At 43.7% G+C, this 72,089-nt stretch overlaps 1 long non-coding RNA gene across 1 annotated transcript; it reads left to right on the top strand.

Annotated features, from left to right (window-relative positions):
• The first annotated feature begins 20,622 nt into the window (after positions 1 to 20,622).
• Positions 20,623 to 57,810, top strand: LOC120398973. Its single transcript, XR_005594852.1, has 3 exons — positions 20,623 to 20,742; positions 57,529 to 57,609; positions 57,747 to 57,810. It is a non-coding gene; the product is annotated as an uncharacterized LOC120398973 (long non-coding RNA).
• Positions 57,811 to 72,089: the final 14,279 nt, after the last annotated feature.

Below are 72,089 nucleotides of genomic sequence, written 5' to 3'. Positions count from 1 at the left end.
TTGCTCCTGAACTAAACAACGGGCTGTAGTCATTCAGCTCCAGGTTCAAATCCAGGCAGTCAATACCATGTGAAAGCTTTATGTTGGCCTGTGTGGTCTCAATCTAGTTTCTGGGGATGGGTATTGTAGAATATCAGGGCTGGAAGGGACCACAGGAGGTCATCTAGTCCAACCTCCTGCTCAAAGCAGGACCAATCCCCAACTAAAACATCGCAGCCAGGGCTTCGTCAAGCCTGACCTTATAAACCTCTAAGGAAGGAGATTCCACCACCTCCCTAGGTAACTTCCTCATGAAAATTTTTTTCCTAATATCCAGCCTAAACCTTCCCCACTGCAACTTGAGACCATTACTCCTTGTTCTGTTATCTGGTATCACTGAGAACAGCCTAGAGCCATCCTCTTTTGCTTCCCCTACTAATTCTTCCTGGTTTGTAAGCAGCAAGTCAAGAAGAGCTCTTGGACTAGGAAATTGTCCCCAACACTTTCCAAAAACTTCCTGGATTGTCTGTGCACTGCTGTATTGCTCTCCCAGTAGATATCAGGGTGATTGAAGTCTCTCATGAGAACCAGGGCCTGTGATCTAGTAACTTCTGTTAGTTGCCATAAGAAAGCCTAGTCCACCTCATCCCCCTGGTCTGGTGGTCTATAGCAGACTCCCACCACGACATCACCCTTATTGCTCACACTTCTAAACTTAATCCAGAGACTCTCAGGTTTTTCTGCAGTTTCATACTGGAGCTCTGAGCAGTCATACTGCTTTCTTACATACAATGCAATTCCCTCACCTTTTCTGCCCTGCCTGTCCTTCCTGAACAGTTTATATCCATCCATGACAGTACTCCAGTCATGTGAGTTATCCCACCAAGTCTCCGTTATTCCAGTCACATTCCAGTTCCTTGACTGTGCCAGGACTTTCAGTTCTCCCTGCTTGTTTCCCAGGCTTCTTGCATTTGTGTATAGGCACTTAAGAGAACTCGCTGATCATCCCGCTTTCTCGGTCTGAGACAGGAGTCCTCCCCTCTTGCATTCTCCTGCTTGTGCTTCCTCCCGGTATCCCATTTCCCCACTTACCTCAGGGCTTTGGTCTCCTTCCCCCGGTGAACCTAGTTTAAAGCCTCCCTCACTAGGTTAGCCAGCCTGCTTGCAAAGATGCTCTTCCCTCTCTTCGTTAGGTGGAGCCCGTCTCTGCCTAGCACTCCTCCTTCTTGGAACACCATACCATGGTCAAAGAATCCAAAGCCTTCTCTCTGACACCACCTGCGTAGCCATTTGTTGACTTCCAGGATTCAACGGTCTCTACCCGGGCCTTTTCTTTGCACAGGGAGGATGGATGAGAACACCACTTGCACCTCAAACTCCTTTATCCTTCTTCCCAGAGCCATGTAGTCTGCAGTGATCCACTCAAGGTCATTCTTGGCAGTATCATTGGTGCCCCCGTGGAGAAGCAGGAAGGGGTAGTGATCCAAGGGCTTGATGAGTCTCAGCAGTCTCTCCGTCACAATGCCATCCACACCAATGGCACTAATTGGCTAACTTCCTGGTGGCCTTAGTAAGGATAAGATTTGGTAGACTTTGATGGGTGAATTCACCTTTCGCCCCTGCAAGAGGTGTCCCCAGAACACAGTAATGAGATTGTGGGAAATCTTGTGCTACTCTTGCACTGATAATCATGTAGGACTTTGTAGATGTTTTTGTCATGATGAGCCAGACTCTTAGCCCTACCTTGCTCCTTTTGCATTGGTTGTATGATTCAAAGGGAGAAGAAAAGAGTCTTATATCCCCACTGAGACTCTCCTGGAATGAGAGGATCCCTGATGGGTAGAGACCTGGCTTTGCTAACTCCTATGACACCTCCCCTCCCCACTGCCAATCCTGGCAGGACAGAGTTGAGAATATGACCCAGTGCATTTTAACAGGTAAATTGCTTTTGAAAAAAAATTGCTACAAAATAATAACAACAACAAAAAATCACCGTTAACTGTAGGTGAAGGATTTAGTGCACTGTTTTACAAAGTGGAGGCTTCTGTGAATTTCAGTTTTTTTTAACTATAGAAGATATATTTAGCAAATAAACCACTAAGGACAAACAAATGTTTTAAGTGAGGTTTCCTTCCAGAATTCCACCAAGAGCCATCATAGCAGTGACAATTATTTTGTGGTTATGCAAAACATCTGACTCTTATGTGGGAAGACAGAGGGCCATCTTATCAAAAAATGCATAAAGTCTTTGGCTCATTTTCTTCAGTTTCACACACTGTTTATACAGAAAATGGGGGAGATGCAGTTTCCTGTGGTACGTCTGTGTAAATTATGCTTGTTTGCATAGTGTAGCTTTAGGATTGCGAAGATATATTCAAAGTCTAATGACTAATGTACCATTGACAATTCTATATATAACTATAATAGGTCAGTTGAGATGCAGTAAATATCCCCAACAGCACCTCTTTTTTTATGAGGTGCCAGAATTTCTATCACAGACCTCTTGACATAATCCAGTGGACTGTTGCAGCACTCCTCTCCATGGTGATATGAATCCATTCTATGCTCTCTTTCTTCAGATGGTTCTCAGCTCCCCCATTAATGCAATGATATTATTTACCACATTAGTCTGAGGAATCTGAAGTCAAGCATAGACTCTAAATTTATTTTCTGCAGCTATGTTCTGATTAATTTCATTGATACTCCACAGTTATATGGGATGTACAGCATTACGATATCCTACACAGTAATTCTTATACCAAGATTGTCTCATCCACATATAAGGTCAGAATAAGCTTTATGGCAGTAATATACAAGATCAGAAGCTTTCTGATCTTTTTCTCACTGGAACACTTAATTTGTTTTTCATATTTAGTAGAGTCCATTACAAGGTGAAGAATTACAGTAACTTAACAATCCTTGTTCTTCTTCGAGTGATTGCTCCTATGCATTCCATGTAGGTGTGCGCACCGCACGTGCATGGCTCTTCGGAACATTTTTACCCTAGCAACTCCGGCGGGCCGGCTGGGCGCCCCCTGGAGTGGCGCCGCCATGGCACTGGATATATACCCCGGCCGGCCCGTCCGCTCCTCAGTTCCTTCTGACCGCCCGTGACGGCCAGTTGGAACAGTGGAGTGCTCCTTTACCTCCACAGCCCTAGCGTTTCTCTATTTCCTACGTGTACATAGTTGGTTAAGTTAGTTTAGTTGTTAGATTAGTTGAATAAGTTTAGTTAGATATAGTATAGTAAGGGAATTAGGGGGGTTTAGCCCCTCTTCTTCCACAACCGGTGCGGGCTCATGCCCAAGGCACCGGGGTTTAAGCCCTGTGCGGCTTGCCAGCGGCACATGCCTGTCGGGGACCAGCACGACTCCTGCCTGCGCTGCCTCGGGGAGACCCATCGTCCAGATAAGTGTACCATCTGCACGGCGTTTAAGCTGAGAACTAAAAAGGAGCGGGACACTCGCCTAAAGCAGCTCCTCATGGAGGCGACACTTCAACCTCCCGCGCCGACCCCAGCGGCACCAAAATCGTCATCGGCGTGCAGCGCACCGGCAGCCCCGAGCCGCTCAACCAAACAACCAAACACTATGTGAGTGAAGGCAGCGCAGGTGTATGTCCACTTTTTTGTATTTAAGGGGACACCTCTGAGGAAGGGAAACTCACTTGGTCTAGGAATTTTAAGAATTCCACTACCCACTTGTTGCTGGCTCTCGGGCTGCAAGCAGGCATGGCCATCACGCCTCCTCTCTCCACCATACTCAGACATACATGCTCTTCCTTACATGCCCTGACTCCTTGCAGTAGTATACTTAGTATTGGAGCTGTGACTGAGTATCACATAGAACCCAAAGTCCTATACATTTAACAAAGACATTAGATGAGCTTAAATGTATTTTAACATATTCCTTTACAAGACCACCCTTCACATCTGGTCTTGTTAAAATATGAGCAATCAGGATAACAAGGGTATATTCCCAGGTTTAGTAAGTAGCTTCACCTCTCTGTGTTTCTCCTTAGTTAACATGGAACCCATCCTCATGGAGTTGTAAATCTTCATACAGCAATGTGACTAAGGAATTTTGATATCCATGAAGGGAAAATCTTGTAGCTTGACAGGAAATGATAAAAATGTTTTCCTTGCATATTTGCTCACATAAGAAATTCCCTTCCAATGTCAACAGAATTAGAGAAAACATCACTTAAAGTTACTCAGAAGGAAAGTCGATCTTTTTCATGTGTTTGCTTCTTCAACAGAATTTTAAGTTTTGTCATGGTATCTCTGGGCTAAGATAACACTGTCACACTCAACAATAGTTTGCAAAAGTGTCAAAAAATGAAGCAAAACTTGAAGGGAGGATGACTACTTTCATATTATAAATTATTTGTAAAATTGATGTAAAATGGCTTTCATAATGATATATATTATAGTGTCTTAACAGTATAAATTGCATTGTACAATACTTTGTCTGCATGGAATTGCACTAACTGAACCTGCTGTGCCTTTGTAGAGCCCTATTCAGCTCTCCTTTTTTACTCCCTCCTTGGGCAAAATTCTTTCTGAAGCCAGTGTGATATATTCCTCAGTAACGAGTGCTGAATAAGGACCCTTAAATGATAAACTCCTTGGAAGAGGAATCTGCTATTTGTCTTGCACACTTTACCGACTGTACAATACAATTTATACTGAGGATGTTAATATAATAAAGTAATAATAATAACTAATAATAAATTAAGCATCTATATCAAGCAAACAATGACAGAACTCAAGAAAAAATGTCACTTATTTCCAGTGTTACATATCAAAAGGAGGATTCTAATATATCATTATTACTGTTTTTCTGTATTATGGTTATTAGCTTCTTAGAGGTACTGGACTTGTATACTAGAAAGTGAAAAAATAATATATTTTTTCAGAAAAGAATTATAAGCTTGCCAGATTTATTAATGTTTGGCACATTTCCAGCATCAGGCTCTATCTGAGCCTGAGGCCTAAATCTTGTATCCGTAGATCAGATATAACTGTTTCTCTTTGGAGGATAATCTAGGTTTTTCAAACTGTTAAGATCCACATAGTCTTTGTTTGTTCAAATATTCAAGTATTGTTGGGCTTTCAGAATTGTACTTGTTAGCTTTGATAAATCTATGCCAAAAAAACAAAAAAAAACAACCAGCCAATTTTACGTTAGAAAAAGAAGACTTTAAACAATTTGACTAAATGCCTTTACAGCTTTGGTTTTAATTAGACGTTTTGCTTTTTCAGCTTACTCAAAAGAGTTAGATAGCTTCAGTCCATGTCAGTCTATAAAACAGCAGGTATCAGCTTTAACTGCCTCTGAAAATATTAAATGTATTCAATTAATAGGATCCCAGGGAGAATGATACTTTTAATGTTCATTTGTCTTATGCAAGATTTGCAACCTGTTTTCTTTCTTCTATACTGTGCTTTTGGAGATTTTGTGACCCAATAATGTCTGAGATTTTCTAATGTCACAGTACATTCAATTAGTACATTCTTCCTAATATAATTCATCACAACAAACTGGGTTGCACCACAGGTGTCATTTGAAAAGGAAAGTCTGCTCTCTTCAGGATCAAACCAAAATAGTCTGTTCACCAAATAATAAGTGGTTATCTGAGCAATGATAGTTGGCAAAGTCATTACCTATTTCTTTTGAAACAGAGTGATTCTGAGGCTAATTTTCAGTGAAAAACCATCTATCTACTATGCCACCCTTTTTCATTAGCATATTAGAAATCCGCATGACATACCTAGAGCAGCATTGCTATGGCAAAGGTGATACAGAAACAAAATGACATTCAAGTCACTGTCTAACACAACACCTGGGAAAGGTGAAGATCCCCTTGAGAAAACTCTCAGTGTTCTGACTGACCATTTTCCCTGAAAAAGAACGTGGCATATGAAACTTTATTTCTTCATGAAAACAGAACAAGAGCCAGGCGACACATTGACGAATTTCTATTCCAGATTAGAGATGCTAAAATTTATTCTTAAATTTCCTGATTTGGAGCATAAAACCAAAATGCAAATTGTGCGGCATTATTCACTGACCAAGCTCCAGGAAGAACTCTTAGTGAGCCAGAGCTTATGGTGGACAGACATTTAAACTTTCGTTGTTTCATGGAAGTGGCCAAGAGACATGCCTTATCAAAGGAAAATCAAGCACAATTTGGATATATGCTAGAGGTACTCCCATCTGAAGTCTGAGCAGGTTAAGTCTTACAAAGCACTAGTCTCTGAACTCTTGTAGAAAGTGTAATCAGTTCTATCTTCCCCCCTGTAGCATTCTAAGCTTGCAAAGCATTTCTTAAGAGTGCCATATATAAGGAAAGGAAAAATAAATCAGGGCACAATGTCTGTCCCAGATTACAGAATTCAAATTCAACATGGGGGAGGGGGGAAATCCATCTGCAATAGATGGGAATGATGCACAGACAAGATGCAAGAACCCCAGATTGATTAAACAATGACTACAGGAAATAATGTTACAAATTCAGAGGAAGCTAATCATATCTGCCTTGGAAGATATCTCTTGGCTTGTCAAAACTGCAGTACTCCACGAAAGCAGAACTGGAAGAGAGAGAAACTCTCTCAAATTATCCCATCAGCACTACATGGAATGTATGGTGTGATAGCAGAATGCAAAACTAGTTATGCGGTGAAGGAGAAATTGGAAGACAATGTGAAGAAACTAGAAGAAACTGCAACAAAGAAGAATCAAGACTTTAAGCAGTTGCAGACTAAAAAAGAATCATTTGAAAAAGAACTCGAAGGCAAGAAAAAAACTGATGGATTTACAAAAGAGAAGAATAAAAAAAGCGTTTAAAACATGCAGTGACTCAGACTGCAAGTGATGATCTAGTGGCAAACAGACAAAGAACAAAATAAAACAGCTTTGGAAGAACTCTGAATGTGCAGTGGCATTACAACAGAAAAAAGGCAGAACTAGGAAGACAAATCGATCTTGCCTTCCATTCAGGGTCATGCAGAGACACCTGAAAAGGCAACAAGCAAGTTCTTTATGGAAGAAAAAGTTTAATGAAACCACCAAAAATCCAGGAAGACTGTTATCATGTGACAATGGTAAAGAATCACAGAAAATGTCACATTCTCCTAATACTGAAAGAGAAACTGTATTAAAATAAGGGAAATCTTTTATTCCAAAAGCTACTCGGTCTCTCTCTGCTTCACTATAGAATTTCTTCTTGGAACATTCCCAACCTCTGCTTGGCTCCCTCTACAGATTTAAAGAAAGAGTGCATATACTCTCACATTTCCTGCCCCCGCTCTCCCCCCCGCGCTTTTTCCTGTTGAAAATATGATGTTGGCAGACCAGGTGCCAGCTCTTGCCAAAGCTTTAGGCCCCAGCTGAGCACTGACACAGTCATTGCTGGAAATAATTGCCTGTTTCACCTCTGTGTTAGTATGATTGTGATGGGGCGAGTTTGCCTCACACTGATACAGCAGGTGTTAATTCCACCCCTTAGGCTGAGGAGGCCACGCCCCCGTAGCCCTGCTAGGCATACTCCAGCTGGAGACCAGGTAAAAAAAGGGAGCAGCCCAGTTCATTCAGGGCTGACTGCTGAGGAGGGAGGATGCATGCTGCTGGCTCCAGCCCAGGAACTGCTGAGGCCCCAGGCAGCAGAAGCCAGAGGCGCTGAGACCCAGGAGGACACCCAAACATCTGAGGACACCCAAGGATTGTTGGAATTGCCGAGAGCTGCATAGGCCAAGAAGCCCAGAGACCCTGGAGATGCCTGGACCACTGCATCAGGGACAGCGCAGAAAGTAGCCCAGGGGGACTAGTCATTGTGCCGGGTGGTGTCAGTGTGTTTCAGTCGGATCCTCACCAACTCAGTGGCGAGCACACTTGCCATTGTCAGGGCCCTGGTCTGGGACCTCGTGGAGCAGGGAGGCCCCAGGTCCCCCTACCCTGGCCGCCACCCACCCCTAGGTGGTGGCCCATAACCTGACTGGCAACTAGGCCACACTGCCCTGCTGAAGAGGGCAGTCACATTGACTCTGGCCAGTGGGACACACAGCCCTCAGGGAGAGGGCAGCCATATTTTCCCTTAGACCACAGTACCCTGAGACAAAGAGTGGTCATACAGACTTAGCTGTGGGAATACTCCAACTCTCACCCCACCCCAAAAGGGGACGCAGTGTGCTTGCCCTGCAACAATGATTAAGATGGGCATTGGACTTATCACAATGTGTTTAGTGTTTAGACTTTATGAAATTTTTGTGAGTTGCTAAATGCATTAATCTCACTTATCTTTATCACATGCTATAAGGTAATATTTAAGTTTTTGTTTTACAACTGTAAAAATGTTTGCTCTGAAACTGTGAACTTGGTCAGGAGGGATCATCTCCTGCCCATCAAGAAGGCATGTCAAAACTAAATGGGTCATTGTGAGACATCACAATACAAACACTTTGTTAATTGCCCCTAACATCCACGAAGACACTATGTGCAAAAAAGCTTGTCCCATCAGCTTGATTTCTGGAAGGAGGAAATAAAAATAACTAACAAGAATATATATCGTCTTTTGCTGTTTGGACTTCCACAAGGCCAGAACTACGAAACAGAAGCAGAGATTCCCAGGGTCAACCTGAGTTAGCCCTAAGAGGCATTCAGAGCTGACAGATTACTACAGCTCTGTCACCGTTTGAAACTAGACGCTATAAAAGCAGCAAAGAATCCTGTGGCACCTAACTCATTTGTGTACATATGTCTGCCTGCTTTAATTTTGTAATAATGCTCTCATTTATTTTCTTAGTTAATAAAGCCTTAGATAGTTTACTATATGATTGGCTACAAGCGTTGTCTTTGGTGTGAGATCTAAGGTACAAATGCACCTGGGATAAGTGACTGGTCTCTTGGACTGGGAGAAAACTGAATATTTTGTGATCTTTGGTGGTTAGCAACCAACTATCACTAAGTCCACTTGGGTTGCAAGTTAGACTGGAATGCCTAAGGGAACTGTCAGTGACTCCATGGCAAGACTGTTATAGTGCTTTAAGAATTCACACTTGTTACTGTATTGGTGAAATCCAATTATAGAGCATAAAACCATTTTGGGGTCTCTGACCTTCTTCGTGACAGTCTGCCCTAAGGTTGGGACTCACGGTCATGATCCAGTCCATACAGCATGTCTGACAGTCCTTAACAATGATTAATATTTCACAACATATGGCTCCAGATGAATCAATGGTTTCACCATTGGACCAGATCTGATCAATTTCTGACCTTGAAGAATCACTTGGATGATCAAATCCCAAAGAATTAGACTCAGTGAGCCTGATTCTGATTTATTCTAAGGTTTCTTTATACTGCCAAAGCAGTGTTATGGAGGGCTATTCCACATGAACAGTTAGGTTGCAGCAAGCTCGGTGTAAATGTACCGTGAACTAGCCTGCCTTGGACTAACTGTCCGTGTGAACCCTGCTGACATGCATTAACAGTTGGTAAATGCACTTTGGTTAGTCCCATTTCAAAGAGGACTAGATCAAAGTACATTAACAAACTGTTAATGTGTGTCGGCAGGGTCCACGTGGACAGATAGTCCACAGCAGGGTAGCAGTGCACAATGTATTTACACCCCAGCTTGCAGCGAACTAAACTTAAGAGTAAATGAGAATCAGGACCAATAGGTTTAGGACTTTTCTGAGGTGGATGAAGGTTGTGGTGCGGGAGTATCATTGCTACTGGATTAGCACACAGCAGTTTTTTCATACATTTGACAGAGTCATAAAACTAGCCTGGTGAATGAAGGCCCGGTTCAATATGTGACTAACTATAAGCATGTGAGTAGCCCCAAATGAGGAAGTGAAAAGATGAAAGATGTTAAATTTAAAATAATGGTAACACAACTGGAATGGAATATATCTATATAATCTATGATATCTATATACCATAGAATAGTATTTTTATTTAACAAAAAAATTATCCTTGAAATTTAGATTCACAAACAGTTTTGGAAAAATGGTATCTTGCTAGTCAGCTCAGTTGCTCAGTTTTATTCAACACCTTTGTCTGTTTTTTGGGGGGAATGGGAATGAAGAAGGAAAACATTAAAAACGGGTAATTAAGTAAATATTGCATCTTAACTACAGAGAATTTAAATAATTGCTTATCTGCTGCACACAAACAATAATGATATTACCACCACGAGCAAAATTAGAAAGAGACTCCCAGATCACACATAAGGAAAGGAAAAGCACATTTGTAGACAAAATAGGATCTGACTTGTAATTGAACTGTTGCAGTCCCTTTGTAGTTTTCACTCTGGACCTACCATACACACAGCTACTATCTGTAGGATGCATTATAACCTAAATACTTCATCAGTATTTGCATGTATTGGCTGTGAAGCATTTTGTGTGTGTGTGAAAGAGTCTATAAGTTGTCTTGTACAATGCAGCGGTCACGTTTACCTTACAAGGAACGTGACCAAGACCTCATCTGACTGTTTAGACTTAGGGGGACAATCAGACACAGGGAGGACTCAATACCATGAAATATTCAAAGTGTCTCAGATGGAATTTGTGTTTGGCAACACAAAACAATGTACAAAACATTACCAGCTGAAAGCTGCTGGGTTTTTTTCTATGTATTCTTTGAAATCACCCTGCAGGGAAACAGTGAAGATTTCTAGTAGAATCTCAGAATGCCTATCTGTCTTCTGTCTCTCCAGGGACTTGACTTTTCAACACTCTCTCTATTCTAGTTGTATTTTTACTGCTATTTATTTCAGTTGTATTGAATAATGGATATTGGTCCAGGGAGAAAGACCTCATCATGCTTCCAGCAGCTTGATCACCTGTAATCGCTCCCAATGCAGTTGGTGAGAATTATCCAAAATGCACATTTTTCCTTTGTATTGGGTCTTTTAGGCCTCATGTTTGATGCTGAAGTTTCTGAAGTTATCCTTGTCCTTGTGTGTGTCACAGAGATTGGGTTGAGGGGCACAGCTGGCCCAGATGTGGCTGAATTGGTCTTGATTGGGTGGTTTTTAGTTTATTGGCATAGAAGAAAACAGCATGACTTTGCTGGTTCTGGTTGGACTTGATCTTAGCTTCTCTAGGTGTCCCACACAAGGATTTTATATCATATCCTTTTACTCTTGAGAAGGGATTATTAATTAATTAATTATTGGCGTACTGGCAATCTGGAAATGCCAAGGATTTTTTCTTTGAGGTAGGTTAGCTTTTCTCTTCGTTGCTCTTTTTGAATCCTAGGCTTCCAATAGGTCCCAGCACTAGTTAGCGCAATGGAAATTACCTAGACAAATCTCCTATGTATTATGATGGGAACATAGCATTTAATGAGGACTGTGAAACCAAAAATGGTTATTTTTCTGTAATTAAATGAAAACTTTCAGATGGGAAGAAGGTTTCTTGTTCTGTTTTTTGTAATAGCTAACCAACTTTTGAAAAATCTTCAAATCCACTGAGTTACTGATCGTGTTTGAAACAATTTGGTCACCACAGTCAAAACCACCTATAGCTGAAATGACTGATCAGCAAAAAAAACCCTCTTGAATTTCGGACTCTGCAGGGGCCTGAAGCCTACTTCAAATGGTCCTGAACTGAAATGAATGCATACTTAAATTTTTGAAAAATTAATTATGAAATGGGGAGCAGGTTGTTTTAAAAAAGATGCTTTTAAAAAATACAAACTAAAAAGAAGAATGTATCTGGTGCCTTGCATTACAAACAGCAGTTGGCTGGTATAAACTTCTTCTAGGCCTTCTGCCACAGAACACATGCAAGATGTTGCCAAAGCTCGCTGTGTATTGTTGTCACCCATGAAAAAATAAAACCATGCTGTACAAAATAAGTCTAAAACAGTGCAATGAAAGAGAAACGGAGATTAACGTGACCTCTTTGTATCAAGCTCCTAATGCACTTCATATCTGTCATTATCATAACTCTTTATCTGCTGAAGTGTATTAGGCTTATACATGAAATATCACAACTTTGTTTCTATTTCTGGTTTTAAATGGCTGTGGTTTTGTGTGTGTGTGTATGTATGTGTGTATTTATTTATTTATTTATATGTATTTTCACAAGATACTGACCCAAATTATGCTAAACTGGCTAACTTATCAACTGCAGTTAAGACTGGCATTCAGGCACTATCCTGGCAATGGTCCTTCAGACATGACTTTTGCACTTTGACAAATTCATGAGAAATGTCGTAAGCAGATATAAGACCAATATGTAAATTTTGTTGATCTTACTATGGCCTTTGACTCTATAAATCAAGATGGTCCGTGGACGGTCCTCCACAAGTTCGGCTGCCTCAATAAGTTTGTCAACATTATTAAATCTTTTCATGCAGTAATACAAGTTCATGTCATTGACCAAGGATCTCTTTGTTGTCACCCATGGAATAAAACAAGGCTGTGTTCTCTCTCTGACATTATTTAGCATCATGTTTACAGCTGTGCTAATAGGTGCATTCAGTGATATTGATTGTGGCATTTATATGCTGTAGCATATGGATGGAGGTGTCTTGTATCTATATTGCCTGTGTGCAGAGACAAAAGATATGAAGACAATTAATTGCAAATTATTGTTTGCTGATGATTGTGCTTTACTGGCCCCTACTCTCAGGGACATTCAGTTGCTCACTGACTGCTTTGCACATGCAGCAAAACATTTTAGCTTTATGATCAGCCTAAAGAAGACAGAGATCATGGTCCAGCCTCAACCGTTGTGTCCATCAACAGTGTACCACTCAAGGTCATTGACAAATTTTGCTACCTAGGCAGTGTCATTTTATGAGATGCACTGATTGATGATGACATTATGAAATGCATTGGTACAGCCAGTGATGCCTTTGGAAAACTTCAGTGTAGACTCTGGAATGAAGACAGCGTCAGATTACAAACAAAAATTGATGTTTCTTCTTCGAGTGATTGCTCCTATGCATTCCAGTTAGGTGTGCGCGCCGTGCGTGCACGGCTCTTCGGAACATTTTTACCCTAGCAGCTCCGGCGGGCCGGCTGGGCGCCCCCTGGAGTGGCGCCGATATGGCGCTGAATATATACCCCAGCCGGCCCGTCCGCTCCTCAGTTCCTTCTTACCGCCCGTGACGGCCAGTTGGAACAGTGGAGTGCTCCCTTTCCTCCACAGCTCTAGCGTTTCTCTACTCTTGAGTGTACATAGTTGTTTAGTTTACTTAGTTGTTAGTTTAGTTGAATAAGTTTAGTTAGCTATAGTATAGAATAAGGGAATAAGGGGGGTTTACCCCTCTTCTTCCGCAACCGGTGCGGGCTCATGCCCAAGGCACAGGGGTTTAAGCCCTGTGCGACTTGCCAGCGGCACATGCCTGTCAGGGACCCGCACGACTCCTGCCTGCGCTGCCTCGGGGAGACCCACCGTCCAGATAAGTGCCCTATCTGCACGGCCTTTAAGCCTAGAACAAGAAAGGAGCGGGACAGTTGTTTAAAGCAGCTCCTTTATGGAGGCAACGCTCCAGCCTCCCGCACCGACCCCGGTGGCACCGAAGTCATCATCGGCGCGCAGCGCACCGGTGGCCCCAAGCCGCTCCGGTACCGAGGCTCCTCGACCTCCGCAACCGGCACCGGCGACCCGGCACCGTTCCCTCTCCCCAACGAGGAAACATAAGCCGGCGAAGACGGCCTCGAAGCCGCATTCTCCGGGACCAATAGCCCAGCCACCACCGACGCCTCCGGTACTGGCTGTGGCGGTGCACAGACCGTGCATGGTACCATTGACTCTGGCGCCGCAAGGGCCGTTGAGTCCGGTACCACCCTGCTCCCCAGGTGCCAACTGTGGTCGAGCTACAGCTCCCGTCTACGACCGAGACGTTCTCGATGGCGAGAGAGCTCATTGAGCTCACAGAGGCACCGAGCCTCCGGCCCCCGGCACCGCCGGTGCGGGCTGTTAAGTCAGTGGGTAAGCCGGCTATGATGAAGCCTCCTTCCCCTGACGGACGGCATAGACGGCACTCCAGGTCTTGGTCTCGATCCCGGTCCCGAAGACGGTCACCGTCACGCCGCTCCAGGTCCTGGCACCGCTCACCTTCGCGGTACCGTTCACCTTCTCGGCGCCGGTCGCAGTCCCGGTACCGCTCAACATCGCGGTACTGGTCGCACTCCCGGAGACGCTCCCGGTCCCGGTCGCCAGCCCGTCGGCACCGCAGAAGGTCCGATTCCCAGCACCATTCCCGGCGCCGTGACTCCCGAAGCCGCTCCCGGCACCGGCGGTTGAGATCCCGGTCGAGCTCCCGGCACCGGTCGAGCTCCCGGCACCGCGGCAGTCGATGGTCCCGCTCCCCATCTCGGCACCGCGACGACCGGCACCGATCCTCGGCACCGTCCGGGGACAGATTGCCAGCATCGACGGCGCAGTCCGTGAGTGCCTCCACTCCTCCGTGGCCGTCTCATCGTTCCTCGGTCGCTTCGCGGGCAGACAGCTAAGGCCATCTTCAGGCTGCCCCGCAAGGACAAGTCCACGGTGCGCAGCAGTGGGGCTTTTGGGTCCCCTGGGCCCAGTACGAAGCTCAAAGGCTCCCTTGCCCCCCGCGGACTGCAGCCTCCGAACGCAGGGTGCCGGACACCACAGTGAGCAGGCTGCCCCCATCACCACCAGGTGACACCCAGTCGCCACCTGGTCCTGCGGAGCATCCGTGGTCTGAGACAGCTGCCCACCCCATAGAGGAACCACCTTCGGAGGCCGTGGTCCAAGGTCGGTCCTCATCATCCTCGCCAGACGAGGCGGTGGCGGGGGCGTCTACGGCGGACCCTCCACCTATTGACTTGCGGGCTCACCAAGACCTTCTTCGCCGGGTGGCGAAGGCTATTGACCTCCCCGTGGCGGAGGTCGCTGAGGATGATGACCCGGTGACTAATGTAATTGGGGCTGAGGCCCCGGTGCGGGTGGCCTTAGCATTCATCCGCACTATTCAAAAGAACGCCACTACCATCTGGCAGTCACCGGCATCCGTCCCTCCCACCGCTCGCGGTGTAGAAAGGAAGTACTCCATTCCCCCCACGGGGTACAAGTATTTGTATACCCATCCTGCACCAGACTCACTCGTGGTCCAGTCGGTCAACGACAGGGAGAGACATGGCCAACCAGCTCCAGCGCCGAAATCCAAGGAAGCTAGGCGCATGGATCTGTTGGGCCGAAAGGTCTACTCAGCGGGGGGTCTCCAGCTCTGGATCGCCAACCAGATGGCCCTCCTCGCCCGATACACCTTCGACATCATGGCGTCCCTGGCGAAATTCTCGGAGCTGATCCCGACAGCCTCACGCCAGGAATTCTCGGCCCTCCTGGAAGAGGGCAAGAAATCCTCCAGGTCCTCCATCCAGGCCGCTCTGGACTCGGCGGACTCTGGAGCCAGAACCCTGGCCTCAGGAGTGACCATGAGGCGCATCTCCTGGCTGCAGTCCTCCACCCTGCCACCGGAGGTGCAGTACACTTTACAAGACCTCCCCTTTGACACTCAGGGTCTGTTTTTGGAAAAGACGGATTCCAGAATTCAGACCCTCAAGGACAGTCGAATTGCCATTCGCACTCTGGGTATGCACACACCGGCTACCCAGCGAAGGTCATTCCGGCAGCAACCCTACCGGCCCTTTAATCAGCCCAGGTCGCGACCCTATAATAGCCGGCGACCCGGCCTGAATCGCTGTAGACCATCGGGCAACAGGCGCAACCAGACCCACCCGCCTTCGAAGGCCCCTCAGGGCCCCAAGCAGGCGTTTTGATGGGACGCCCGAGGACGGCCAATCAGGCTCTATACCGGATCCTTCCCGATTATTTTGCAACCGCCTTTCCCACTTCTTTCCGGCGTGGTCCCAAATAACAATGGACAACTGGGTGCTTCGTACAATCCAGTCTGGTTACCGCCTTCAATTTGTTTCGCCCCCTCCTTCCCACCCACCTTCCCCGTCCCTCTTCAGGGACCCCTCTCATGAGCAATTCTTCCTACAAGAGGTCGAGACTCTGTTGAGCTTGGGTGCCATAGAGGAGGTGCCTCACGACATGCGGGGCAGGGGATTCTATTCCCGATATTTTCTCATCCCCAAGGCGAAAGGATGTCTACGTCCTATACTGGACCTCCGGGAGCTCAACAGGTACCTGCTCAAGCTCAAGTTTTGCATGGTCACCCTGGGGACCATCATTCCCTCCCTGGATCTGGGAGACTGGTTTGCCGCCCTCGATATGAAGGACGCGTACTTCCATGTCGCGATTTACCCTCCCCATCGACGCTACCTGCGGTTCGTAGTCAACAACGCGCACTACCAGTTTGCGGTGCTACCCTTCGGCCTGTCAACCATGCCGAGGGTCTTTACTAAGTGCATGGCAGTGGTTGCCGCAGCCCTCCGCCGTCATCGCATACATGTCTACCCGTATCTCGACGACTGGCTGGTTCGCAGGACGTCCCGGCAGCTGGTAGTGGACCAGATGACAGAAATACTATCCCTATTTCGGTCCCTGGGCCTTCTCATCAATGCCGAGAAGTCCACCCTAACTCCATCGCAACGAGTGGAGTTCATCGGAGCGGTCCTCGACTCCAGTTTAGCCAGGGCCTTCCTCCCTCGATCTCGGCACCAGACAATGGTCTCCATCATCCGGGACCTACACACCTTTCCCACGACGACGGTGCGGTTCTGCCTACGCCTCCTGGGCCACATGGCGTCCTGCACATTCGTGACAACGCACGCCAGGCTGCGCCTTCGCCCATTTCAATCTTGGCTGGCATCGGTGTACTGCCCACATCGCGACCCCATAGACATGGTGGTCATGGTCACGAAGCCTACCCTTGACTCGCTCAGCTGGTGGCTGGACCCAGAGGTCGTGTGTGCAGGAGTCCCGTTCCGCCCTCCTCGTCCATCCGTCACACTGACCACGGATGCCTCGGCGTTGGGATGGGGGGCTCACCTGGGCGACCTTCACACACAGGGTCTCTGGTCGCCCCAGGAGCTCTCCCTCCACATCAACGTCCGGGAGCTGCGAGCGATCCGCTTGGCGTGTCTCGCCTTCCGCACCCGTCTGCAAAACCGCTGCGTGGCAGTGTTCACGGACAACACGACGGCGATGTTCTACGTGAACAAACAGGGCGGAGCCCGCTCCTCCCTGCGGAGCCCGCTCCTCCCTGCTCTGCAAAGAAGCCATGCTCCTGTGGGACTTCTGCGTGACCCACTCGATTCGCCTGGAAGCGTCCTTTCTTCCAGGAGTGCAGAACACGCTGGCCGACCATCTCAGCAGATCGTTCCTTTCCCACGAGTGGTCTCTTCGTCCGGATGTGGTGCACACAATTTTCCGGAGGTGGGGGTTTCCCCAGATAGACCTGTTTGCCTCCAAGGAGAACAGGAAGTGCCATCTGTTTTGTTCATACCAGGCTCCCTGTCGGACGCATTCCTCTGCTCCTGGACGGATCACCTCCTCTACGCCTTCCCTCCGTTCCTGCTCGTACACCGAGTGCTACTGAAGCTTCAGAGGGACAGGGCCCACGTCATACTCGTCGCTCCGGCCTGGCCGAGGCAGCACTGGTACACCCTGCTGCTTGAGCTCTCTGTTCGGGATCCCATTCCCCTTCCGTTATGGCCGGACCTCATCACGAGGACTTCGGCAGACTCCGCCACCCGAACCTTCAGTCCCTCCATCTTACAGCTTGGTACCTGCATGGTTGACCCACACAGAGAGGGACTGTTCGGCGGCAGTACAACAAGTCCTACTTGAAAGCAGGAAGCCTTCCACTTGCTCCACCTACCTCGTGAAATGGAAGCGTTTCGCGCTCTGGTGCGATCAGCGCGGCCTTAATCCCTTCCTAGTCCCTATCCCTACAATCCTGGACTACCTCTGGTACCTTAAAGAACAAGGACTCGCGGTCTCCTCCTTGAAGGTGCACCTGGCAGCCGTATCCGCCTTTCGTCCATCCATGGGAGGTCGGTCCATCTTCTCCAACCCGATGGTTTCCCGCTTCCTTAAAGGCCTGGACCACTTGTACCCGCCGGTGTGGCGTCCTACCCCGACCTGGGACTTGAATCTCGTTCTGGCCAGGCTTATGGGACCGCCCTTCGAGCCCCTGGCCATGTGCTCTCTACTCTATCTCTCCTGGAAGACAGCCTTCCTCGTCGCAATTACATCAGCAAGACGAGTTTCTGAGCTCCGTGCCCTAACGGTTAGTCCACCATACACCGTCTTCCACGGAGACAAGGTGCAGCTTTGACCACACCCGGCCTTCCTCCCTAAGGTGGTGTCGGCCTTTCACCTTAATCAGGAGATCTTCCTTCCGGTCTTCTTCCCGAAGCCGCACGCTTCACCTCGTGAGCAACAGCTTCACACCCTGGACGTCCGCAGGGCCCTCGCTTTTTATATCGAGCGGACGAAGCCCTTCCGGCGTTCGCCACAGCTGTTTGTCGCAGTTGCCGACCGCATGAAAGGCGAGCCGGTCTCCTCGCAGCGGATTTCCTCCTGGGTGACGGCGTGTATCCGGACATGCTACGAGCTTGCTCGCGTGCCACCATGCCGCTTCTCCGCTCACTCGACGAGGGCGCAAGCCTCGTCGGCCGCCTTTCTGGCCCATGTCCCCATCCAGGACATCTGTAGAGCGGCCATCTGGTCTTCTGTCCACACCTTCGCTTCCCACTACGCGTTGGTGCAGCAATCCAGAGACGATGCAGCCTTTGGCTCAGCAGTCTTACACTCTGCCACGTCTCACTCCGACCCCACCGCCTAGGTAAGGCTTGGGAATCACCTAACTGGAATGCATAGGAGCAATCACTCGAAGAAGAAAAGACAGTTACTCACCGTTGTAACTGTTGTTCTTCGAGATGTGTTGCTCCTATCCATTCCAGACCTGCCCTCCTTCCCCACTGTCGGAGTAGCCGGCAAGAAGGAACTGAGGAGCGGACGGGCCGGCTGGGGTATATATTCAGCGCCATAGCGGCGCCACTCCAGGGGACGCCCAGCCGGCCCACCGGAGTTGCTAGGGTAAAAATGTTCCGAAGAGCTGTGCACGCGCGGCGCGCACACCTAACTGGAATGGATAGGAGCAACACATCTCAAAGAACAACAGTTACTACGGTGAGTAACCGTCTTTTACTGCACCATCATCATCACCACAGTCCTCTGCATCTACAGTATGCATCTACAGCATCTACTTATCAATGCCACATAAAACGCTTGGACCAGTTCCACCTATGATGTCTATGATGGGTTTTGTTCCAAACACGAAGGTACTTGAGTGCTGTAACATCACAGGCATTGAAGCTTTTATAGTGAGAGCACAGCTGAGATTCTGCAGCCATGTGGCCCGTATGTCTGACAAGAAAAACCTTAAGGCCGTCTTTTACACAGAAATGCAGACTGGAACTCATTTTAGGGACAGACCAAGAAAACATTACAAAGACACACTCAAGGCCAACCTCCAGTCTTACAATGTTGACCTCAGCACCTGGAGCTCTTAGCCCATGACAAGATCTGATGGCGGCAGCTCTGCCACCTCGGACTGAAAAATGTTGAGAGCTTGTGGATTGCTGCAATCAAGGAGAGACGTGTGAGGAGTAAAAGTAAAAGCAACGCACATCCATCTACAATTGTTTTTATGTCTGGCACTTGTGGATGGGTCTGCAGGGCTGAAACTGGTCTTTGGTGTCATTTCAGGACCAGCAATAAGTGACTGTAGCTCATCCGTCGAACTCGACGGGAGACTCCATCATTTTCGCAAGTTATTGATGACCATATAGCTCACAATTGGCATAACCTATAGTGATCATGAAAGGTCATTAATTAGAAACAGAACTAGGTAATATTTTCAGACAGCCCATTAAATGTTTCTCCAAATCCTTTGTGCATTACTCACATAAGTAGACCCAGTGACTACAGTGAGACTACTCGCAAGAGAGAGGCAAACAGGATTTGGCCATGATGTTTAGATGGATGCACCTCTCTCTGTCTTCCAGAAATATTGATTTCAGTTGTTCTGTTTGGTTTTAGAATTTGGCTGTCAGCTCAGTTCCACTTGCCATCAGGACAGATATATACCTTTAAAGTAAAAAATTCAACCCTTACTGGAGCACTAGTTGGTTCTGATTTAGCCCTCTTGTGAAGTTTTATGTGCCCCGACTGTAACAGAAGCACCTCTCAGTGCAATAGTTTTAGTAGGATGCAGAGAATAAAGTATAATACCATTCATAATGGGCCATATGGGGTCTTTAAAGCACAGTCAGAGGTAGGGGAAAGTTCAGCTATCTGCACACTGCCACTCTGCACTAGGTGTCCTTGAGTGCGGGGAAAGGACAGCTGAAGCCACCTATTTGCATTGGGTACATCCACTGGCCTGCACATTGGACAGGGGGTGGGCAGCCCAAGGCACCCTGCTCGATCATTTTGGAGAGGCTAACCTGGAGCAACCCTTTCTTGGGGGAGTGGAAAGACTGCATTTGTGCCTAACCCCTATGTGGGGCTGCAAGGGAGGGGGAAGGCACGTTATCCTTCTTTCCCCTTCCTTTTGGATGGCTGCTGCTACTGCTACAGCAGGTACATCTCTTGTTTTGATCCCATGAAGTTGCGGTGTGTGGCCAGCAGAGGGCCAGAGAGCAGCGCCTAGCAGGAACAACAGCTGTTGAGGGAGTGGCAAGCCAGCTCAGCAGGATTCCAGGACCCCCTCCAGCTCTGGGCAAGGAAGCTGCTGCAGGCCTGCAGCAAGACCTGTCCTTCCTGCATCATCTGCCCAGGCAGCGCAGAAGGAGCAGGTCAGTGGGGAGCGCGGGGGGCGGGGGGGCTTATTAGTCTGCTGTCCTTTGTGTGGAAAAAGTGTGTTTGGGGTTCTGTGGTTAAAGTGCACATTGCTTGTATAAGCTAACAACACTTGAATGCCTCCTGTAGAGATTGCTTATCAGAGGCTGATTGTTAGTGAAAACATTTGTTTTCATAAGTCTTAAAATATTTTAAAATTAAGGAAAGTACATCTTCTATTGGAAATTTCTTTGCCCTTTCCACCCTTCAGGTTAGTTTCTCTTTGTCCTCCATCATTTTTTTAATGTGTTTGAATGACTGGTAATAAGCCCTATCAAGCTATGCATGCGCTTAGCTCCAGGAAAAATTGACGTGTCTGGAGTTGCTATAGGTATGGGGACACAATTTGTCTTTGGGGAGATAAGGTTAGTAGTGCTGTAGTGAGTTTTTTTTTTCTAAAAAAAAACCCCGAACAAACCCCACCTCTGGGGCAATTTAGTTCCTTGATTTAATCTATGTATTTCTAATGCATCTAGCACTGTGGGACCTGGGTGCAGTGTACAAAGTAATGAAAACATACATGATCCACAAAAGACATCGAGGCTCTGCTCCTGCAAGCAGCTCAATGCAGAGAAGCCCTCCATTTCAGTCACCAGGGTATACATGAGCATAAGCAGCCACCTGCATGAATGCAGTTACAGGAATATATGTATGGTCAGGGGTGAAAGTAATTTACAGGACTTACGGGTACTGCTGGAGTCCTGAGAGGGGCGTGGCCTCATCCAGAAGAGGCGTGGCCTCTCATGATTTAAAGGCCCTGGGAAAACCAGCTGTGGCTGGGAGACCCAGAGCCTTTAAATCAACCAGAGGCTCCCAGCTGCAGAGATGGCTGGGATTCCCTTGGAGCTCAGGGGCAAATTAAAGGGCCCAGGGCTCTGGCTGCCAGGGGGAACCCCGAGCTTTGTGGGGCTGGGACAGGGATTTAAAGGGCCCAGAGCTCCTGCCGCTGAGGGAATCCCGGAGCCCTTTAAATCCTGGCCCCAGCCCGGCCGCCAGAGCTGTGGCCGGGATTCAAAAAGCTCTGGGCTGCCCGCAGCCATGGGGAGCTCTGAGCCCTTTAAATCCCGGCCCCAGCCCTGCCACCAGAGCCGTAGCAGGGATTTAAAGGGCTCCGGGCTTCCCTCAGCGGCAAGAGCTCTGGGCCCTTTAAATCCCAGCTGTGGCAGGAATTCAAAGGGCACTGGGATACCTGCAGCTGCGGGGAGCTCTGAGCCCTTTAAATCCCGGCCCCTGCCCGGCCGCCGGAGCCGCAGCCAGGATTTAAAGGGCTATGGGCTGCCCGCAGTGGCGGGGAGCTCTGAGCCCTTTAAATCTCAGCCGCGGCCGGTATTTAAAGGGCTCTGGGCTGCCCGCAGTGGTGGTGAGCTCTGAGCCCTTTCAATCCCCACCGTGGAAGTCGATGCCGTCCAGCACAGTGTACTGGCTCTTGCCGGTATGCCATACTGGACCGCACCGGCTTACTTTCACCTCTGTGTATGGTATATGCCCTTGGAGGCTTTGTCTGGTGCCTTCTTATTAATTAAAAAACAAACATAAGAATTCTTTTAAAAGATTCTTTGCTGATTTGACCTTTGAATCATAAATACAGTAGCTTTACCACCTACCTTGTGTGCTAAAAATGCATGTAAATATCTGTCTGAAACCATAAAGAGTAATTTACAATAAAGATGAATTTTGGAAATGGGGTATATATTTTTAAATCCTTGTACCTGGGGCTACTCCAGGGAAATAGCCATCAGAGTCCCTATCAAATACATATATACACACAAAGACCTGTGGAGTTTCTCTGAGTTCAGACAGGTTAGCTCACAAGTCTGTGCAAAGCTCTGGTGAATAATTTATACCAGGCTTAGGGTGACAAGGTAAACACACCCATTTTGTCTAAAATGCTGTGGAGGCATCAAGATGGAGCCAAGTTGCAGGGTGAGTGGAGCTCTGCTGATGGGAATGTGAGCATAGCGAGAAGAGGGGATGCTGCTGTAAAGAAAATGAAATGTAATGAGATACTCTTTCATGCATAATTCATGGGTGAAAACATGACTGCATAAAAAGCCACAGATTTTAACAAGGCAAGGCTGCAATCATACACATTATCTTCCCAGAGGAACTTTATATAATATTGGTCAAAAAGAGATGATTCTGAATACCAGTACAAAATAAAGCTGACGTGTTTTCAAATGCAGTAGAATTTACATTAATATACAACGGGCTTAAAGAAAAGAATTTATATTTACACCTTCAAATGCTGCTTAGCAAAAATGTATTTTAAAACATCTGCTTGCATCTCTTAACATAAAAAAAATAGAAGGGGAAAATACTTCATATTGATAAAAATAAAATCTGTATTTTGTTGAGGGTGCTGTTAGGTTAAACTGTGCTTTGCAATCTTTTACAAGCATTTTCAGAAGCAAAACTTTTGATAGGAATGGCTGGGAACAGCCTTTTAAAAAAAGATAAAATGTTAGCTATTGTCACCATAAAATTTAATTTGGTTGCATTTGGAAAAGTAAATACTGTAATTCAACAGTCAAGCAGTTTAGTGGTTAGAACATGACGGTTTGAAATAGTGTTTAGCGCTTGGGGTATTTAGTTGAAGGGATTAAAAATGGAATGTTGATTAAAGCTTGGGACATCTTAAATATATCACCACAAAATCCTAATGATAGACTTAGCTAGAAGGAACAGGGATGGCTTTTTTGACTGTTCACATAGTAGGGACATATAGTATATAGAAAAGGTAACAGAACAGGTCATAGGGAGCCTCAAAAACACACAAGCTGAAGGAACCTATTAAGTTATTTGTTTAGTTTATACTGCACAATCTCAATATTTGTAAGGAAAGCAAAATAGCTATACTGCATCCAGTTACAGTTTTATAGCCCTGACAGTTGGCTGAAGAATGCATTAAGGGTTCAAAATGATTGATGTTTCAAAGTGTTCACCTTCCAGGGGATTTTTTCTAAGCTGTACAGTATAAGAGGCAGAGAACCACGAGAGAGAGCAGCAGGTTGAGTTGGTATAGTTGCTAAACATTCTGCTCCATTTCAGTCAAATGGTGTTATTAACCCCTATTCACAGGAACTCCAAATTCCTTCAAGTTTTGACACCATAGAACAGAAATATGGGTCTCTTTGAGATAGACAATAATTTAATAGCTGATTATAGAATTTTATAATTTCATAGTTTTTGTGGCAATTCAGGCAAATGAACATATATCCTTTGCTCTGTAACACTAGAAGTGTAGGAGTGTTTTTGTCTCTGATCTCTAACTGTGCCCTTTCACAAAAGGCTTTCCTTCTTAAGTTGTCTATTGTCTGCATTTTTAATTTTTCTTAATGTCGCCTCAGTAGAAAACACTGCTTCTCTGCAGCCTTTGCAGGCATTGCTTAGCCTTTGAAGACCAAGACAATGATTTGTTTCACCGTCTGCCTCAGTGAAATTTGATTATCTCTTGTTTTAATCCAGGGCTGGCTTGTCGAACTTGCTCATCCCACATGTAGAAGACTTCTAGAACCTGAGCTCATCCTAGGCTTTGAATATCTAAGTTTTTGTAATGATTTCCCTGGTTTTCATAATGCCAAGTTCTTATGAGCAGGGAGGAAGAAGGAGACAATATGAGAATCCTTCCAGTTGAGACGGTCTCCCAGGTCAATCTGTAGCCCGTGAAAGGGAATTATTTTCATCTGCTCCCCTGTACCTTTTAGATGATGTGATATCATTCATATTCTCTCACTGGTTAAGTATTCTGCTGATTATTTAGCCTCAGTGACAGATCCATTTCCAAGCATGGAAAGGATTTGTTTGCTTATACACCTGTGCTCCAAGGGAAGTTCTCCTGTCATCCAAGCCAGCTGAATGACTTGCTGAATTCTTTAACATACATAAAAATGCAAAGTGTCTGAAAGGGGAATCAAATGATAACATTATTAAAATCCCCTCTAGGGGTCATGTGATGCAAGCTGCTGCAGTTAGGAGGAGGTGGCTGAGCTAAACTCACACAGTCAGGGTTTGTTTTCTATTTATTTTTTTCTTAGCATTGAAAACACTCCCTAGATGTTTGCATGATAGGTTTCTATGATGTATTTAGGGTCAGGATATTTTAATTGAGTGGCTAGGTGACTGAGTGTATCAGTGCACTATGCTTTCATCCATCAAGACTTGAGTACATGTCTTGGGTTATAAGTAAAAATTAGTTTTTTGATCCTGAGGCACGTTCCTTCACATCACTAAAGCCAGCCCCTAAATTATTATGATTGGCAGCCTCCTTGGAAATAAGACCCTTGACTAGAACAGTGTGACTAATGCTAGTACGGTGTGAGACACTAGTAGAGAGGTGTGAGAAAGTTAACATAACACTTATCTGAAAGCACATGTCTTTTGCCACTGTTACTTCATTATTACCTCAACAAAGGAATTTAGTCCTAACATTATATCTTTAAAGAAAAAAGTGGATTGGGTTGACTCAGGGATGTTGTACTATCGAAGAAGGAAACGTAAAAAGTCTTGTAAATTGAGAAGCAACGTGCTGGGCCTTGGAGGCAGAAGGTTGGAGGTAGACTAAAGAGAACTGAGAGTCTTGCAATCCAAATTGTGACCAAGGTTAGTAATCTATAGTGTTTCATTTTTTAAAAGTAAAAAGGAGGAAGTACATGCAGCAATGCCTTAATTTATGAAGCAAATTTCTATCTCTAGCAGTAAAACAACAGAAATGAAGGAAAAGGTTCAATGCATTTTCCTGTCAAGCTGCACTAATGAAATTAAGCAATACAGATACACCAGGCCATGAACCAGGGTATATTTAATCATGCTTGATGTGTTATATGTACAAGATCATAGGTGAAGTGCCATCAGTGTTAAGGATGAAGTACAAATAGGTACAATATATATATATATATCAAATTGTATGCCCTATTTATTACTAAGAATTCAGATATTCATATTAATCCACTCTCCTTGGCCTCCTACAAACTTTTCTGAGGTTCCCAGCTCCTTTTCCCTTCCTTGTTACTACTCATAGTCTTTCAGCAATCTTCCACCCCCAGTATCCCTCCTTTAGACATTCATGACCTACTGTATTGCCACACATGGTTTCTGAAGTCTCTTTTACTTGTAATAATTCCATGTGAAAGAAAAAGAATATTCTATCTTGCAGTGTGTCTGCAGCTTGATAGTGAGTGGCCTATTGCATTCTTTTTCACAGCCCATCACAAAGACTTAGGGAAAGAGGGAAGGAAGTATGAATTGAATGATTAAATTTCCGTTTAAACAAAAATCCACATATACACACACTATATGTCAATACAGTAATTGAATGTTTTGAATTCTTTAATTTTATGAACTCCTGGAATAGCACTTTTTACTACTTACTCTTTTCTCTATTGTCTTTACTCATGCACACTCATGGTACTGTTTAATATGGAAGAATGTGACAAAAACGGAGCTTATTTAGCAGGTAGGTGGCTTTTTCTAAATTCTACCCCATCTAATCCAGACACTGATCATATGGGAAAACATTATTTTCACATTAAGATAAATGTCTCACAGACTGTATGTCTCCAGGTAGGCTAACGTCAGGATACCCATTTAAATGTACTGAAGTTTCCCAAACTACAGTTTGTTGCCATTGTTGTAGTTCCCCAAACTACAGTAGGCCGGGTGATTTCATCTTCGTTTACATCTCATGAGCATGGTGATATTGTTTCATAAGCATCTCTGAGTATGTCACATGCACGATGAACTACACAGGCAGTGTATATTGGTGTGCAGGGTTGACTTTAACTGTGTCATGTCTAATCACTGAGATAGATCCTCTTTTGAGATGGGTCCTTGTGTTGGGTTCTTTTATATGTGGAGAAGATTTCACCCAATATGTTGGGATTTCTGATTTGAGCACAGAGTTGAGTGTTACAATTGTCAGTTAAAGCTGCACTTTGTTCTTGAATACAGCCATCAGAAGGTGAAGTGTATATACTTATAAATAAATTAAACAAGGATACAGCAGCCTGTGATTGTGTCAGTAGTAATAAAGATATAATTCACTCTGGAATTCAAACTTTTCCCGACCACTTTCCTGACTATCATATAATTTAAAAATAACATTACAGACCCATGAACACATACCCATACCATCAGTTCTGAGAATATACAATGTGGTTCATCTTAATCATAGTCATAATTATTAGATAGGACCTTCTTTTGGAAAGACCAATTTCACATTTTAACTTATTCACCAGGGGCCATATTGTGCCCTCAAGCTGCTAACAGAAATACAAGTGATGCGGCTGGCAATTGTTTCATACATATCAAGGGCCGAGATTTAGGTGGAAGATTTAGCTCTCAGACTGAAAGTCATCCAGTCAAAAATGATCCGTCTGGACCAAACATAGTTGTGGTTTTAGGTAAGGCATTTGAATGTCAAAGTGAACAGGCAATGGAAAGATCAAATGCATTATTAAATGAGTACTGAATACCGAGTTTAAAATACAAAGCACATTCTGCCCAATATCGGACACTAGACAGTGTTACTTCTCTGATGATGGCCTGAGGTGTTTGTGATCTGGTGGCCAGCTATTACTGGAGAAGGCAAATCCATTAATGGAGTCCCCTATGATAACTTTTTTCTATGTCTGTGCCCTGCATATTATCACAGCAATCAGTGAAGAATTAAAAGATGGTAGCATAATTAATAAATGGAAAATAAATCTTGTCAAATAAACTGGATTTTTTTTCTAAGATCAACAAGTTTGGTAAAAGTAACAGTCACAGCATATTCTTAGACTTCTGTAAGGCATTCAGTAGTTCTGCATGACATTAAGCGTAAAAAGTCAGCACTATACAAAATTTAATGCCACTGTTATTAAATGGATTAAAAACGGGTTATCTGCCAGATCACACAAATAATTGTAGATGGGGAATCATCGTGTAATGAGGTGTTTCTAGTGGTCTCATGTAGTGATCTGTTCTGGGGCCAGTGCTATTTATTATCATTATCAGTGATCTGGAAGAAAATACAAAATTGTTACTGGTCAGATTTGCAGATAACTCAAAAATTGGTTGAGTGGTAAATGATGATGGAGACAAGTCAGTTGGACATACTGTGACACAGACCTGGTAGAGATCCCCTGGCTCATGATAGGTAATAACTGGAGATATACCAATCTCCTAGAACTGGAAGGGACCTTGAAAGGTCATTGAGTCCAGCCCCCTGCCTGCACTAGCAGAACCAATTTGTGCTCCAGATCCCTAAGTAGCCTCCTCAAGGATTGAACTCATAAGCCTAGGTTTAGTAGGCTAATGCTCAAACCACTGAGCTGTCCCTCCCTACTGCAGTGTTTAGGTTCCAACATGTTAGACCCATGTGCTCTTAAGCTTCTTTTGATCTGGGTAGACTCAGTGCTGTCTCTTTGTGCTCTTTGGCACACTTTCTGCACACAGGCTTTCTGTCTCTTATCTCTTCATGGACATGACATCTCATGGCCCAGCTGACCTAGGCCCCTAGGATTTACACTGACTCCCCTGATTTCCTATTAGCTTAAGCTCCAACCTTGTGAGCACTCTGGGTTTACAGTTAACCTCTGCAGGGACACGTGATAGTGCAAGCAAACAGACACACTGGCTTTGTAAGGGTTCCATAACCCACTTACTCTGTACTTTAGCTAGCACAAGAATTACACAGATCAAGACAAAACTGATGCACCTATGCACTTTCCCCTTCCTCGCCTCTCTTGAGCATACTTTGGGATTAGGTCAGAGTTCTGTAAGGAGTCCAGAATCCCCCCACTCCCTCCCTGGCTTCTCTCCAAATCATGGAGTCTCTCTACCTCCTCTGCAGCCAGTTTCCTTCTTTCTCTGATGGTACCTCAGTTCAAAAGGCCCTCTCTGCTATGAAACCATGCTTCTCTATTGCTCATACCTTCCCAAGCTTATTGTGTCTCTGCGAATACCTCTGAGTTCCCCCATACCCAAGTCTCTCAGGCTCTGTGGTGTTAAAAATCAGCATGCATATCTGATCTCTTTGCGCTGATTCTGGGGAAATTCCACTGCTCTAAACCCTTGCCCAGACAAACTTGATTGGGTTGGTTTCCCTAGGCTTCCACATACATTAAGCTAAAGGGCTCTCATTTGAATGTGAGACCTCAAGATTTAACAACTCTCTGTTGTCCCTTGTCTGGGAGATATTGGATGCAGCCCTGACGCATATGGCTCACTCCATGTACCCTGAGGCATTCAATGATACAGCAGTTTTAAAAGATAATCAGATTCATAAGTTGTACATGGATTCCCCAAATCATCACATATACTGACCTGGATTGCCTAGTAAAGGCTCATTTGAAGCATATGCCCTTTAACATAGCCAAATGCAAAGTCATACTTCTAGGAACGAAGAGTGTAGGTCACGCTTACAAGAAGGGGAGCTGCATCTTGGGACTGCAATGACACTGAAAAAGATTTAGGGGTAATAGTAGATAACCAATTAAACATGCACTTTCAGTATGAGAATACAATCCTTGGATGCATAAGCAGGGGAATATCAAGCAGGATTAGGGAGGTGGTATTACCTCTGTATATAGCATTAGTGAGACTATTACTGGAATACTGGACATCCCTGGAATGTCCATTTATGGTACCACATTTCAAAAAGGACATTGACAAATTGGAAAAGGTTCAGAAAAAAGCTACAAGAATGATTGGAAAAGATGCCTTTATAGTGTGAGACTAAAGATTCTGAATCCATTTAGATTATTCAAGAGAAGGTTAACAGGTGATTTAATCATGGTCTCCATGTATCTACATGGGGAAGAGACTTCTGAAAGTATACAGTGCTTTAATCTAGCAGGAAAAGGCATAATGAGATGTAGTGCTCGGAAGCTGAAGCTAGACAAATTGCAACTAGAAATAAGGTGAAAATTTTTAACAGTGAGAGTAATGAACCATTGGAACAACTTACTATGGATGTGGTCATTATCCATCACTTGAAGTCTTTAAATCAAAACTGGATATCTGTCTAAAAGATATGCTGTAGTTCAAACAGAAGTTATGGGCTTGATTTAGAAATTACTGGGTGAGGTTCTTTGCCCTGTGTTATGTATGAGGTCAGATTAGATGATCTAGCCTTAAAAGCTATGAATCTCTGTTGTGTCTTAATTTAATGAACAGCACAGCAGAAAACACACTATGCAATTCATCACACCACCCTGAGCCCTCACTATTACATCATTTCCTTTTTCTGAAACTCAAACCACTTAAAGATACAGCTGTCCAAATGACTATTGACAATGTGTTATAACAATTATCTGTCTATGGGAAGGTTTCTAACTAAACTCCAAGCTTTAGGGCTGACTTCCAACATGCTGTAGTTTGGCAGAAACAGAGCAGAGCAGCACACAGGCTGTCATCCAGGATACCTTAACCAAAACTACATAGAAGTATTTTTTTTATAGAGCATCCTCTATGACATATCAGCCACAAAGCATAGAAAACGTTAATTAAAATTCATGACAGCCAGTGTTATTGGTAGAGCCCTACCAAATTCGTGGTCTGTTTTGGTCAATTTCATGGTCATAGGATTTTTAAAATCATAAATTTAATAATTTCAGCTATTTAAATCTGAAATTTCACAGTGTGGTAATTGTAGGGGTCCTGTCCAAAAAAGTTGTGGGGTGGTTGAAAGATTATTATAGGGCGGGTTGCAGTACTGCTACTCTTACTTCTGCATTGCTGTTGGCGGTGGTGCTGCCTTCAGAGCTGGGCAGCTGGAGAGCGGCAGCTGCAGGCTGGGAGCCCAGTTCTGAAGGCAAAGCCACCGCCAGCAGCAGCACAGACGTAAGGATGACATGGTATGGCATTGCCACCCTTACTTCTGCGCTGCTGCTGGCAGGGCACTGCCTTCAAAGCTGGGCGCCCGGCCAACAGCCACCGCTCTCCAGCCACCAGCCGCCACTCTCTGGCCGCCCAGCTCAGAAGGCAGCACAGAAGTAAGGGTAGCAATACCCCCTAAAATAACCTTGCGACCCCCCCCCTGCAACTCCCTTTTGGGTCAGGACCCCCAATTTGAGAAATGCTGGTCTCCCCCATGAAATCTGTGTAGTATAGAGTTAAAGCACACAAAAGACCAGATTTCAAGATGGGAGACCAGATTTCACCATCTGTGACACATTTTTCATGGCCGTGAATTTGGTAGGGCCCTAGTTATTGGCTTTCATAATGTAAATGATGCGTGAAGCCAAGACTCATATGTGCAAGTGATGGTCTAATGCAGTGTTTCCCAAAGTGTGGTATGTGTACCCCTGGTGGTACGTGAAAAGGTTTCCAGGGGTACACGGCCCATTCAAACAGGCCGGCAGCGGGCTGAGCGGGGCCAGCAGCCGGGACCCCAGCTGCCAAAGGGCCGGCAGCGGGCTGAGCGGGGCCAGCGGACAGAAACCCAGACCCGTGGTGGGCTGAGCGGCTCAGCCCGCTGCCAGCCCGGGGTTCTGTCCACCAGCTCCTTCCAGCTGGAGTCCTGGCCACTGGCTCCGCTCAGCCCACTGCCGGCCAGAGGTCCCGTTAACACAGCGGCCTGAGTGGGGCCGACGGCTGGGATCCCAGGTGGCAAGGGGCTGGCTGGGGCTGAGTGGGGTCAGCATCCTGGACTCCAGACCTGCGGCGGGCTGAGCGGCTTAGCCCACTGCCAGTCTGGGGTTCCATCCGCTGGCTCCTGCCAGCCGGGGTCTAAGCCACCTGCCCTGCTCAGCCTGCTGCTGGCTAGGAGTCCTGTTCACACAGGCCGGCAGTGGGCTGAGTGGGGCCGGCGGCTGGGACCCCGACTGGCAGCAGCGTGCCAGTAAAAATCGGCTCGCTCGCCGACGCAAACCATGTGTGCGCGTTACCACTGCTCGGCCAATACACTTGCCTCTGTGGCATGCACAGAAGTCATACTGATGGATAAAAGATAAAAGTGAATAACTACTCATAGTAATCTAAAGATCATAGCAAGTACATACTTGGTGTGAATTAATATAGAAAATTTCTCTCTTTTTGTTTTTGTTAAACCCATTTACAATGGGTCGCTGGCTGAAAATGGGAAGTTTGAAATGTACAAAAGAAAATTATGAAGGAAATACAAATGTTAGTGATAATTATGCTGAAGTGATATGGCTACATCAGACAGTTGTGACGACAAAATTAGTGAACCGTGTGAACCATCTGTAAGTTTATTGAACGTATCAGCTGCAAATAAAACAAAAAAAGCCCACAAATATGATGAAAAATATCTTAAACTGGGTTTTTTTGGACTGGTGATGAGGTGGAGCCTGTTCCACTATGTGTGATTTGTTACGAGACTCTCACAAATGAAAGTATGAAACCATCCAACCTAAAACACCATTTTGATAGCAAACCTAAAGAATATGAGGGAAAACCTGTAGAATTATTCGAAAATAGGCACAAAGGTCTCCAAAAGTCCCAGAAAACAATTTGTAATGTGACGGGAGGTGAAAATATGAAAGCTTTGGAAGCTTCATATAGTGTGGCGTACTTAACTGCACAATCCGGAGCTGCTGAAGTGATTGGCGAGACATTAGTAAAACCTGCAGCCAAAGTAATGGTGCAAGTGATGATTGGAGACAAGGCTAGCAAAGCTATAGATCATGTCTCCCTCTCAAATAATCACAGATATGGCCAAAAACATAAAGCAGCAATTATTGTCAAGAGTACAAAAGAATCGCTACTGTGCACTACAAGTGGATGAATCCACTGATGTTGTGAATTTAGCTAATCTTTTGTAGTTTGTCAGATACGAGCTGAATAATGAAGTCCACGAAATTTTGTTCTGCCAACCTATGCCAACACATACAACTGGAGAAGCTATTTTTAAAGTTATTGATGACTGTATCAAAAACAGTGACTTGGACTGGAGTTGTGTTGGAATAAGTACGGATGGCACCAGAGCCATGATTGGTTTGAAGAAAGGAGTTTTTGCATGTATTCAAGCTGTTGCACCAGAAGCAAAATCGACTCATTGTTGCATTCACAGGGAAGCACTTGTCACCCAGAACATGCAGGCAGATCTAAAGCAAGTACTGGATGAAGCTATAAAAATAATCAATTTTGTGAAAGGCTGCCCTCTGAATGCCCGGCTGTTTTCTCAGCTTTGTGATGAGATGGGCAGTGATTACACACAACTCCTATTTCACATTGAAGTGTGTTGGCTTTTGTGTGGAAAACTTCTGAATCGCCTGTTTGAGCTGTGAGAAGAACTGCAAGTTTTTTAAGATGAAACCTTTAACCTGCGAGACCATATACACGACTGGAAATGGCTATGCAAACTAGCATATATTGCAGATATCTTTGCTCATTTAAACAACCTCAATCTATCCTTGCAAGGGAAACTCATATCCATATTCCATGTTCAAGACAAAGTGACCGCCATGTTTGCAGAATTGAAACTGTGGCATAAACGTCTTTGTCATCATGAACTGTATTCCTTTCCCTCTCTTCATGACTTAGGCCTGGTCTACACTAGGAGTTTATGTCGAATTTAGCAGCGTTAATTCGATTTAACCGTGCAACCGTCCACACCAGGAAGCTAATTAGTTCGACCTAGAGGGCTCTTTAGTTCGAATTCGGTACTCCACCCCGACGAGGGGAGTAGCGCTAAATTCGACATGGCTATGTCGAGTTAGCCTATGAGTGGACGGAAATCGACCTTAGTAGCTCCGGGAGCTATCCCACAGTGCACCACTGTGTTGACGCTCTGGACAGCAGTCCGAGCTCAGATGTTCTGATCAGCCATACAGGAAAAGCCCCGGGAAAATTTGAATTCCTTTTCCTGTCTGGCCATTTTTAATCGCAATTCCTGGTTGGACATCGGGGCGAGCTCAGCAGCACTGGCAGCGATGCAGAGCTCTCCAGCAGAGGAGTCCATGGAACCTCAGAGTAGAAAGAGGGCCCCAGCATGGACTGACCAGGAAGTCTTGGATCTGATCGCTGTGTGGGGCGATGAGTCTGTGCTTTCGGAGCTGCGCTCCAACAAACGGAATGCAAAGACCTATGAGAAGGTCTCCAAAGCCATGGCACTCAGAGGATACAGCCAGGATGCAATGCAGTGCCGCGTGAAAATCAAGGACCTGAGACAAGGCTACCAAAAAATCAAAGCGGCAAATGGACGCTCCGGAGCCCAGGCCCAGACATGCCGCTTCTACGAGGCACTGCATGCCATTCTCGGTGGGTCTGCCACCACTGCCCCACCAGTGACCGTGGACTCTGAGGATGGGATAGTGTCGACGGGCAGTTTCTCGGCGGTGTTCGCGGATGGGGAAGATGAGGAAGGGTTTGTGGAGGACGAGGCAGGCGACAGCGCTTACAATACTGCTTTCCCCGACAGCCAGGATCTCTTCATCAGCCTCACAGAGATCCCCTACCAACCCTCCCCGGCCGTTAACCCGGACTCTGAATCAGGGGAAGGATCAGTCGGTAAGTGCTATAAACATGTAAACATTTATTTTTAAAAAAACAGGAATAAAAACTATATGAAAAGAAGGTCAATACATTCAGAAATCCTCTTGGGAGAGTTCCACTAAGCTCTTGTAGAGGTACTCGAAAAGCCTCCGCAGGAGGTTCCTGGGGAGAGGTGCCTTATTGGGTGCTCTGTGGAAGCACACTCTTCCGCGCCAGGCCATCCTCAGGTACAGTGGGAGCATTGTCTCGACGAGCATGGCAGCATAGGGCCCTGGTCTGTGCAGGGATTCACGCAGCATGCGCTCTCTGTCTCTCTTAGTGACCCGCCTCAGGGTGATCTCGCTCGTCGACTGCTGCATCTAATTAGGGGAATTACTTTAATGTTACTATTGTGAATGCTTGACTTTTCCTTTGCATAACAATGACCGTCGTTTAACAGCCACGTGGTGGAGGCTGCAGAGGAAAAGCATACAGGGATCTTTCCCGGGGACAGCCGCGAGGAGCTGGAACAGGGTCAGACTTTATGCTTTCCAGATTGCCTGCAGCAGGAGGGCACTGCTATCCATTAACTGTTAAGCAGCCTAAAGTTTACGGCTTACCAGGCCTGGCTGCTACACGGATTCTGCTGTCCTGCCCCGCTTGTCTGATCTCCAGTGCAAGACCCCAGGCAATGAAAGCGAATGCTGAAAATTCGAACTTGTCCTGAGAGCACATGAGATAGGTGCCGTGTATGGTCTTGTTCACAGAAACAGACTAGACTGTGTTCAGTGTTCGCAAACACGTATCTTTGCAAGGAAATCACTTCCTTTTTCCCATCACACAGCTGCGGCTGTTTCCCGAACTGCCCTGGCATCCCCCTCACAGAGGCTGGCGCAGATTAGGCGGTGAAAGAAAAAGACTCAGGACGAGATGTTCGCTGAACTGATGGCCTGCTCCAGAGCCGAGGCGGCCCAGCAGAGCCAGTGGAGGGAGACCCTCTCTCAGCAGCAGCGCTCACACAGCGAACGGGAGGACAGGTGGCGGCAGGAAGACCAGCAGGCGACTCAAACGCTGCTTGGACTAATGAGGGAGCAAACGGACATGCTCCGGCGCCTTGTGGATGTTCTGCAGGACCGCAGGCAGGAGCAGAGAGCCCCCCTGAACTGTATCTGCAACCGCCCTCCCCCGCCACAAAGTCCTGTCCCCCCCTCACCCAAAATCACAAGAAGGAGGGGCGCTAGGGGCTGTGAAAACTGTCACTCCACCCCAGCAGAGCGCTCATGTACCAAACAGCTCTCATTCCCTAAAGTATGAGAATTGCTTCCCTTCCTGGCTCACCCAATCCAAAATCCCAGTTTCATCCCCCAACTGTATAATTGAGTATTAAAAATAGTTTGCTGTTCATTACTGTTTCCGTCATGTTTCTTTGCAGAAGATTTTTTGTGAAGGGGAGATAGGGGCTTGTTAATTGCATAGGACAGCCACCATTACCAGGGTACAGACATGGGGGCAGGATCAACAGCAGGTCACACACAGAGTGCAGTCACTAGGCACCCGGGTCACTCTGGGAGGTGTCTGCTGCCCCAGGTCAGTCTGGGAGGTGTATGCTGCCCCAGGGTCCGAGCGTCTGGCATCCACAAATGGCAAGGCAGGCTGCCCTTACCATGCCCTTCCACCCTAGCCATGAACCTCTCCGATGCCCTGAGCCCCAGCCAGAGCCATCATCCCCCTTCACCTACTCACCCTTCCCACACACCCCTCACCCCTTCCTGCAAACCCACCCCTTCCTGCACACCCTCCTGTAACCGTCCTCCCCCCCAGAGATCGCTGTAGGAGCAGGAGCCTGTCAGTCCTCGAGTGTAGAAGCAGTCTGTACATCACTGCACACCGTACCCACCACAGTCTGCGTCCCTGTTTGAACCCTTTAACGCAAATTCGTTAGTAAAGAAAACTTTGTGAATTAAAAATGTTCCAATAACTTTATTTTTAAACGTCTGTTGGAAGGGGGGAAACCTGGTGAACGGGTATGTAACCGCTGAAAAAAGTGAATAGTAAGTGAAACAGGGGCAGGTTCAGCTTCTCTGTAAAGAGACTGGACAGTCATAGGTTACCCTGCTCTCTGAGGAACCTAGCTTTCAAAGCCTCCCGGATACACAGCGCTTCCCGCTGGGCTCTTCTAATCGCACGGGTGTCTGGCTGAGCGTAATCAGCAGCCAGGCGATTTGCCTCAACCTCCCATCCCACCATAAAGGTCTCCCCCTTGCTCTCACAGAGATTGTGGAGCACACAGCAAGCTGCAATAACAATGGGGATATTGGTTTCGCTGAGATCTGAGCGAGTCAGTAAGCTCCTCCATCTCCCCTTGAGACGTCCGAAAGCACACTCCACCACCATTCTGCACTTACTCAGCCGGTAGTTGAAGAGCTCCTTGTCACTGTCCAGGGCGCCTGTATAGGGCTTCATGAGCCAGGGCATTAGCGGGTAGGCTGGGTCCCCGAGGATCACTGTAGGCATCTCCACATCCCCAACAGTTATTTTGTGGTCCGTGAAGAAACTACCTTCCTGCAGGCGTCTAAACAGACCAGAGTTCCTGAAAACATGCGCGTCATGAACCTTGCCCGGCCACCCGACGTAGATGTTGGTAAAACGTCCCCTATGGTCCACCAGTGCTTGCAGCACCATTGAAAAGTAGCCCTTTCGGTTAATATACTGGCTGGCCTGGTGTGCCGGTCCCAGGATAGGGATGTGAGTGCCATCTATAGCCCCACCGCAGTTTGGGAATCCCATCACGGTGAAGCCATCTATGACGACCTGGACGTTTCCCAGGGTCACTACCTTTGAGAGCAGTAGGTCAACGATTGCATGGGCTACTTGCATCACAGCAACCCCCACGGTAGATTTGCCCACGCCAAAGTGGTTCGCTACTGACCGGTAGCTGTCTGGCGTTGCAAGTTTCCAGAGGGCTATGGCCACTCGCTTCTGCACACTCAGGGCTGCTCACATCCGGGTGTCCTGGCGCTTCAGGGCAGGGGCCAGCAAGTCACACAGTTCAAGGAAAGTGCCCTTACGCATCCTGAAGTTTCGCAGCCACTGTGATTCATCCCAGACCTGCAGCACTATGTGGTCCCACCAGTCTGTGCTTGTTTCCCGGGCCCAGAATCGCCGTCCCATAGCATGAACGTGACCCATTGCCACCATGATCTCCGCGGTGCGGGGTCCCGTGGTTTGTGAGAGGTCTGTGCCGCTCTGACACTTCATGTCCTCACCGCGCTGCTGGAGCCTCCTCGCCCGATTTCTCAGCAGCTGACTGTGGAAGAGGTGGACGATAAGGTGCGAGGAGTTGACAACGGCCATAAGTGCAGCGATGATCGCAGCAGGCTCCATGCTCGCAGTGCTGTGGCGTCCGCGCTGTCACTGACCAGAAAAGTGCGCTAACAGATTTCCCGCCGGCGCTTTCAGGGAGGGAGGGAGGGAGTGACGGTTGAATGGCGACAGTTACCCAAAACCACCCTCGACACATTTTCCCACCAGCAGGCATTGGGGGCTCTACCCAGCATTCCAATGGGAAGTGGGGACTGCGGGAACTGTGGGATAGCTGCCCAGAATGCACCGCTTCCAATGTCGACGCTTGCCCCGTTAGTGTGGACTCACAAAGTCGAATTAGTGTCCTTAGTGTGGATACACAAATTCGACTTCATAAGGTCGAATCCACAAATTCGACCTAAGTTAAATCGAACTACTCTTGTAGTGTAGACATACCCTTAGTAATAAACTCGACTAATGAACTTGATAGTTATGTGTTGCAAACCATGAAGCAGCATTTGGAAAGCTTGCAGAAAGATCTTCGTAAGTATTTCCCTGAACCAGATGGCATTTTTGAATGGATAGGGAACCCTTTTATCATCAGTGTTCAGACATTGCCAAATAATCTCTCTGCTTCAGAAGAAGAACAGCTCTTAGAGCTGGCTTCAGATAGCTTCCTGAAAACAAAATTTGAGCAAAATACACTGATGTCATTTTGGTTGGGGGTTAGCTCTGAATATCCAGCTCTATCGGACAAAGCTGTCAAGTATCTTCTGCCTTTTCCCACCTTGTATTTGTGCGAGATTGGATTTTCTGCGCTGGTTGGCATCAAAACAAAAAAACGAAATCGTCTTATTGACGTGGAGCCCCATCTTCATCTTAAGATCACAAACATCGAGCCAGATATCGCCGCGATAGTGTCTGGTCAAAAGCAGTTCCATCCCTCGCACTGAATAGTTTGGTTTGTACTGAAAATTTTTCAATACCGAAATAGTAAGTATTAAAACTAGTGCTTTCTTCACTAACCTAACCAAACCAGCGTATTTTAATTTCAGAATGATGCGAATTCACCATAGATATATATGTTCTGCCAGACTGTTGATTTGCTTCTATTATTTTAATTATTTCTAGTACTTTCTATATGTAACTATTATTTCTATTAAAAGTTTTGTTTCAACTGTATGTAATATAATTTTGTATTATAAAATAAACATTTAATCCAGAATGAAACAAATTAGGAGTGTGTTATAAAAATGTGGCTTCCACCCTCCCACCCCCAAATTATCTTCACCGGAGAAGGGGTACGCTGGTAAGACAAATGTCTCAAAAGGGGTATGCAAGTGTTGTAAGTTTGGGAAACACTGGTCTAATGTGTCCCTCAGTTTGTTACTTCAATATTGTTTACGAGCTTGTCTTCACTGCAACTGTTAGCTTCACTGAGCGAGCTCAAGTTATTCCATTTGAACTAGCCTAGCTCGCGTGAGAGAGACTGCCGTGTGAAACACAACACTCCAGCTGCATAGCATGGTTTGACTAACAGCATCATCATAGGATTAGCATCTGGTGAGTTGTAACTTGGGCTGCTGCATCTCCACTCTTCTTAGCTCAAGCATCATCAGAAGCCAGAGATTCAGTCCATCGTCTTTTATGTGTGGTCAAGAGACAGGTTAGGGACAACTTGAGCAGTAGCTGGAGCAACAATGCCGTGAAGATAAGCCCTAAGAGAGTTATGGCACTGAGCCTTCCACTAGTTACACCACAGCAGCAAGCACCAACACCTTCCAGTGTGTTTGCTTAATGAAGCACCTTCCCTGTATTTTTGGAGACAACTTCCTTCCTTAGAACAAATAAAGAGAACAAGAATATAAATGAGAGGCATCTAGTAATGTTTTAGTGAACTTATTTAAAAACTTAAACTGGCAGTAACCTAAGGACTTCTTTAAAAATCTTGGCTTTTAATTCAATTCATCTAACATCACACATTATATATTCACACGTAAACAGTAATAAAGATGCTGAATGAAAAAAGGAGAAAAATGCTGTAGCTCAGTCTCGTATGGAACAGTGCTGTCCAGTCTTGTTTTGACTGAATATAGATCTTAATTTAAAATGTGTCTAGTAATTGCCATTATATTCCAGTTGATAGTTGAGTGAAAGCTATGCATGTTTACCCATCTTTAGATATCCAGCAAAGAATGAATTAGTAGTGTCCTCCTGTCCATGATGCTGATGACCACAGTTATCATAGCTCAGGTTTCAGATGCACTGACACATTGCCAGCCTCCTGGCAAAGAGATCACCTGTTTAGAAGTGGGCATTTTAATTTGTTCCAGGCACGGAGTAATGAAACATGGACAATTCAGAATTCAGTTATGACCTTTCAAGCTGGTGAGGAAGCCACCTCCCACCCCCCAACATATTCTGTTTAGAAAATGTGTGGTTTCTATAGTCTTCACCACCTGGCTAAGATATTGATATCTACAAATGGAAGGATTACATGCTAACGCAAAAGAGATTTGTTTTTTCTTAATCATTTCTTGGGCTTAAGGTCTACAGTACCAACCACACAGGGAAATTAGAATAAGCTATTAGAAAATGAAGATTTTAATTCATACATAAAGACTGAACACATCATTTTCAGGATATTCTTGCATATTTCTCTTTAATCCATAGAGTGTACTTTCCCCCGTTTTGTATAGTATTTGGATATTTTATGCAATTCATTATCCCCCTTCTCCCCTGAGTGCAAGTGGTCCTTTCTCTCCGACCCAGATAACAAAAATCAAAATCCCAAAAATGGGGAGATACCTAGAAAATGAGAAAGGGCACAGCTACTTCTGATGTATTAAATATCCGTAGTCTCATAAAGTAAAACAGAACTGTGGAGAAAATATTCCCTCAAATGGAATGAGGATATATCATTTCTATGGGGTTTTACACAGCTATTTTACAGTCAGTTAATTAAAACACTTTTTGAAATGAAATTAATGTAGTGCTGGAAAAGTGCTAGATTGACAGCCCTGGAGAATGAAATCTGTGCACAGGACAGAGAGACAGGTAGGCAACAGCAAGTCAGCCTTCTCACGCATTTTCCTGAAAAAGTGTTATAGCCATTTTCTGGAGAGGCCAGGTGATTAGGTGCCTAGGTGCTGTTGAATATCTCTCCCCTCCCTTCCCCCTTCCCCATCAGTGCCTATCTGCATCATTAGGAGTCTAAAATGTAGCCTAAGTAACTTAAAAAATCTAGCCCCAAGTCCGGAGTCCCATAGGTGAGTTTAGAGGCTAGAGTAGCAGCACTGTGGTTTTATACCTATGCCCATTCAACACTTGGAACTCTTTGGTGAGTGTTGGTAAACCCTAATAACGGTGATTATAATTGTTTTATGAGGTGAATACATTTCACATAAGCCATGAAATAAACATCAAATGCAAAAGGCATACAGTCACCTATGGACCAGGCCGTCTTTGAACAGGTGACCTAATATGAGCTGTCCCATACTGTTATATTTAGAGTAAAAAGGGCTTATGATTATTAATAAGTATATGATTTAATCTATTTTATAAGCACCTATTGCAAGGCATCTGTGTGCTACAAGCCCAGTGCAGCATTAAACACCTGTAGGGCAAAATACAGCTGGGATCAATAAATGACACACCTATCAACAAAAAGATCCATTCCGAACAAGTAAGAGGAATGGGGAAGACAAGACAGGTAACAGATACAAAATAGAGGAGGAAGCACAAATATGGTCAAAGATTGGCCAAGTGAAATAAAGGGAACTTCTGTTATACCTTAATTGTAGTTAGCAAAAGTTGGCATGAGAGGAAGAGAGGGCAGTATAGGAACAAGTATGCTGGCCCTATGCTGTTCCTGCATTGGGGATATTTACCGAGGGAGGGGCTGCTGCCACTTCTTTTTGGCATTGGAGTGGCATAAGAGAGCTACAGAGGATACTGGAAGCCGGTCCATTATAACCCAACTCTCATTTGGCGATCTGACGTGATGGTTTCTAGTGGTCTGTGAAAGTTACCTGTTTTTAGAAGTTAACCCTTTCATGAATGTCTAATACCCCAACAGGTTCCTACTAAGTCCTCTGAGCCTTCTAGTCCCCTAAAAGGTTGAAGTTCTATATAGTTAAATCACATTGTTATTAATGTATTGTAGAGTACAAGCAGAAAGAAACTTAACAAACAAAATCTGATTTTTACTGTGGTTGGTAAATCAGTTGAATAGGAGTGTGTGTGTATCCAGGGACTTGGAGTCAGGAGACTTGGATTTTAGCCTTAATTTTGCAGTTGTCTTGATGTATGACCTTGGGCAAGTCACTTATGGTAAAAGTTTCAAGTGTCCACTCATTCTGAGTACTTCAGTTTTTGGAAGTCCAACTTGAGATACATTGAGGCAATCAAAATGAGTAAGTGCTTTTGAAAAGGTCAGTTTTGATATCTCTGTGCCTCAGTTTCCCAATCTATAAAATGGGAATAATATCCACCTTTGCAAAGCGCTCTGACATCTTCAGATGAAAAATCCTATATAAGTAGTGTTAATGATTTCATTACGATAAACAGCCAGTGTGTATGAAATAGCATCTGTTCCAAAATTAATGCAAACTGAACAATTTCTGAAGTTTAAATTTTTTTTTTCATTTCTTTCATGAGTTTTCACTTCTTGGTCACAGGCAGGATTGGAAGCAAAATTATGAAAGGCACAAGAAAGGCTAATTTACAGTACCAATCATTATTAGAATGCCTTTTATCGGAGGATCCCAAAACTCTGGACAAATTAATGAATTTAACCTCATGGACCTCTGTGTTGTCGGTAACTATTCTCCTCATTGTAGAGATGGAGGGAATAAAGCTGTTACTATAAGCGAATTGCTCTAAGGGCTTGTCTACACTACAGGACTATTTCGAATCTACTTAAGTCGAATTTGTGGATTCGATCTTAATAAGTCGAATTTGTGTATCCATACTAAATACACAAATTCGAACTTCTGAGTCCACATTCACGGGGCCAGCTTCGACTTTGGAAGCGGTGCACTGTGGGAAGCTATCCCACAGTTCCCGCACTCCCCGCTGCCCATTGGAATTGTGGGATTTCCCCCCAATGCATGCTGGGGGGAAAAATGTGTCGTCATTGAACCGTCAATCCCGCCCTCCCTGTCTTCCTTGAAAGCGCCGGCGGGAAATCTGTTCGCGCCCTTGTCTGGTCGGTTACAGCGCGGACGCCACAGCACTGCGAGCATGGAGCCCGCTGCGATCATCGCTGCACTTATGGCCGTTGTCAACTCCTCGCATGTTATCGTCCACCTCTTCCACAGTCAGATGCTGAGAAACCGGGCGAGGAGGCTCCGGCAGCACGGTGAGGAGAGTGGCGCAGACCTCTCAGAAAGCAGGGTACGCCGGGCAGTGGAGATCATGGTGGCAATGGGTCAAGTTCATGGTGTGGAACAGCGATTCTGGGCCCGGAAACAAGCACAGACTGGTGGGACCGCATAGTGCTGCAGGTCTGGGATGACACAGAGTGGCTGCGAAACTTCAGGATGCGTAAGGGCACTTTCCTTGAACTGTGTGACTTGCTGTCCCCTGCCCTGAAGCGCCAGGACACAAGGATGCGAGCAGCCCTGAGTGTGCAGAAGCGAGTGGCCATAGCCCTCTGGAAACTTGCCACGCCAGACAGCTACCGGTCAGTAGCGAACCACTTTGGCGTGGGCAAATCTACCGTGGGGATTGCTGTCATTCAAGTAGCCCACGCAATCGTTGAGCAACTGCTCTCAAAGGTAGTGACTGTCGGAAATGTCCAGGTCATCATAGATGGCTTCACCGTGATGGGATTCCCAAACTGCGGTGGGGCTATAGATGGCACTCACATCCCTATCCTGGCACCAGCCCACCAGGCCAGCCAGTATATTAACCGAAAGGGCTACTTTTCAATGGTGCTGCAAGCTGTGGTGGACCATAGGGGACGTTTTACCAACATCAACGTCGGGTGGGCGGAAAGGTTCATGGCCGCGTGTGTTCAGGAACTCTGGTCTGTTTAGACGCCTCCAGGCAGGCACTTTCTTCCCGGACCACAAAATAACTGTTGGGGATGTGCAGATGCCTACAGTGATCCTCGGGGACCCGGCCTACCCGCTAATGCCCTGGCTCATGAAGCCCTATACAGGCGCCTTGGACAGTGAAAAGGAACTCTTCAACTACCGGCTGAGCAAGTGCAGAATGGTGGTGGAGTGTGCTTTCGGACGTCTCAAGGGGAGATGGTGGACCTTACTGACTCGCTCGGACATCAGCGAAAAGAATATCCCCGTAGTTATTGCTGCTTGCTGTGTGCTCCACAATCTTTGTGAGAGCAAGGGCGAGACCTTTTTGGCCGCTTGGGAGGTTGAGGCAAATCGCCTGGCTGCTGTTTACGATCAGCCAGACACCCGTGCTGAGAGAATATCCCAGCGGGAAGCGATATGCATCAGGGAGGCTTTGAAAGCGAGTTTCCTCGCAGAGCAGGGTAACCTGTGACTGTCCACTTGATTTTAAGAGAGCCTGATCATAAACCAAGTTTCCCCCAGTTCCGAAGGACGTTTTAAAACTAAGGACATGTTTTAGTAATTAATAATAAATCTTTCATTGACTTTGCATTTCTCTTCCTTCATTGAAACATGGAAGCACTCTGTGCTGGTTAAGATGTGCACTGATGGGTGGGTTTGCAGGAAGGGGCGAGGGGTGCCGTCTTTGGATAGGGGTTAACATGACGGCTGTGGGTTTGGGCGTTGGAAGGGGTGAGGGGTGTGGGGGAAGGGTGAGTATCTGCCCCTGGATGAGGGCTCTTTTTGGGGCTCAGGGCACCGGGGAGGATCGTGACTACGGTCCAAGTGCATGTGAAGGGAAGCCTGCCTTTACATTCTGGGATGTCAGGCACCAGGACCCTGCACAAGCATACACATCAAGGAAAGACCCGGTGTAGCATACACCACACAGACTGTCCCTGGTGCCTACTGACTGCAGTCTGTGTGTGCCCTGCAGTTGACCCTGCAGCCAAGTCTGTAGCATGGCACTGTGGGCTATGCAGTGAAATTACAACCCCCCCCCCCTACAGAACAACAGAAAGTCTTCTGACACCAGAAACGTGATGGAAACAGTCAGTAACACAAAACCGCTTTTAATAATGTAGTACACAGTGGGGGGTTTGAACTTGGAGTTGGGACTGGTTGATGCTTTAAGGAAAGAGCTTGTACAAATTTACAGCGCGACAGTTGTCTCGAACATTATCGGTGTGCTGCGGTGCAGGGACAGTTCTCACGGCCCCTACCGCCCCTCCGTCTTGTCACTTTGGGTGAGGGGGGGACAGGACTTCTTGGCGTTGGAGGCGGTTGCAGATGCACTGCAGGGCTCTCTCCTCCTGACTGCGGTCTTGCAGAACATCTACAAGGCGCGGGCGTGTCCGCTTGCTCCTCATTAGACCAAGCAGCGTTTGAGTCGCCTGCTGGTCTTCCTGCCGCCACCTATCCTCCCGTTCCATGTGTGTGCGATGCTGCTGACACAGGCTCTCCCTCGACTGTCTCTGCTCTGCCGCCTCCGCTCTGGAGCTGGCCATCAGTTCCTGGAACATGTTGTCCCTTGTCTTTTTCTTTCGGCGTCTAATCTGAGCCAGCCTCTGCGAGGGGGATGGCGGGGCAGTCCGGGAAGGAGCCGAAGCTGTGTGATGCGAAAAAGTAGGTGATTTCCTTGAACAAATACATGTTTGCCAACAGTAAACACAGTCTAGTCAGTTTCAGTTAAGAAGACCAAACAGGGAACCAAGTCTCAGGAGATCTCGGAACTAGTCTGAGATTTGAATACGCTCTCATTGGCGGCGCGATTGCACTGGATAGCGCACAAGCGAGAGAGACAGCTGCATCCCTCTTGCACAAAGTCCTGGTAAGCCTTACAGTACAGAGTGCTTATCAGTTACTGCTTAGCTGTGCTCTCCTGCTGGAGGCAATGTGCAAAGCAGAAAAGATGAGCGTTATGCGGCACCTCCAGCCAGTGAACGGGAAAGACCCCTGTATGCGTTTCCTCTGTGGCCTGCAACACGTGGCTGTTAAGCGAGGGTCATTCTTATGCAAAGTAAAACTCTGTTAAGCGAGGGTCATTCTTATGCAAAGTAAAAGTCTACCATGCACAATAGTAACAGTACACTAATTCCACTAATTAGATGCAGCACTTCCACAACGACATCACCCTGAGGCGTGTCAGGCGCACACAGAGAGAGCGGATGCTCACAGAAGCCCTGCACAGACCAGGACCATACGCTGCCATGCTCGTTGAGGCGATGGTCCCCCTTTACCTGAGGATGGCCTGGCGCGGAAGAGTGTGCTTCAACGGAGCACCCAATAAAGCACCTCTCCCAAGAAACCTCTTGCTGAGGCTTTTCCAGCTGCTCTCTGAGAGCTTTTTTGAGCTATCCCCAGAGGACTATTGCTCCATTGCTGTTTGTGTAGACCTGCTGTTTGTATAGTTTCATATTTAAAAATTGTTATATAGTATTTCTATTTTTTATATATATCCCTGTTTCTTAAAAAAATAAATGTTTCCCTGTTTGTAGCACTTACCGCCTGATCCTTCCCCTGATTCCGAGTCCGGGTTAACGGGCGGGGACGGTTGGTAGGAGATCTCTGTGAGGGTGATGAAGAGATCCTGGCTGTCAAGGAAAGCGGGAGTGGGTTCGATGTCGCCTGCGCCGTCCTCAACAGACCCTTCCTCATCTTCCCCATCGGCGAACAGGGAGGGGGAACTGTCCCGGTACACTATTCCGTCCTCGGAGTCCACCGTCACTGGTGGGGCACTGGTGGCAGACCCACCTAGAATGGCATGCAGTGCCTCGTAGAAGCGGCATGTCTGGGGCTGGGCTCGGGCGTCCGTTTGCCGCTCTGACTTTTTGATACCCTTGTCTTAGGTCCTTAACATTAACGCGGCACTGCATCGAATCCCTGCTGTATCCTTTGTCTTTCATGGCTTTAGAGACCTTCTCGAAGGTCTTCGAGTTACGCTTGTTGGAGCGCAGCTCCGAGAGCACAGACTCCTCGCCCCACACAGCGATCAGATCCTGGACTTCCCGGTCACTCCATGCTGGGGACCTCTTTCTATTCTGGGATTGCCCGGACTCCTCTGCTGGAGAGCTCTGCATCGTTGCAGGTGCTGCGGAGCTCGCCCCGATGTGCAACCAGAACGTCAGATTCAAACCGCCCAGACAGGAAAATGAATTCAAATTTTCGCGGGTCATTTCCTGTGTGGCTGGCCAGAGAATCCAAGCTCGGAATGCTGTCCAGAGCGTCAACAGAGTGGTGAACTGTGGGATAGCTCCCGGAGCTGCTAAGTTCGATTAGCATCCACACCAAGCCTAATTCGAGCTAGCAAGTGCGAATTTAGCGTTACTCCACCTGCCGGGGTGGAGTACCAAATTCGAACTAAAGAGCCCTCTAGTTCGAATTAAATGGCTTCCTGGTGTGGACGGTTGAGCGGTTAGTTCGAATTAACGCTGATAAATTCGAATTAAAGTCCTAGTGTAGACCAGGCCTTAGTCACAAAGGAAGTCTGTAACAGAACTGAGAATATAACTCACCTCATTGAACTCTTCAGCCCTCTGGTATAATCCGTATAAACCATACAAGTGGCACGAAGCAGGAAGTACATGAAGTTCAGGCTCTCTTGTTAGATTTACAATCCAATGTCTGGACCAAAGAGGTATTTATATGGCTTGGATAAGCATCTAAACTTTGAATCAAACTGATGAACCTTCTGAGATTCACCCATCACTAACTTCTATATAAAGCTTATTCAACCAGGCTAGGGCTTCCTCACCAGCTTGATGGAGCGTTATTTGACTGCTTGGGCAGGCTCAAAGTAGGCAGGAACTAACAACATGATTAGTGGGCTGATGGGTATTAGCACAGTTGCACAGCTCAGCAGCAGCTTGTTCCTGGCAGCACTTGAATGACTCATTGCAACCATGCATCTGATGAAGTGGGTATTCACCCACGAAAGCTCATGCTCCAATACGTCTGTTAGTCTACAAGGTGCCAGAGGACTCTTTGCTGTTTTTACAGATCCAGATTAACACGACTACCCCTTTGATACTTCATTGCAACCATGAAAGACAAGGTGGGTGAGGCAATATCTTTTATTGGACCAACTTCTGTTGGTGAGGGAGACCCGCTTTCGAGCGTACACAGAGCTCTTCTTCCGGTCAAGCTTACACAGAGCTCTGTGCAAACTCGAAAGCTCGTCTCTCTTACCAACAGAAGTTAGTCAAATAAAAGATATTACTTCACCCACTTTGTCTTTCTAATATCCTGAGACTGACACTGCTACAACACTCATTGCAACCATGTCCACTTATGGAACAGTTCAAGGGAATTGATTCTTGCTGTGGGAGATGTCAGCTTGGCATGGAGCTGGGTAGTGACTTACTCCACAATCTTGTTTGCAGTTGCACTTATAGTAAATTCCTCACATCAAGGGAGGGTTACCATATTTCATGTTCTCTAAAAGAGGACATAGTTGGAGGGGGATGAGCTGGCGGGAGGGGGAAGCTGGAAGGGGTATTTGGGGGGTGCCAGAGGGGTGTGTGTGTATACTAGGAGGGGATATTTGTGGGATGCTGGAGGGGGTATTTGAGGGAGGTGCCAGAGGGGTGTGTGTGTGTGTACTGTGAGGGAGTATATGGGGGTGTATGTGTACTGGGAGAGGGTATTTGTCGGAGTGCTGGAGGGGTGTGTGGGTGTACTGGGAGAGGGTTTTGTGGGGTGCCAGAGGGGTGTGCGTGTACAGTGAGGGAGTATATGGGGGTGCTGCAGGGATGTTTGTGTACTGGGAGGGGGTATTTGATGGAGTGCTGGAAGGGTGTGTGTGCACTGGGACAGGGTATTTGGGGTGCTGGAGGGGTGTATGTACTAGTAAGGGGTATTTGGGGGATGCTGGAGGGGTGTGTATGTACTGGGAGAGGGTATTTGGTGGAGTGCTGCAGTGGGTTTGATTGTAGTTGTAAGTGAATGTTTAGGTGTTGCTTTGTAATGGCTTGTGTGTACGTGAATCACTGCCCTCAGTTGGATGGCATTCCATTCATTTTATTATATAGAGGTTCTTATACCATCTTCATCAGAAGTATCTAAGCACCTTCCAGGAGTGCATTAAGCAACATGACTAAGATCTGTCACGTGCAGTTTGTTCTTTTCTCTCATTCTCTCCTGCAGGGAAGAATTGTATTCGCAATGCAGTGTTTTGTTTTGGTAGGGTTTTGTTCTGGGGGATTTTTTTAAATGGAGCAGCTTCTGTATGTTTCGGTTAGAGAAGGCTAAATCAAAAAACGCATCTTGCATTTGATGGTGAAGATGGTGAGGTTTGGGATGGTCCTTAGTTCCTATGGGAGTTTGTTCCATAGCCTTGACCAGCCCCCAGAGAAAGCTGTGTTTCCTGAATGAACAGACACACTTTACCTTTAGTGTAGAAAGTCTGATTGTGCCTGAGAAGCAGAGTTGATGACTACGGTTCTCATTCTGGAGCCTTAAGCGGTCTTTTAGATATCCTGGGCCCAGGCCACTGAGCACCTTGGAGGACTGAGACACTGAATTTGACTCCATATTCTGTGGGAATCCAGTGCAGAGAGTGGAGGAAAGGTTTGGTGTGCTCGCGGTAGCTTATGTTGCTGAGGAGCTTCACAGCAGAATTCTGTAATAGTTGGAGTTTCCAAAGAGTTGATGGCTTCATGACCAGGTATATTGCATTACTGCAGTCCAAATGGGAGGTAAATAACTGAGCCCCTGTCTACCAGACTGGGATGTTATCTCCTAGCCAGAGTGAGATGGTAGAAAGTTTTCCTGGTGTCGGCATATCTGAACATATAAAACATAATATTGATTTCTGTAAGGAGAGTCGTCTTTATTGTCTCATTGGCTAGAAGCCTGGGCTTTTGAAGCAGAAGAAAAGAGTTCTTATCTATGACTGTGAAGTCCCCTATATTCATGTTGCAGCCTATTTTTTTTGCAAATGGCTTCATCTGTCCTTAACCAGATTTTATTTCTCTGTCACTAGGAATTAATTTTGTCCTTTAAAATTAAAACAAAAACATCCTGAACTGACTTTGAAGAGAGAGATACCATAGAAATCTTTAGACTTTTTTTTAACTTCTGCGATGATCCGGTTTTACTGAAATTAATTTTGCTGACAATAAAAGAGAGCAGAGGTGCTTAATATTTGTGTTCAGTATAACTTCCGAGCTCAGAATCTCAGATTTCCCACAATACTAAGTGTTGTAAAGTGCTTTGACTAATATAATTGTTAGATGTTCCCTGACTAGCTAATGACTATATATTCGTATTGATATTATGGGATGGTCCCTTAGGGGGAAGCCTCATATTGTTTCCTGTCAGCGTGAGTCAGCTTGCCTGCTGAAATTAAGTGCTACAGGCAATTCAGAATGTTCAAGAATAAAGCCTGATTAGCTGAAGCTGGGGCGTACATGGCGAATAGAACACTAAATGTGAGCTAATAATCCAAGAGGTTTCATAGAAATAAACATCAAGATACCACTCAGTCATTTTCCATAAATAAAAATTAAGTGGGTGAATGTTTTTCAAACCTCCATGTTGGGTCCTATATTCTGCCTTGCTGTAACTCTTCTCCTCCTCTACTTGTGAAAGTCTGGCCATAATGCTGTTCATTGTGCATGTGTAAAAGGAGAATGGTAAATAGAGTGTGGTGTCGAGAATGAAGGATGAAGAAAAGCTTGCTTCAGTCCAGCCTCAAATGCAGAGGACAGTTCCCTGGAAGACAAAATTCTGCTAGTATATTTACCTCCTATCTGTATTAACAGACAATGCTCATGTACAAAACTCCAGATGGGGAAAGCTTCAGAGAAGAGCTGATAGAAATGCTGACTGACGTTGTGTTGGGGTCGCAAAGCTCATGGTCTTGGAAAACTTCAGCATCCACACACAGTGACGCAAAACCTCCTGTCTACCACAGGTCTTAAACAAGTGATCTCTGGACTGATTCACACAACTGATGCTACCCCAAACTGGTTCCTCAGTCTAGAAGTGGACATAGGAAATGTAAGCAGCATACCCCGTCCTGGTCAGTCCACTGTCTCCTGCAAACAGACATTGTACCCCAAATTCAGAAGCAGGAAGAAGGCTGAACCTTCTTCGTCTGTCCTCACAAGTACATGGCCCTAGTCAAATTTCACTACCAGAAGAACAACTACAAACCTCCATTCCTTCAGAATAAAATGCAGAACCCACTTCTTGACTTGTTTTTGATGGATGAAAAAACAATAATGAAAGAGAAGGGAGAAAAAGAATGTAAGAGAGAAGAGGAGGAAGGAAGGGAAATGTAAGCAAGCAAATGAAACACAGAGTTCTGCATGGTTCTAGGCAAGTTACTTAGTTGTGTGTTCCTCCTTTTCTGGGTGCCTGCACAGGGGCTGAGTACTCACAGCTGCAATTGAAGTCAATGGGAGCTGTGCTTTGAACATATAAAGTGCTATATAATGCTGAGTACTCTAAAAAGACCTAAATGTCTCAAATTGGGCACACTAAATTAGCAGGCCCTTTTACTTTAGTCTGTCTGTGTCTCAGCTCCACATCTGTAAAATGGGGACAACACTACCTTACTTCATAGGGGTGAAAATAAATTACAAAGTGCTTAGATATTATAACGAGCACTGTAGAAAAGCCCATGAGGAAATAAATAATTCTGTCTTCAGAGCAGGGTTTGACTAGCATGCAGTAAATAAATCATGTGGCCAGATATTGAACATTGATAATATGACAAAATATTTAATAGCTGCTCATTTAGTGAGCATAGGGTTGCCAGGTGTCCGGTTTTCGAATACCCGGTCGAAAAGGGACCCTGGTGGCTCCAGTCAGCATTGCTCACCGGGCCATTAAAAGTCCCATCATCCAGATCATTAATGAAGAAGTTGAACAAAACCGGCCCCAGGACCAACCTCTGGGGGACTCTGCTTGATACTAGCTGCCAACTAGACATCGAGCTGTTGATCACTACCCATTGAGCCCAACAATCTAGCCAGATTTCTTTCCACCTTATAGTCCATTCATCCAATTCATACTTTTTAAACTTGCTGGCAGGAATACTGTGGGAGACCGTATAAAAAGTTTTGCTAAAGTCAAGATATATCATGTCTACTGCTTTCTCCATATCCACAGAGCCAGTTATCTCATCATAGAAGGCAATCAGGTTGGTCAGGCATGACTTGCCCTTGGTGAATTCATGTTATTGTTGGAACCTCAGCTGGAAATTTCCGGTCTTTTAGTCCATCAAGGTTTCCTTTCACTGTTGTTTTTCCAGTAGGCTATTCACTTTAAAGTGACTACATTTTTTTGCTAAAAATACAATGAAACCTAATTATATGAAGATCCTTAGGGAATACTCAAGATTATCAGTGATTCGGGAACTCTGTGACGGGAAGTAAGGGAGGATTCCTTCTCCCCACCCACTGCCTTGGAATGGTAACAGAGCTGCTCTAATGATTGGCATTTACTGTTTTATCACCCTGGACTCCTCCACAGTTTGAAGGACCTGAAGATCTGTATAGAGTGGATACTTGGGCCCCTCCCTAACTGGCATCTGCCCCACTCCAAATCCCTCCGAATATGGCGACTTCACAGAGAGCCCCAGTAGAGCATGGTTTGGTGCCCCACAGAGTACATGCCACCCCCAATGGTCCAACAGAACCATATTATTTTACACTGCCAGGGAGCCCGTCATACCCATATAAGAGAGTGTAGGAATTGCCCTTTAATGTGTAGCAGTCTTAATAAAAGTGTCTGTACAATATCACTTGAACTCTAGCCAGATTCAGCATTTCTCAAAATATTCTACTGCCTCAGAATCTGTTGTATTTTGTTACACATTTCTTTTCCTACTCCTCATTTATCATATTAAAACTCTACAACAAACCTGCAACTAATTTCACACATATATCCCATTTGTTTTAAGCACTTGGAAATTCTGAGCCGATTTAAGATGTCCGTTTCATTCCGCTTCCTTTTCACCATTGTATCCACACAGCGCACGGAGGATGAAGAATACTCTCTGCGGCAAGGGAACACGAATAATTTAAGATTAAATGGTGTCAATAATTTTTGGATTACAGATGTAGGTTCTTCTGTATTTCAGGATTGCATAGTATCAACCATCCATTCTTTTGAGGAATCCATTATATTTTGTTGTTGATTATGAGGTTTTTTTAGTAGGAGATCTCCAATGTAAAGGAATTTTTCAGAGGAGGAAATCTTGTTTGCCGGTAATTTATTTAGGATGGCACCAAACTTGGTCATCCAGTTCTTTTTGTCCATGTTTGTGGATAGCAGGTGAAAACTGTAATGTTTTTAGGAAAGATTTAATCTGAACAAATGAGTATTAATCCTGATTAGATTTAAATATAATTTAATTTGTCTGGACCACTACAATATTCTATGATTCCTTTTGTTTTTTAAAAATAAATAAATAGAACTTTTCCTTTTGATTTTCTGGAGAATGTAAGTAATATTTGCTAGAATATTGACCTTTGAAAATACTCACTGTGATTATGTGCCCCTTCCTGGCCTACTAGAACCAAATAGATTGGGTGATATCATACCCACATTGGATTTCCCCATAAATCAACGGTTTAATCAGAGGTAGACTCAAGTCGCTAAATCTGCCCATGTGCAGTCTGGTGAGTTATCTGTAAATTGCAATCTTGCTTTATTAATCACGTGTTTTTGCTATGCATTGCCTACTTCAAATGGTGCCACATATACCAGGGTAACTGCATTGCTCTGCTTTCTGGTAAACAACGCATATTTAGTGTGTTGTAGATTAGTCATATTATATTACAGTTGTATTCCACTGGTACCATGTTATAGTATGTTCATAGCCTCAAGCTTTAAAATAATAATAATTATTAATAATTAATAATCTATAATGGTAGACACTGGTCAGCATAAAGCCAGGTACATTTTCACCTTATCTTCTGTTCTTCAGTCTGTCTCATCTCTTTTATTGTGTAATCGCTTTTGACTGTTTATATAATATTCATTATATTGGTCCATTGTGGTTAGCTTTCATACTGCAGTGAAAGGATACAGTAGGCAGAGTTATATGATGGACCTGATTGTCCCCTGACTTTGCTCACCCATGTGAATACGAGTAGCAGAATGGTCCTCCGTAAATGGAGATTCCTTTTTTAAAAAATCCAAACTAGTAGTGGAGATGTTTGCTGTTTTTATATCTTCTGTATGCTGTCAGATGTCAACAGTGTCACCCTGAGCCTGATCCAAAGTCCACTGAAGTCCATGGAAAGTCTTTGATGTGAGTGGATTTTGGATCAGGCTCAAGGTCATTCTAATAAGACATGAGAGGAGTTCATACTTCTCTCACAGTCAAAGCCTTGAAAGCCCCATTAAACAGGCTTTGTGCTCAAGGAAATGCATACAGGACTGAATGATGGGATGCTCGGCCCCAGCTTGAAGTAACCAGCTGCATCTGCAGGCTTTTGAGAGGAGCAACAAATGTGGTGGTTTGGTTTTTGTGATAGTGGCGCTGTTGTTTTGGAACCATATGGTATATTATCAGTAAATTATTTTGCCACACCTCAGCCACTCTGCTGGTTCTCCTGTAACCCACCTAACTATGTTCATGCATCAAAACCACTGTCCAACTTGGTTCCATAGCATACAGAAGATTGTGAAGTCCCATGCGCAGGCTGGCTCAATACTTCCAGGCCCCCACTTACATTGGAACCATAGAAAGATAGCATGTACCCACTTTTAAGCACATAAGTACTCCCATTGAAATCAGTAGAACTATTCATGTGATTTAAAACTAGGCACATAGGTAAGAACTTTGTTTTAACAGAGGACTGAATGATTCAGTGGTCAATTAACTAATAATTCACCAGGGAATCAATTCCGTTTTACTCAGCAAGTATTTCTTTTCATTGTGCTAATAGTTTACTTTCATGTATGACAAATGTATGTCTCCAAAGATATATTTTCTTGTAGAGCAACTACTGATATTACATGTTACTTTGGAAATCCCACTGAGCATAGTTATAATCACCCCCCACCATATCTGTTCTTAATTTTATATTTGTTATATGAAACTCTGTGGAAATAATAAAAAAAAGTTAATTAAAGCTACATTATACAACACAGCATTTCCAGTTGAGCGGATTGAAGCTACAACTTAACTCCTCTGCACCCTGCAAATACGCATTTAGTTCTTTGACTTTGATATGAAATGGCCAGCCACTGTTTACTCTGGGGAAATATTCTCAGCAGAAAAGCTGGGAATCCTGCAGTCGATAAAAATAAATAAAAAATAAAGTGAAAAAACGGGAAAAAAAATCTGAATAAATACAGCAGTGAAGAAAAGAGTGATATACTTACAAGCACTTTTTATACTATCTGTTACATCTTCTTTTTAAGGGCTGGGTTTATCAGAGAACTGTTCAATAGTGTGAGACTCATTTTGATGCTATGTCATTCAAAAGAATACAAAAATTTTTGAGCAAGGCTGTAAATGATATGAAATCTCTCTTTTAAAATCTGTATCTCATACTGTTATATCAACTGTACAGTTGTAGCACAAGTTAAAGTAACTATAAACAGTAATGTTTTCAACTAATAATATCGAATAGTTTTTTTTTATCTTGTAATAGGTAAGTTCAGATCACCCCATAACCAGAGTGTAATGAAATTGTCAACATTTTCTTCATTTCTTCTTTTCCTGACAAATGGTGTGAACATATCACCTTTTTCTCTTAATGGAAAACCTAACTGGAATACATCAAAATGCTATTAGGTTTTTCATTTTCTACCACAATTTAATGCTGGGGAATGCATGCAACCTTCATCTGTGCACCACTGTAAAATATACCCTGTCCCTGATAAAATGACTGCAATGGAAAATCAAACAGAATTGTTCTCTGTTTTGTATTGCTATTCCTTTGTTACAGTGTCTTTTTGAGTGTGTGCGGGGAGGAGGGGTGGATTATCAGGGCTACATGAATACACATTGGTTATGTTAACAAAAATGTGTTTAAAATTTTACTTATGTAATTGTAATGTGTAAATATGTTTAATTAAAAAGTCTTCATTGCCAACACTACTTATGTAAACACGGCATTTTTTTGTATAAAGGATGAAGCAGACAATGTATTTACCATAAATTTCAGAGGATGCTGATTGCAGTATTATGTGGAAAAGGGAGAAAAAAGATCAAGTACCCTTATCCCAAGGGAAATATCTGTAACCTATTTATTGTTTAATTCATTTTGTCATGGGCTAAACCAATAATGGGATATACAATAAATCCAAGCTTGCATACACAATATGTATAAGTCAGTGTAGGGACAGAAAAGGAAATTCTCCCACCTATAAAATTACGCCTTCTGAGGCCTAATTTTGTACTTATTGAAGGTGATAGCATTTATGCTATTGCCTTTAATGGGAGCAGAATTGGGCCCTTGTATTGTACCTCAAAGGGACAAATGGAAAGCTGTAGGTCAGCATGTGTGCTGGAATCACAGTTCAACCTGAGTACAAGGTGCAGGAGCATGGTAGTCAACTTCATAAGTAATTGTGCGCTATTAGGTCAGAGAGATTTGAAAAGAAAAGAAAAAAAAGGTAAATTTCTGGCAGCTCTAAACAAGTTGATAACATTTTTAAAATTCAGATTTATTTGATAATGCAGAAATTATTTGCATCCTTCAAACCAAATTGAAAGTAATGAGGCAAAAGAATACTAAAATTGTTCTACTGATTTAAAAAGCAAAACAAAAACCTCAGTGAGAGAAAAGAAACAAATTGCAGGCGGAGCTTGAAGATGATACATAAGAAGTAAAAATGGGACTACAACATAAGGTTTTAAGAATAAAGAACACCAAGCGTTTTGAAAAAAAAATCAAAGTTATAAGCTAGTATTGGACTAAAGGCAAGATTTGACAAGCAAAGTAGCTTCCTATGGTCCAGATTGTAATAAATGCATAAAAAACCCTCAGAATAAAATTAAGACATTTGATTTTGTTTTCTATGAGGTAAGTAACGATGGACACTCTATAAGGTAATTTTTTATACCAAGAATAGTGTATATAAAGAGTTTAGTTTTATTTTGTTTCAATATGAATCCTGCACATCAGACAGAGTCTTTCCACTAAGACCTGGGAAGGAAAATAAATCAGAACTATCTTAGAACTCTTGATCTGATTTATCTTGAAAGTTCTATCTAGAACAGTAGGAAGAATGTACAATGAAGGAATCTGATTTTTCCCTTTCATTGTTGCAGATAACATAAAAATCTGCATAGCAGAGTCCATTTAAAGTTTTGGATCAGATGTTACAATGTAAAATAACATCATGGAACTTCCTTGATTAAGTGGCAGTTAAAAGCACAACGTTTCTGAGCATCAAGAAACATAAAACAATTCATTTGAAAATGCTGGATAAATAAAATATGCTTTCTCTATACTAAACCACAATATTGCACTCACCCTGAAAAATAAATCATGTAGTTAGAAAAAGGATTAAAGCTGTTTGAAAACACTTTTTAAATACAAAATTGAATATAAAAAAGCATTCTGTTGAATGATGTACAGATTTAAGGGCTGCCTTTGTAGCAGTGCTTAAAGGTTTCAGCTAGCAGCATCTAGATCTGGTCCACTGAGGCTGCAACAGTGGTTGTAGACAGGTGTTCTCTACTTCTCCTTGCTCATCAGAGTGATGTAGCTATTGTCTCAGCCAGATATATTGTCAGCCCCTAGGAAAATCAGAGATCAAATGTAGAGGTCATTAGCTAGCACCTTTTGGTCTTGCCGTAATCACATCCCAATTGCATACATTGCAATTTACATAGCATTACCCATTATGCTTTGTGCGGCAATTTTGCTTTTGGAGGTCGCTCTAACTTGATTAACTCTCTTTAAAAAGTGCATTTGCTAGGCATCAAAGACATGCATTTACACATTGTACTATATCCCTTGTTGGCAGTTTCTATGAAACCAAAGTGCTGTGTCAAACTGTACTGGGACTCCTGAAAATGTAACCATATTGGCAAAAAAAATCTATAAGGTAAGACCCAGAATCTTCAAAAACTGTATGTCCAATTAAAAACCTGCCAGTTGGACATTGCTAAATTTGTAAACCACAATAGAGGTATTTTAGAATTGCTTTTTTATACTCTGTTTGTTTGTTTTATTTTTAATTAGAGACCTGAACTGTCTGCCGCCCTTATTCATTTTCTTCAGCATTAGCTGCTCATAGCGGATGTTCAGTCCACTAGGTATGTGTCAGAATTTGGATTGGATACCCATTATCGAGATTGATAGCAGTTATCAAATCTCAAAATACGTGTGTGTTCTTTTTTAAATATTAGCTGTCACGGTATGATAAGTTGTGTTGGATTGTATGTTGCACAGTATAAAGCATAGCACAGTGGGGCACAGTTTTAAAGATGAACACACACTATTTTAACTTCATGACAAAAAATAGAAACAGTGTACCCAATAAAAAAAGAACCTGAGATTCACTGTCAATTCAGGATGTATTAAAATTGTTCAACATCACTGTCTTTTGTGTTCTAACTTGATTTCATTGCATTAGTAATATGGAAATTTTGTTTTCAGATCTGATAGACTGGATAAAATTTGCTGATAATTTGAATAATTAGTTAAACAGAATATGCACAAAGGTTACAACACTGCGGATAAATGCAAAATACAAGAGAAAGCAAGTGCAAATTGACCTGTATTATATAGGAGGGAGGGATAATCAAGCTCTGTTATGCATTTTACAGGATATTGGTCTGCCAAAGCAACATGAGATGCCTGGAAAATGTGATCCATAATATGTTTTCTGGATATATGTACAATCCTTCCCATTTTGCAATAAGTTAATTTTTGTGCTGAGTATTTCTTTTTTCTTTAATTTAATTAGAAGATCTTGGTGACATGTTATTGTATTTAACAACAAAAATTAATACTGTTACTGCTTAAGAAGAAATACACACAGGTGCATTCAAGCCATAATAGCATAATTTTAGCCAGGGAGTGCAGTCCTTTTCTTACATGCTTAAATCTCAAAACATTTTACATACATTTTTCTGCAGAAATTTACACATTACTGCAGTCTAATTGGCTACTGTTGCAGTCTTTTTGCTATCTGCAATGTTCAGACATCGTTAATAAGGAAGCTCCAGAACAGTTTTTGGCTCTTTAATAGGGACTTTAAAAGTGTATAATTGTCCCTTTGAGCATACAAACTAACAAAAACACTTTTATACTGACACAGGATTGCTGCTCTTATTTATTATTTTTTTTAATTTTTATTTCTTTAAAAGGTACTGGTGAAGAGTTCACTTCTGGCAAAGTAAAATGTGGTGTTCTAATTAAGTGGAAAACTTGAAAAGGGAGGCTTTTTGCAGAGGGGTCTCAATTGCTTCTTGTAACCTTTCTGAAAAGGGCAGAGTGTTAAAACAAACCTCCCACTTTTATTTCAAAAGGAAAAAAAAATCAGAAGCTAAAGATAATCTCTCCATTAGTATTATTAATAGTGTTCAGCTTTCTTCACATGCTTTAGAAGCAGACAGACTTGTCATGAGCATCACATTTGCAAGCGCTGTCACAGCTACTGAAGGCTCTGGTAAAAGCACAGAAGTGTGTTAACAGTAACTGCAAGCAGCCTTTGGGGAACAATAGGCTTACCTATACTGTGCCCAGCTATTCAAAAAAACAAGTTGCTTTATTATACTCCATACTCTCTTTAGTGCTCATATAGTGCTTGACCCAGCCTCATTTTTTGAAGTACTGTCACCAGTTCTAAATACTTTTTTCATTCCCTTTGGATTAGCTAATTTGACTGTTACAACATTCACCAAAGAACATTGAATTCACTGTCTCTGTCCAATAGATTCTAGTACTAGAGAAAAGAACCTTACTTCAGAGGTTCTTCCATATTTCCTCTACACACACATTTTAACATTTGTCTCTAAAAACTCTAACAATTATTTGATTATCTTGACAGATACATGTTGGCACTAATTATCCAGAAAAAGTCCTTGGTATTAAAACAACAGCAAAAAGTAACCCAGATTTTTTAGAACAATTGTAATAGTGTCATTAGTGCCATAAAACTTCTCAAGCATGTCAGAATCATTCAGCAAGAACAATGTGGGATACAATTATAAAACCCTTGCCTAACTAGGAAGTAATTTATGTTTGGATTTGGCTGTGTTGTGTTGGTAATTAATCGGCTCTAGGTTGGGTGCATTGTTGAACAAATATGCATTTTAACATGCTTTGTGGCTGTCTTACATTGCATATGGAAAGTGGGCTAACTTTGAATGACTATACTTTGTCTTCTGTAATAAAGCAGTGGCTGCAGTATAATCAAGCTGAATAAGCAATCAGCTGGGATAGTGTTTTCAGATCTTTTTTGTTTCTTCCCTAGGTCAAGTAAGTGCCTAACTGACATACTTTTATAGGATTAGGCAAGAACTAACTGTGCTGGCATCTAGTTCATTTTGTCCAGCTCCTACATCAATTGGGAGCCAAAGCTACGTATTAGGCAAACAATTTGTATTGTATTTAGGCATGGAAAATGAAACAAATGGGACATGAGCAATTTTTATGAGAATTTGGTACCATATTACAATTAAGGTATAGCAAAGAAAAAATTATCTACTGCCAAATGGTATATTAGATATTCTGAGAGCAACAGCTGTATCTGTAGGCTTTAGCTACCTAGGGCAAGACGAGGCAGAAATGTCTTAGTTCTCGAAGATTTTTGTCCCATTGTGATACAGGAAGGACAGCCTCATTCGAAGACCAACAGCTGTTGCCTGAGTGCTCCTTTTGTGTCAGCTCCTTGGTGAGCAAGAAGCAATGAGCTTCTCAAAAACTGACCAGATATTTGTATGATAGGATGAAACCATCATACACAAAAAATCAGGCTTTGCAAATGTTATCCAATTTTCTCCTTCTCATCTATAAGAGTGGGTGGGTAGGCATCTAGTCAAATGATACTTCAGAGAAATAGAAATAGAAGTGAATAATACCCCCTGTTCTAAAGATACCATATTGAATGGATTCTTATCTGCAGAGACTAAAAATGTGAATGAGTTTCCATGACCCCTCAGATTCTCCATTCATTAAGAATTTAACAACTGCATAAGGCAGTTTCAGATAACCAGGAAGAACTAAGTTTTCCTCAGTCCCCATCCACATCAAGATCCCAAATGGAGAAACTGAACAAGTGGCCAAAAGATGGCCATATGGTCCTCAAGATCAGGGCTATACAAATGTTGCACTTCAAGACAGTAGTTCAGAAGGAAATTTATAAGCCCAGATTCAAGTAGTAGGCCATTTGCTACACTGATTCCCAGTTTAAAACTAGCCAACACCAGCCAACCAATGAACCAAAAATCCTTCACATCAAGGGAATGATTTTAACCAACTTTTTACCTCAAGAAATTTTCCTTTGGTATGTATGAGGTCAGAAGTGAGATGAAATGTCAGCCAAAGCTTCACCGCCTATGGAAAGCAATCCATGTGAATTATACAGAATAAAATTGTTGGGCTAGTCTGACCAATTGCCTTTTTATTAAATGAAGCCTCAGATTTAATATCCTGGGATCCTGATATTTCCCCCTGCCCGTGACTGCTAGCAGAGGAAGGCCCCCTTCAGCTAACAGCTGTGAGTTGCTTATGGAAAATAATGTGCAAAGAATGCATTTCTCTCTGCCATGCATTATACCTGGCTGTGGATAAAGATAATGGCTCTAGTCCCTGTTGCTTCCAGTTCTTCTTTTCTTGTGATGACTTAATTCATCACAAACAGGGAAAGCAATAAAAAAATATGGGAGAAGCAAGTGCAGCAGCATGAACATAAAATGCGCCTTTTATATATTCAAATTCATATCCAGTTGTAGAAATATTCATGACTAATATTAAACTAAGCCTAGAATTAGGCGAAATGCAACAGACATATATTGAAGCGAGCATTTTATTATGTGCCATGTCAGTCAGATTAAAGAAAAGAGTGCATGACACCGACAGGATATTGCATGTATATCAAGCAATCTATTTATATATGACAGGGAGGGTTTGATTTCTGGAAGGAGTGACAACCCTGTGAAATAACTGCTCGCTTTCAAAATTACTATAGAATAAATGTATGCCCTTTAGAATACAATTTTAAATTACAATTAACAAAATGTAGATAAATATGTTTTGGAATCAATAGTGACATACTGAATAGGGGAGGAAGAAATAATCTGTAAAGATACAGAGGGGTTGTTTAGAGTCATCAGCACCCAAGCTCTGAAATACTGAATGAGGAAAGCAAAGAATATTTCTCCCGGAGAAGGTAACTTAATAGAAGTGATGATTCATTTATTACCAAAAAGGCCTTAAAGTGTGTGTGAGAGGGTAGAGGTGGAGATGGGGGGGGGGGTGTTTGTACTGGTGTGGAGGAGAGTTGCCATTTGTTTCCATTACCTAGGGATATAGAGGTGAATCTGCTGTCATTAGCAATAAGTGATCAGCATGTTAGTCTGTTTATAAAAATAAGTGATAACATTTCATTTGCATTACTACTGTTTCCAGTCCAATTACAGCTGTAGTTTTATTACATGTTTCTGCTCATTTCTTCCCAGGTATAACACTGAGTAAACGACTGAGGAAATAGAAGCTCAAATGCTAAAAATGGGTAATTACTGCATCATTTTACTCTTTTTTTTTCTCCTACAAGTAGCCTTTGCTAGGGGAAAAAAAGACGAGAATTAAAGCTGAACCCACTAACTTCATTACCTGTAAAGATAAAGTGCACTGAAAGATAAATAATTTGAGTTCACAATCATTACACTTGGATGCTTATACAAGGCACAGAGATAAGGAAAAAGAAAATCAGTGGTCAGTTGACTTTATTTCCTTTTTTTCTAGAATTATAATTTGTATGACTCTTACATGTTCCCAAGTTTATCTGAGCAGAACACATAGAGACCATCTGACCAGTAGTCCATAAAATATGTTAAATAGAAAAGCAGAGATTTCGTGTGAGACACATCAATCTGCATTCTGTAAGCAGTAATGAGAATGACTATAGTTAAATCTCTTGCTGTTATGAGGTTTCAGCAATATCAGACTGGTACATTTGGGGGAGCTATAGGACAGATGCAATCAGGGCTGGCTTTATATATCAGTAATTTCAAACTGTATTTTCTCATAACCTTTCCTTCTTTGTTCAAAAGGGGACTTCCATTTTAAATTGTAATCTATGACTTTTTAAACGAATGTTAAAAGTGTCTCGCCGACAAATTCTTCTGGTTGGTTTTCTTCTCTCTTCTTTCTTCTTCTCCTTCTTGCTGCATTGAAAAGCCATCATGGTAGCATTATGGGGAGGTGAAAGGTACTCGACTTTAAGGCGACAATTAAGCCCCCATTTTTTAGTGGGATTGCTATGCGGATTATGTATTTAGGAGATGCTAATCAGAGTTGCACATGGATGTTAAAATTCAGCATATATTAGCTACTTACAGCCAGAGATTAAACCATTTCCACAACACACTGCTAACATCTTAGTCTGAATACTTTCTACTTTCAAATCTCACTCTACATTAAGCTTGATTACTTGTGGCTTCATAATGCATGTGCTAATATCATCTTAATCCTTCTGTGGCATTATATAGTATAACAATGAATAATGACCATATACAGGAGCTGCTATATCACAAGATCCAAGGAGGATTTAGTGCTAGGAAGTAAAAAATCTGGGGTTGTCATACTTAAATAATAATTATAACTTGGCCTCACAAAATCCTGGCCTCTGACTGGATAAAAGCAGCTAAATCACAAGGAGGATATTTACCTTTGTATAATAGGTCCAAACTTCTCTTATAAACAGGTGTTTCCTGTGCCAGCCTTTTCCCTTCGCATTGGTGTGGATGCAGATTTATAAATAGTTTCAACCTAGACTATGGGAGTTATTTTAAAAAAGTTAAAATTAAAATTAGTGTCTTAATTTTAGTAACATTATAAAGGTAAAAATTTCTCAGCAACAATTTAGCTTAAACTAAATTTTTTTCATTTAATATGTTTTGGAGTTTACAAATCCCTTTTTCATTTTTTGGGTTAATAAAACGTAAAATTAAAAATGGCATATTGTAGTTGAAACTGCTATGTATATTAGTGAAATTCTACCTTAACTTATTGGACAAGGACACCAAAGGTCCCGTAAATGTAAACAAATGTTTGTCTACTACTACCACTTATCATAAAGTATTTTAAATTTGGCCAAATTCTCTCTGGGCAATTACATTCTGCCTAGTTAAATACATGACACCACCCCTTCCTTCCCTGTTGATTTCAGTTGGGTATAGTATTCTTCTTCATTGCTTATCCTAACCTGTTATGAAGTGTTGCTCTGTACTGTTAAATAATTGGTATGCTCTCCTACAGAGGTGGTTGCATTTCACTTCATTTAACTAATATATAACTCTTACTGTGAAGAGAAATATTTTTTGGGGTGAATGGGATTATATCAAAGCAAGACATACTTTACATTTATAAAGGTATTTAATTTAAACTCTTTTAATAGATTTGTTCAGCACTGAAGTTATGGAACTTGGAGTCAAGACTTCTGATTCTCTGTTAGCAAGTTGGTACCAAATCATGGCTTGCCTTTTGCAGGTGCACTAGAGAGAGAGAGAGAGAGAGAGAGAGAGTAATAAAAAACAAAAGTATTTAGACACTTAGCTCCCATTCATTTCAATGGTAATTAAGTGTCTAAGTACATTTGTGAATCAGGGTCAAAGAGTCTTTTTTCACTTCTACTCGGAGCAAGCAACAGTGGATGTGTGGAGAATAGGCATTGGAGAACTGGAATTGAACTACAAACTCTCTAGGGAATCCTGTTGCAGCAGGGTCCCTCATAAACCAGGCCATGGATTGAAAGCCACAGTCTAGCTTGTAAATAAATGTTCAGTGTCTCAGCTTACCCGTAAGTGAAATGGGCAACTGTGGATGCTATATTGGTGTACAAGTCTCTTGTCTCTGATGATATGTAGCTCTTTTTTTTCTGGCTATTTCAAGTCATGTGATTCCAGGAGATGAATATGTTTTGGATTCCTTTCATTCAGATTTGGATTTGGATTTTAAATTGTCAGCTGAACATGTAGAGGGAAAGGAATTGGTCTGCTTTCATTTATCGCTACATGTGCACTGTCTCGTTTATTACCTGTTTATTACTATATGTGCTGGTGTTTGTTACTCTCACATCTTTGTTCATCAGAGGTATCTTCTGTTCCTCGCTTATTTATTTTTCCTGTGAGGTTTTTCCATCATTAGAGATGTATTTGAATTTTATTTTTGTGGGAGGAATATCGATTTTTGGCTCAGTCGGGGACACAAATTTGTAGGACTATTCTAATTTCTCGGCTTCTCTGGCTATGAAGTTTAGCAGCCGCTAATCAGTCAAGAATGTGTGTTGTGTGTTGAGAGACTGCCACTTCTCTGGACTTCTGTCATATACAAATCAGTCAACATATATGGAGTTTATTTCTGGTTTCTCAGGAAGTAATTTTCTTCTTGGAACAATGAAAAAGAAGGTGGCATATTTAACACTTCTCAGGTAAAGTGACAAACTAGTTCTGATCTTGCTTCCACTGAAGTAATTAGGTAAATATTCATTGATTTCAGGGGATGCAAAAGTGGGTACTGAGTAATAAATGGCATCACCACATAGCAAGGGGAACAAAAATAAGTTTCAAGAACATTATGGTTGCATAGTTAGGCACTTTAGAGTGACAAAACACATACAACCTGAACCCTGCCCTTGTGCATATGTCTTATGATACAGTCTTTAACGATGTGGTCACATACTAAGAATATATGTAATATATGATTGTGTGTGTGAGTGTTCCTCAGACAACACATCATATTATATGAAATGTTCTACAATATTAGATATGCATTTGTAACATTCTAAATGGTTTTTCATTATTGTACACATATAACAAGTACTGTATATGCTAGTGAAACTGAGTCCACTGATAAGAAAAGTATAGTCATAGACTCATTGACTTTAAGGCCAGAAGGGGCCATCATGATCATCTAGTCTGACCTCCTGCATAATGCAGGCCATGGAACCTCACCCACCCACTCCAGTAGTAGATTCCTAACCTCTGGCTGAGTTACTGAAGTTCTCAAATCATGATTTAAATATTTCAAGTTACAGAGAATCCACCATTTACACTAGTTTAAAGTTGCAAGTGACCCATGCCCCATGCTGCAGAGCAAGGTAAAAAGCACCAAGGTCTATGCCAATCTGACCTGGGGGGAAATTCCTTACCAATCCGAAATATGGCGATCAGTTAGACCCTGAGCATTTTGGCAAGACTCACCACCAGACACCTGGGAAATAATTTTCTGTAGTAACTCCTCCTCATCTAGTGTCCCATCATTAGCTATTGGGGATATTTACTACTAGCAGTTTTAGATCAGATATATGCCATTTTAAGCAGTTTCATCATGCCATCCTCGCTATAAACTTATTATCAAATTCAGTTTTGAAGCCAGTTAGATTTTTTGCCCCCATGACTTCTGTTGGAAGGCTGTTCTAGAACTTCACTTTAATGGTTAGAAATCTTTGTCTAATTTCAAGCCTGAACTAGTTGATGGCCTGTTTATATTCATTTGTTCTTAGGTATTTAACTTAAATAACTCCTCTCCCTCCCTGGTATATATTCCTTTGATGTATTTATAGACAGCAATTATATCTTCCCTCTGAGTTTCTTTGGTTAGGCTAAACAAGCAAAGCTCTTTGAGTCACCTTTCATAACGTAGGTTTTCCATTCCACTGATAATCCTAGAAGCTCGTCTCTGCACCCATTCCAGTTTGAATTAATCTTTTTGCATCCTAGGATTGCAGTACCTTTTGCATGGCTGCATCTCACTGGCAGCTCATAGTCATCCTGTGATCAATCAGTGCACCCATGTCTTTCTTCTTCTGTGTCACTTCCAACTGATATGTCCCCATTTTATAGCAAAGAATCTTGTTGTTAGTCCCTAAGCACATGACTTTGCACTATTCAATTTCGTCCCATTTCTGTTATTACGGTTTTCAAGGCCATCCAGATCCTGTGTGATATTCTTGTCCTCCTTCGTATTGGCAATGCCTCCTAACGTTGTGTCATCCACAAAGGTTATAGCACACTCCAACTTTTTGTGCCAATGTCATTAATAAAAATGTTAAATAAGATTGGTCCCAAGAGCGATCCCTGAGAAACTCCACTAATAACCTTCTTCCAGCCTGACAGTTCATCTTTTAGTATGACCTGTTATAGTCTCCTCTTTAACCAGTTCCTTATCCACCTTTCAGTTATCATATTAATCACATCTTCTCCAATTTAACTAATAATTTCCCATGTGGAACTGTATCAAAAGCCTTACTGAAATTCAGGTAGATTAGATCTACTGCATTTCCTTTGTCTAAAAAATCAGTTATCTTCTCAAAGAATGAGATTAGGTTTGTCTGGCATGATTTACCTTTTGAAAAACCATGTTGTTTTTTATCCAAATACTATTTACCTCTATGTCTTTAGCTACTTCATCTTTCAAAATTTGTTCTAAGACCTTGCATACAACTGAGGTCAAATTAACAGGCCTATAATTTCCTGGATCACCTTTTTTCCCTTCCTTAAAAATAAGTACTATATTAGCAATTCTCCAGTCATAGGATAGAACCTGCAAGTTTACAAATTAATTAAAAACTGAGTCCACTGAAATTAAAAACTTCTTTTTAATCGAAAAGTTTACAGGCAAAGCCTAGCAGAGTAATAGAAACATTTATTGGAATGTCTAGGTCACCTAAGTTTTAGCTAAATCTTTTCATCATAAATTCCCTTATTCCCTGCATTGCACCTAAGGAAGGCTACACTGCATGAGCAGTTAAATTTGCTTTAGAGTTAACTGCGTTTATCTATGGCCAAAGGGTTCATGGGAATTATCGTTCTGATCCAAAGCCCATTAAAGTGAACAGGAGTCTTTCCAGTGATTTCATTGAGCTTTGGAGCAGATCTATGCATTTATTTGTACTGAATCCTGCTCCCATTAAAGTAAATGGCAAAATTAATATTGATGTCTTTGATGCCAGGTATGACACACTTGTAAATAAAAAGAGACTAGGAAAAAATATCCTTAATCTACTTCCACACATTTCTCTTCCAACAAAGAATTAACCTGCACCAGACATCCAAGCCCATCTTGACTGTTTGGAAACAAGGGCAGTATAAATATGTATTTAAACACTATATAGTTGATATACATATCTCTTTTCAAATTTATACCAATGTAACAAGGGGGCTTGGTCTCCCTCCCTGACAGATGGGGAGAGAGCTACCTAGTGGGCAGAGCCAGGACACCCGTGACCGCCCTGCTTGAAGAAGAGGGGTGGGACAGGAACTGGAAATATAAAAGACATGCCCTCCAGCTTGGTTGGAGGAGAACTGCCAGAGGAGCAGGACATCTTCCCCCCTCCCTCCCCGCTGAAGCTCGGACCTGACGGAGGCCGCTACACTTCCAGAGACCTGGCAGAACTTCCAGGCACTGGGAACACCAAGGAGCTGCTGGGACTGCCACTAGCTGTTTGCCCCAGTGAGATGAACAACGACCCTGTAACCCAGGTACTCCCTGACTGGGAGTGTAGGAAGGATCCCAGGGAAGCCGAATAGGGTTCGGCTGTGTTACTGACTGCAAGATGGCCAGTGTGTTTGTGGTGTTTAGATGTTGCTTGTGATTATTAGAACTGGGAGCACTGGCTGTTGGGAGTCTGAAAGGACAGGAAACAGGAAGGAGTGAGGGTGCAGCAGTAGCTTGGTAAAGAGGTTTCCATTGTAAAAATAAAGTCCTGTTGAAGTTTGTTAGTACCTTGCCTGGTTGATACAACATTTTGGCGATGAGGATGGATCTTCTGCCTCTGAACCCACCTGCAACCTTTCTGCAAAGCCCAGGTGAGCCTCCAATTGCTTTTACTGCCTGGATCCATATGTTTTAGACTTATCTGCTTGCAATCAGTGCTACAGAGATTTCTGAAGTAAGAAAGTGTGTGCTGCTAATCCACCACCTTGGAGCAGAAGGGCAGCGTACATTTTACACTTTTCCCCTTGCAGATGATAAATATGAGACTGCACTCACTGCATTAAAGAACTTTTTTGTGCCCAAAGTGAATGTAGTAGCTAATCGCTACAGATTTCGCCAGCGTGAGCAGAAACCAAGGGAGACTATAATGCAGTATATTGCTTCCCTGAGGAGTCTGATTGTAACTTGTGACTTTGGGAATATGGCAGATGAGGTGATTAGAGACCAGCTCATTGAGAAAACAACCATACTTCGTGTAAGAGAGCACTTACTTCTAGAACCACAACTTACACTAGAAAAAGCAATAACCATTGCTACTCAGATTGAGTCAGCTACAGCTGAAGTCAAATAATGAACAGGGATACAGGATGCACAGTCCAGGCTGTGACTCCTTTGCAGAAAAATTCACTATCGTTGCAGACAAATAATTGCAGGAGGAAAACTAATGAAAAGCCACTGAATCAGCAAATTCAAAATACAGTAAAAGCTTTGGCTGTGGATCCCCACAACATCTTGCAAGCTACACAGGATGTCCAGCAAAAGTAGCTCAGTGCAATCATTGCAAAAAGATTGGGCATTTTGCTGAAGTATGTCGCAGTAGCCAGTTCAATCAACAGGTGCATGCAGTTACAATGCCAGATGTTACTGTGCTGAGCGTGGACAAAACCACTACTGCACATATTCCAGAACAGATAAAGTGCACTGTAAATGTTTCCGTCATACCCACAGGCAAATCACACTCTATTCAGCTAATGTTGGACACTGGCTCAGCAGTATCAATACTACCTGATTCCATCTATTTGCGTTACTTTAAAGATGTGCCTCTTACTGAACTCAAACTTCACTTGGTGTGCTATTTGAAAAACCATACTCCAGTACATGGCTGCCTGCCAGCAATAGTGACTTTTGGTGATTGCTGTGTAACTGCAGAGTTCTATATTGTTCAAAAAGGCACTCCTATCCCTGGCAGAGATTTACTGGCTGCTTTAAATCTCAGGGTAGTTAATGGACAAATTGAACTTCCTCAGCAAAGCACTCTTGCGGTACACACACCAGTTTCAGCTGGGACCCAACACCAGGCTGAGGAGAAACTCGGCTGTGCTTATGGGTTTCTGCATAAAGTTAAAATGCAGAATAATGTGATGCCTGTACAACAGAAATTACGGTGCTTACCATTTTCAGTCAGGGAAGCTGTTTCACAGGAACTTAGAAAACTTGTTCAAAAGGACATTATTGAAGAGATTAACTCCTCGGAATGGGTTTCACCTATAGTAGTGATGCAGAAGAAGGGTGGAGGCATTCGCCTTTGTGTGGACTTAAGGGAGTGAAATACAGCTATTGTGATGGACAACCATCCTCTTCCTTACATAGAAGAAGTAGTTGCAGAACTCCGTGGAGCAAAGATGTTTTCTACTCTTGATTTTCAGAGCACATACCACCAGGTTATGTTGCATGAAGATAGCAGATACCTCACATGAGCATTTATTACACATGAGGGACTATTTTGTTTTAAATGTCTTCCATACAGTTCGCATCAGCCCGAAGTGCCTTCCAAAAAATCCTACGAAGTGGGTATTCACCCACGAAAGCTCATGCTCCAGTACGTCTGTTAGTCTATAAGGTGCCACAGGACTCTTTGCTGCTTTTACAGATCCAGACTAACATGGCTACCCCTCTGATACCAAAAAATGATGTCATTGATCCTGAAGAATCAACATGGAGTTCAGTGCTATTTGGATGATATTATCGTGTTAGGAAATACTACTGAGGAGCATGACAATAACCTGCAGTCTGTACTAAACTGCATCAGCAAAGCAGGCCTCAAACTCAATAGGTCCAAATGCAAATTTAGACAAACTGAACTCTCCTTTCTGGGGCATACAAATTCACAGGCTGGACTAAAACCTGATCCAGATCATATCCTGGCAATTTCAAATGCTCCTCCTCCAACAGATTTGCAAACCTTACGTTCCTTCTTGGGTCTTACTTCCTGGTATGCAAAATCTATTCCCAATTATGCTTCTGTAATTGAACCGTTACGAGAATTACTACAGAGAAGTTCAACCTTAGTGTGGACAACAGATGCACAAGCTAGTTCGAAACGGTGAAAGACTGATTGTACATAGTCCAGTACTTGCACTATTCAGTCCCGCATTACCCACAATTGTAACTACTGATGCTTCTGATTGTGGACTTGGGGCTGTCCTCACACAACTTCATGAGGACAACACAGAGAGGACTGTTGCATTTGGTTGAAGGACACTGAGTAATGCTGAGAGAAAATATTCTACAGTCAAAAAAGAAGCACTTGCTTGTGTCTGGGCTGCTGAAAAATGGAAAACTTACCTGTGTGGCCACATGTTCAAGTTGTGCATAGACCACAGCCCTTTGATGACGTTGCTCACGAAAGGACTGGGAAGAGCAGGATATCAGTTTGCTAGATGGCCTGCAAGACTACTCTCTTTCAATTATGAACTGGAATATAAGTCTGGAAACAAAAATGTGGTAGCTGATTGCCTTTCTCGCCTGCCTTTGCCTTCACCAGATGGTCCACCGGAGGATGAGGATGTAGTAGCTGTGCTTATTACAAGCACTCTTACTGCAGTTACAAGAGAACAATTTCAAGCTGCTTGTTCAGCGTGTCCAATTCAACAAAAACTATGGGAATTTCTGACAAAGAGATGGCTCAGTAACCCTAAAAACCTTGACCCAGTTTCGCTTCCTTATTGTAGAGTTCGGGATGAACTTTCTTTGCTCGATGGCTATGTGCTACGAGGTACACACCGGCTACTTGTGCCAGAAGAATTACAGTCAAAACTCATATACCTGGCACATGATACTCATCAAGGAATTGTCAGAACCAAACAACAACTACGGGATCTATATTGGTGGCCAAGGATGAACTCTCAAACTGAAGCACTTATAAAATGTTGTGTCACTTGTCAAATGCATGATAAGACAGTAGTGACATGTACCCCTCCATTACAGCCCGTTCCTCTTCCTGAATCTGCATGGGAAAAAGTGGCAATTGACATTGTAGGACCCTTTGATACTGCTCCAATTGACTGTCGTTATGCCATCACTTTAATAGACGATTTCAGTAAATGGCCTGATGTAGCTTTTTCATCGCAAATCTCTTCTGCTACAGTAATTAAGTTCCTCTCTTCAGTTTTTAGCAGGGAAGGTAACCCCAAAGAACTGGTGTCAGATAATGGTAGTGAATTTACTTCCCTGGAGTTTGAAACTTTTCTAGCAGAGAGGAACATTTTACATAGAAAGTCATCCCTATATTACCCTCAAGCCAATGGGGAAATCGAGCGGTTTAACAGAAGTTTGAAAGAGAGTTTGCAAATGGCTAACCTGGAATGGCGATTGTGGACACTCTTCACTACTGATTTCTTGCAAGCATACCAGGCTACA

This window comes from Mauremys reevesii, linkage group 2 (genome assembly GCF_016161935.1).
Source record: "Mauremys reevesii isolate NIE-2019 linkage group 2, ASM1616193v1, whole genome shotgun sequence".
NCBI lineage: Eukaryota > Metazoa > Chordata > Testudines > Geoemydidae > Mauremys > Mauremys reevesii.
The sequence above is the reverse complement of the archived record's forward strand: the minus strand, read 5'-3'. Positions and strand labels throughout refer to the sequence as shown.